Source organism: Chroicocephalus ridibundus, chromosome 1 (assembly GCF_963924245.1).
Source record: "Chroicocephalus ridibundus chromosome 1, bChrRid1.1, whole genome shotgun sequence".
NCBI classification, from domain to species: Eukaryota; Metazoa; Chordata; class Aves; order Charadriiformes; family Laridae; genus Chroicocephalus; species Chroicocephalus ridibundus.
Genome location: NC_086284.1, coordinates 186,514,774 through 186,586,641, shown reverse-complemented (window position 1 = coordinate 186,586,641; position 71,868 = coordinate 186,514,774). Strand labels below are relative to the sequence as shown.

The 71,868-nt window shown below is 41.8% G+C and overlaps 1 protein-coding gene and 1 long non-coding RNA gene across 5 annotated transcripts; one reads left to right on the top strand and one right to left on the bottom strand.

Annotated features, from left to right (window-relative positions):
- Positions 1–17,233: 17,233 nt before the first annotated feature.
- On the bottom strand, positions 17,234–33,760 carry SLC38A2 (solute carrier family 38 member 2). Of its 3 annotated transcripts, XM_063323092.1 has the most exons (16): positions 33,621–33,760; positions 32,780–32,977; positions 32,359–32,440; positions 32,134–32,249; positions 28,915–28,988; positions 28,727–28,819; positions 28,450–28,531; positions 25,310–25,392; positions 24,243–24,301; positions 23,965–24,114; positions 23,078–23,157; positions 22,875–22,975; positions 22,371–22,495; positions 21,515–21,659; positions 21,300–21,397; positions 17,234–20,582 (listed from the first exon to the last, which is right to left on the bottom strand). In XM_063323092.1, exons 2-16 carry the CDS (start codon positions 32,896–32,898, stop codon positions 20,484–20,486), a joined length of 1,506 nt encoding a protein of 501 aa, XP_063179162.1. In that variant the 5' UTR covers positions 32,899–32,977; positions 33,621–33,760; the 3' UTR covers positions 17,234–20,483. The 3 variants fall into 3 exon arrangements, with proteins under 3 accessions (XP_063179162.1, XP_063179161.1, XP_063179163.1); XM_063323091.1 differs by having other exon boundaries at positions 21,300–21,659; XM_063323093.1 differs by lacking the exons at positions 32,134–32,249; positions 32,359–32,440; positions 32,780–32,977; positions 33,621–33,760 and adding an exon at positions 29,659–31,184.
- Positions 33,761–38,709: 4,949 nt separating this feature from the next.
- Positions 38,710–44,694, top strand: LOC134510898 (uncharacterized). 2 transcript variants are annotated; one of them, XR_010069753.1, is made up of 4 exons: positions 38,710–38,916; positions 40,082–40,125; positions 42,394–42,506; positions 44,565–44,694. It is a non-coding gene; the product is annotated as an uncharacterized LOC134510898 (long non-coding RNA). The 2 variants fall into 2 exon arrangements; XR_010069752.1 differs by lacking the exons at positions 38,710–38,916; positions 40,082–40,125 and adding an exon at positions 41,756–41,990.
- Positions 44,695–71,868: the final 27,174 nt, after the last annotated feature.

Sequence of the window (71,868 nt, the reverse complement as noted above, 5' to 3'; positions counted from 1 at the left end):
GTAGTAAAAGCTTCACTTAGACACACTTTAGAAGTATGTGTAATGAAATGCTCTTTTGTTTAATCACGTTTAAGGTGTTGCTTCTTACCATCAATTTATAGTGCTATAGACCAATTTATATGGTCTGAGTAGATCATAAAACTTTGATGTTTCTGAAATGAATGAATTCAGACTTTGTTGTAACCATGATGATGAGTTGTGTGACAACACAAAGAGGAGAACCTCGCTCCTTTTCCCCAGAAAAGGATATTTTTTGCCATTCCATTTGTATAGAGTAATTTTAAAGGCTTGCTCAGCATTTTGAGGGATAGCACCTGTTATGTCGGGTTGCCAGAAATGGTCCTGGCAACTTGCAACTCCTAGTCCCAGCATAAGGCATAGCTATGGAAGATGGGATGTGTCTAGAAACATGAAATAATTGATAAGTGCTGTGAATTAAATTATACTAAAGATGATTTACTTAATCTGGGACTGGCCTGCTAGTGCACAGCCCAGTAATTGAATTCTCCGCTGTTAAAAAAGATAGATTAAAAGATACATATATGAAAGAAAAAAAGATGAAAGTTTAATTCAGGCCTTGTGTGCCAAATATCCAAATCCATATCATTAGTTAAAAGCATTCAGAGTTGCTGAGCATCTTTCACCACTGCTTAAATCCATGGGAGCTGAGGGAACTCAGTATCTCTAGCAATCAGAGCGCTCATTTTCCTGACTGTGTATGAAATTACATGCTAACCTGTTAGTAGCCAGGTAGCACATACTGACCTTTTAGTAATACGACAATAATGTATCTTGGAGAAGTTATGGTATCATGAAACATCATGAAATGAGTGAATCTGGGAAAAAAAAAAAAAGGACTGAATTCTTATTTTTAACAATTCCCATCTAATAAAATTACTTAAGCTTTTCATGATGGTGGTAAAATGATGAACTCTTTAAATCACCACAGTAAAGAAACAACCGATAAAGATTAGCTTTACACACACGAAATTCATACTCAAGGAGCAGATGTCTAGGTTAAAATGAAATCCTTTAAGAACATCTTGATGGCTAGTATTTTTTAAAAGAATAAAACAAAATAAAGCTATTGCCATGTCCAAGGACATGTTGGGAAGTATTGCTGAAATACAGCAGAAATAGTAAGCTTATTTAAGAGCTGAGGTTGTTAACACATCTGTAAGACAGGGCAGATGCCTCACGTGGAGCCTGGTACCCATCCCATGGTTCCTCTGGTATTTACTTTGGCTTTTGCCATTCTTTAAAATGCAAACAAATTCCAATTTCATTAAACCTAAATGAAATCAGTGAAAGCAAAATTTAATCCATAATTCACAAGGTTTTGGGTATCGTGTTCTGCGCAAGTCCTTCCCTGGAGACCGTGACAGTGCTGTAGGCCAAAGCAATGTTCTGTGCGTGCGTGTTCAGTGGTTATTAAAAGTGCATGCATTTAATAATGTGTTTATGGTGGAGTCAAGCTCTGTGGAAAAAACCATTAAATGGATGAAATTAAGCTAACTGGAACTTCATGTTATAAATATAGCCAAACTTCCTGATCTGCTCCAGACAGGGAAGTCTCCAGCTCTGCTGGTATGGCTGCTTCCCTCGAGCCTCCCTCGCAGCACGGAGCTGGTCAATGCCATCACACCTCCCTGCTGTGCTCCTGAGCTCGAGCTGCAAATAAGGAAAAAAAGGCAAATAGCAGACAAAAATATCAAAGTATACAGGTCTACTAGCAGCTGTGCTTAAAAACATTCTGAGGTACCTGTGCGGTAACCTATTTCTCTTTCTGCTTTTGGGCTTCATATAGCAGCTGTCATTACAGTAATGAAGTGATTAGATCTGCTCTGTTGCCTAATTACAGGACTAGAAATGGCATGCATTCCTGCAATCTAGTTAAGTACTCCATATCTGAATCCTCTGATTTCAAGGGTAGTCTTTGGGAAATTATCTTTAGAGCACATAATTTATTTTTTTTTAAAGTGCACTTGATTGAAGTGAGGAGTCTATCATATTGTAGAATTATTGATTATGATAAGTACTTTGAACTTACACAGTGTTTTTCATCCCAGAATCTCCTAGTATTTTGCTACAAGGGGGAAGTATTATTAGTCCAACTGCAGATTGAAAACTTGGAGGAAAAATAAGAGAATATATTATTTATTTAGGATTCCCATCAAATGGTGGAACAAGACTAGGTAGTTCAAGACTGGCTACCCTTTGCTTTAATGTCCTTGAGGGGATCCTACAAGCAAAAGACTTTCTGTTGCATTTCTTTAGGATGAAGAGTCTTCCATGCAGGTCCTGGTGCTACAGATTTTGGGTACAAAACGAGACTGCTGGCAGCCTCCAGTTGGACGCAGCACTTGCAAGTTTTCATTCCCAGAGTAGTTCCCTTCTCTTTGTACAGTAACCAGGAAGTTCTCTGTGGTCATATTAATGATAGGAGCACAGTATTACAAGAGAAAAGATGTTTTAAAAGATTACCTTAATTATCAGTATATGCGTCTACAGAGGTAGGTCTGCCTTTATGCCAGCTCCTGACATCTTTGGAAATGGAAAGCCAAACCTGGTCCCTACAAGGTTTTATTGTCTGTTTTATTGTCTTCCAGCAGCTGTATATTTGCCCACCTAAAATGTGTTGCAGGAGTTGTGGGCTTATATCCTTCTCCTATCTGGGCTTACATCCCTATAATGTCCTATCTGGGACGCTTGGTGTGACCAGAAGTTGAGCATCCAAGTGAACACCACCTGCCTTGTCCTACAGCCTCTTCTGGTAAACGGGGGTTGGCGGAATTTGCTGTTCACTTAGCAATGCATACAACTAATTGTGTACATTCTTACAGCAAACAAGATAATGATTATCAGTGGAACATGCACAACTCAAACATGGGTAGAAGCTCTTCGCACCGGAAAAGGGATTCAGTAGTTTTGATTCCCACTGCTTTATCTCATCTACAAGTCCCTCCTGTTTTACCATCTGTTTCACATTGCTTAGTCAGAAGATGAAGAAATCAGGTAACATTTTAACAAAGCTGTGTCAGAGGAAAAGTACAATAAAATTTCTAAGACCCATGTAAAAGTTTAAAGGTTGGTTTAAAAGAAATTATCCCGAGGTAAGGGACAGTAGAAAAAATTCTCACAAGATCAGAGTCCAACACGTGCTTTACCAGTAGACATGGTGTATAAAGCTCTGGGAAACCAGAAAGCAGAAGATATATTACAATATGTAGTATATATAAATATATCTATATTACTATTTTGTAGAGAAAATTTACAAATATATGTAGAGCATACATTATATGTTAGCAGATGTCTACTGTATGTCTATAATAAATAAATTTTTAAAAAGATGCAAATGGGTTTAGAATGTGTATTTGATGCGTGAACTAGACTGCAGTTTTTCGGAGTGTTCTTAGTTCAAAATGGCCATTAGAAAACGCTGTCTTCCTAAAGCCTTGCCTTGGCAGCAAATCATAGCCTGATCCTGCAAATTTTGTGCGCTCAGTTACCGAAGTCGCATTGGAAATATTGTTATGGACTGGCGTACGCAAACCTGCCTGGACCAATACGTTTTTACTATTACCCTGATGCGGTTGTAAAAGGAAGGAGGAAGTGCATTTTGTAAATGTGTTCTGAAATATTAATGTTCATTGCAAATTCTACCTGATTCAGGTTGCAGATGGTTTTCTAAAAGATTGTCATCTAAAAATGCTGGTTTCAGAAGAGTCACGGTGCCGGTTTTGCAGAGTCCATCACCCGGCTTCACTCCCCGTGTGCGGGGGGCTGCGGGAAGTCACATCTTCGGCAGTCTCAGGCATTGTTAGGGCTGACTGGAAGCTCCTTGAAGTCAATGAAGACAGGCAGGTAAATAAAATATAGCCTGCACTGAAATACTTTCTCAAATTTGGTCCATAATGGGATGACCAGGAAGTAACGATGTAAATAATTGCTCAGAAGTTACAAGGGTCCAGGGGGAAGGAGCAGCCCGGGGAGGAGCATGCCTCCATCATTGGCTGTGGTTGCACAGACGTCTCTTTTGCTTTGAGCCAGGCTGGGGTCCAGGTTAAGAAGAACACCCCCCAGGCCTTGAGCTCAGATCAGTTCCCAGAAGGGCCAGTGCAGAGACAGAAACAGGCAGGTGGTGCCCAGGCTGCTTTGCTGCCCCAAAGCCTGTGCTGGCATTTTTAACTGACGTGAGTTGTCCACAAGAACTTGTCTGGGCCCCGACTTCCCACCGTTGGACAAGGGACTTTTTCTCCCACCCCTTCTTGTCCCCTTCCCAGACTGGGTGCTCAAGAGTCCCCGCTGTGCTGTTGTTTGCCCTGTACCAGAGCAAGTCCCTTTCTGGGACCCAGGCATCCTCAGTGGAGACACACCAGCACTGGAGGTGGCCGGGGCAGGGCTGGGGTGGTGGGACCAGAGCAGGGTCACAGAGTTGCCAGACTCCCTGAGGGATGCCTGAAAATACAGGGGAAGGGGCAGGTGATGCAAACCTCCGGCAAGACTGAGAAAGGACAATTTATGTGACAGCCTGGAGGGAGCACGGGAGCTTGCCCTGCACCCTGCGGTGGGAAGCGCAGCCCTATAAGATCTACGCGGCTTGCTGGATTATAAACCCACATTTATTCCTGCTTTCCGCGTAAAAGAAACATGTCTGCATTTTTTTTCTTGGGTTCTGCATTCTTTGGGTATTTTTGCACTGAAGTTTATGGTTTAGTGCAAAGGTGAGGGGTGTGAAAAACCCAGGCGTCGAGTGGCAGATCCGCCGTCAGCAACAGCTAGAAAGGGCTGACTGCCCTCCTCCCTTCTTGGCTGAGACAGGACAAATCCAGCCCAACAACTCCCCCCAAACCACCTAATGGTTGGAGCACGGCCAGCCTAGGAATTTTTCAGATTTTGATAGTGGTTTTAAGAAACTTGAATCAGGACCTGAAGGGAAAGAGCGATGAGACTTTGGGGCATGCCCACTGCCGGCAGTGAGAAAACCCCAAACCAACACAGCAGCCTGTGCTATAGGGACCTAGGAAGCTAAAAATATGGTATATCAGAACTTGTTTCACTTCATAATTCTGTTTGAAAATGTTCTGGGTTTAGCCAGGGGAGTGACGGATAGCAAATTTCTGGAAACCTCACCCCACTGACAGTAAATACTCAGCAAGCAGAGAAGGCAACGTCCATAAACGACCAAGAAGCTCTCAAAGCTTACAGCACTGTGCAATTATTACAATCTGAGCATTTTTTAAGCAGAGCAAATATTTGCTTTCAATTTCACGGCTGGCTGTTGTGACGACGTACGTGGCTTCCATGGGCACAAGCATTCACTTGCTCCTTGTTTGCCTTTTAGTTTTCAGGCAGGAGGGTTCGGTGCCAGCATGTAGTATTACATACATAAAGCTATTTGCTTTTCTCTGACGTTCAGCTAGTCTGAAACGGCTACTGATGCTTTTCATTTAATTTCTCGTGTGGATTAAACAAACATGTGCCACTCACAACAAACACTGCTGCTCACGACTCATTAAGTTGTGTTTCCTAACCAGGTAATCAATTGCCTGAAAATGCTGCGACAACAGAGTTGATGAGCTGTGTAATGTGAAGAGGACGGTAACACAACCGAAGGCTGCCTTCTTCAGGCCTTTTGCACGCAACAGTGCTGCACTGGGGCTTCTAAAAATGGAGGGTTTTTTCCTCATTGTTTTAATCTCATCTTTGGAAAATTTCTGGATTAAAATTAATGGTTTTTTCCCCTGCCTTTTGCCTTACCTTTTTTCCCCTTTATTAAGGCTAGGTTATATCATAGATAACATTATATTGCGTTGCATCATGGAAAGGGTGGAGCGCCAATGCCATTAGTTAAGGACAGACGAACTTTTCTCTGTCCTAGCTTCAGGGCATGACACTTTCCTAATTAAAATACCCCACTGCCAGCTCACCTGCAGAGCTGATCCAGGCCTCGCCCTGGTATTCCCGATGGGACACGGGGACAGCAAGCTCACCCTGCGCCCTTCCTCATCTTGGCAACGATATGCAAAACCGAGGTGGTCCATTCGGGGATGCTTGAGTACGGATATTTATTTGCGTGCTCTCTTAGAGTTTTGGAGTCCACGCTGTACATTTGGAGAGTGAAATAAAACTTTAAAAAATAACTTGGCAGTCTAGTGTTGAAAATCTAGTGGAAACTATTCGCCTGCTAACAAAAACGACCCCCTCCTCCTGCATTTATCCAGTCTAAAATTCATACAGAATTCACTCATGTTTCATTCGCAAGCCTATCGTTTTCCCTAAGAAATTATTTCTTACTGTGAAAGTGTTTATTTTCTCCCATGCCAGTGACACGAGGCTGTTAATGTCATTACACTAATGCTTGAACTGTTCATATTGTTGTCATGCTGCTGCAGTAAAACTTGCCCTCTGGTTTCCAGTCATTTGGATGATTGTGTGTTAGCATATCAGCGGGATGGCAATGGCCCGGGACACAGCTCCTGCAGACGGAGGGCAATAACAGACGCTGGCAAACCGAGGTTTGTACGCGGAGTAAAGCAAAATTTTGAGCACACGAGGCCTTCTTCAGGTAAAGGTGTTGAAGCAAACTTCAAAGCTCAGCAGAAGTGGAGAGAAGCTGCTCCAAGCCAAATGAGGTTTGGGTTAAGTTAGGCCACCTGACAGAACAGGTGGCTGGTGCTTGCGCAGCAAAGTGGAGAGGTTTGATGAGTTTATCCCCTAAAGTGTGGGGAGGGGTAGTGCTTCACCTGCCTGACGTCAGGAAGGGAAAGGAGCAGATTGTGATGTGCAGTGCAATTTAGCCAACTTACATTTGCTCCTTCTATTTCAGGCCTGCACAAGAGCTTGTGCTCCTGCAAGCTTTCTTTTTTTAAAAATTATTATTTTTTGAATTAAACGAGTTAATCTAACAAAAGATATAACCTCTATCTACAAAACTTTTCTTGCGTATGTTCTTATGCCTTTTTTGGCTACCATAAGAGACGCCTTTTGATACAAATATTCATTGAATACAACTTTGATATGTACGATAGCATATTCTCATTTTTCATTTTACGGTATGTGAAGGAGATAATATGTTCTTGTGGCAAAGTTCACAAAAACAAAATTAAATCATGATTCTTATGGGACACTACAGATGATTGTATAATGGACGCTTCTGAGAAGATGTGTTCCTCCGTTACACTGCAGTCTTTCCGCAGACCTGTTTAAGATGCATAGAAAGATTTTATTGATAGTTCTTTGAAGTCCAAATTGAATATTCTTTAGCTTATTTCTCTTTTCCACATCAGTTTGGGTATGCATTTGGTTTGGGATATATAGTTCTGTCTCTTTTCCTTTTTGCTGCTCTGTGAGTTAGGCATACACCTTTCAGAGAAGCAGGTAGTGCTTTATCTTTAATAGAAACGTATTATGGCATATAATGCTCTCAATGACCTATCGTGGTGTTGTCCTCAGATGGGCTTCCCTTGCAGAGCTTTTTTCAGAGCCCAGATTCAAAGAAATGAGCAGCTGAAGTTCTGATAATCCCAAGCTAAATCTAAATCACGCTCGTACGTCTAAATATAAAACTAATAGCAAGATGCGATCAGGGTTTGCATATGTCAGCTTCATTTGCAAAATCAAATTCTGACAGGAAATGGAAAACAAGAGAATCATCCTCAAGAGGATTGTAATAACTCTGAAATTTGAATATTTTTATCTTTTCTCGTTTGATCCTCTTTAAGGATTAATACAGTGCGTCAGGACGGTGCCTCCTACACAGGAAACTTATCAGACAGAAAATAATGTTAAAAGGTCTGGTATCACAGCAGAGTGAAAAAATGTTTGTAAGAAGAGGAGAATGAAAAGTGAATTTTGTGGAAATAGTTGCTTTTTCATGACTCGAATACTTAACAACATCAGGCAGGAATTTTCCTAATTTTCTCTGATGTCTGGGATTGGCTTCTAATTAGTCAACGGGAAGGAAACACAGCAATATTGTTCCAGGTGCCGTCATATGACCTCGCCTGACGGACAACGTGCCTTTGCCAGCCCGTGCAAGGGCCCTGGCGCACGCAGCAGGGACGCTGCCCTCCCTCTGAAGCCATTTTGTGTGGGGGGTGGCCTGCACGGCGTGGTGGCGGCTGCTGGGTGACACCGGCATTTAAACAAGATATGCACACAGCAGCCACGCTGAGGTCGTTCTCTTCGTCTTCCTAATTCCCCTGCCGAGAGGCCTTCTTCCAAAAGTGGCCACGTCTTCCCTGAAATATCTTCAGGTCCATTATCTGAGAAGTTCCTCAAAATGTTTACCATGAAAGGGCATCTGTGAGAAATTAATGGAATCGTAGAATCATAGAATGATTAGAGTTGGAATGGACCTTAAAGATCATCTAGTTCCAACCCCCCTGCCATGGGCAGGGACACCTCCCACTAGACCAGGCTGCTCAAAGCCCCATCCAGCCTGGCCTTGAACACTTCCAGGGATGGGGCATCCACAGCTTCCCTGGGCAACCTGTTCCAGTGCCTCACCACCCTCAGTAAAGAACTTCTTCCTAATATCTAATTTAAACCTACTCTCTTTCAGTTTATACCATTACCCCTCAACCTATCATTACATTTCCTGATAAAGAGTCCCTCCCCATCTTTCCTGTAGGCCCCCTTTAGGTACTGGAAGGCCGCTATAAGGTGTCCCCGGAGCCTTCTCTTCTCCAGGCTAAACAACCCCAACTCTCTCAGCCTGTCTTCATAGGAGAGGTGCTCCAGCCCTCTGATCATCTTTGTGGCCCTCCTCTGGACTTGCTGCAACTGGGAATATTTGTAAGAGCCCATAAAACCGAAAAGATGATTTGTTCAAAGACCAAATAGCTGGTAAATGCATCCCAGAAGCGCAACTTGGTTTTCCTCTGTTGGACTGCCTGGCCATGCCGACGCCATAGCTACTCTTCCGGGTGCCATGCCCTATGCTGTTAAACATACACAGGTGTTTTGGCCTTGAATTGCAAAAATATCACGAGAAGAGTTTTGGTAACGGTCCAGGCACGATTTGTAATAGGATTAGGTATCAGCAGCAGGCCCGGGAGTTGGGGTAACTCTTCTCATGCCGCAGGGCTTTTCCCTGTCACCTTTCTCGGCATGTGCCTGAGTTACTTGCTTGTTTCAGTGCAAAGTTTGAGCTCCATGTTCTTTTTTCCGTTTCCAAATTAATTCTGTATAGGAGGACTTGAGTACAAAAATAACATATTTTAGGCTCGAGTCCAAAACTACTTTAAAATAAGCGTTAAAGTTAGTGGGACCATTCAGGCTGCTTAAAGCACATACTTAATTTGGGTTCCCAGAGCCCCAAGCACAGTGCAATGAATGCAAACTTTGCTTTTAAGTTGTGGTCCTCTTTCAAGTGCCGCTAGTCCTCTCTGGCACCGTCATTGCACTTGGAGTACAAATACTTATGTTCCAGCAAAAAACCCCAACCCTGGGACTGTAATAATGACGCTGTCAGGTTTGAAGTTGGTTTTAACAAGTTTCAACCACTCTTTGCATAGAAAAGTTGATTAGAAGATGAGTGAGCACCTTGACTGGATTTTGGAGGAGATTTGCAGATCTGTTTCTCTTACTGCCTCAATTAATCCTTGTTAACTTTCTAGTAGGTTTAAAAAAAGTGACCTCCAGTAAATACATGACAGCTAGTGCCAACATTACATGAGATTGCCACTGTTAAGACTGATATCTCTTCAGAGCACAGAATTTATCCATTTTTATGTCTTCGAGAAAAGCAAACAGCTTGACAATAGTAACATAACCCAAATTAATTATCCAAAATCTAAACAACTTTGAATTAATATGTTGCTACGCTCTTTAAAATAATTCACCACTGTCATCTGCCTTTGGTGCAGCCAGCTATAAAGAAAAATGAAAACGCCCTCACATTCCATTAAAATACTTCTTCATCTTGTTATTCTTTTTAATAGGCAAAGTTATCCTTCCTCGAAACACAGGCATAGTTCAGGCCATCTATTTTGTTCCACAAAGGCTGTTTTTAAATCCCCGAAAACAAAGATATTTCCTATGAGTCAAGGCAAATTCCTCCCTTCGAATGTGAATATCGCCATCAATCTCTTGGCCAGAAGAAAATACCCCCTTTTCCTTCCTATCTGGTTCCTGGAAAATTGCATCAAACCTACTGTTTTCTGTTGATTTATTTTCAGGAAATGAACTTACTAAGTCAAGGTCAGAACCTTGTTTGTGACTTTGCAATTTTTACACGATCCTTGTGTTTCAGAATATTTTAACTGACTGCAAATAGAAAAGCATACAGTGTCACTGGTATGTTTTGGTATGGAGTGACAAACCCGAGGCCCCTCAAGGCTATGGACCAGGCTGACCATTTCCCTAGGGAACGAGCAAGTTTTACATCTCAGTTTTGTCGCACCAAAACTCATCACTGCAAAAGCTTTCCATAACAATAGAGAATATGTTTCTAGAGAGCGGCACACACATGGCCACATGGCCGTGTATTTGATCTGTGGCTGTTTAGAAGAAGGAGGAATGATCTGCCTGCACTTTGCCTGTACGGGCTGTCGCAGGGCTGCACTGGCTGTTGCATGGGCCTCGGCTGCACTGGCCGTTGCTGCCCACCACTTCTTGGCTGCCCTGGGACGCTCTGCTGTGCCGGGAGCCAGTGCTCCTTTGGTTTCCGGGAAGAATTTGCTCATTGTCAGCTTGAAAGCCAGGACGGGGAAAGGTTTATGTATCTTTGGCTAAGAGTCAGAAACAAGTGAAGTCTGAAAAAACTTACTCCATGTTCAGATGGTGATCTGGACCTCCACGCTACTCAGACTCCTTGATTTCACTGAGCGCATAAATGCTAGCAATTGCTCACAGTCAGCAGGAAAGGGTTCTGGCTCATAGTGATTTATTTTATTATGTTAATGTGCCAGTGGGATAGAAGATAGCCTTGTGGGCACTAAGTAACAAGAGTTAAGTAATGACTCAGGTTTCCCTTGGAGACTGTCAACATGTATGGTTTTCTCCAACCTTTTTTCACATGATTTCAAAATAATTTCAAATGATTATGAATATTTATTAATTGAGCCACTTTATGGGCTGGGCTGGCTGATGTTCAGTTCTTCACACATTCTATTGTATGTACCTCATCCAGGATTATTCCCACAAAGTCTTTTCTCCCTTCTTGTTCAGGGAAAGCAAGGAGGCAAACAAATAACCATGAAATCACTTTGGGATTTCGGATGTTTTGCACAGACGTTCTTCTCATCTCCCTTCTCATTTAACAGTGGGTGTACTTTCTCTCTTCTTCACAATCATGAAATTATTCTCTTTTCTGTTCCTCTCTAGGGCTCTTTTTCCTCCTGTGTTTCTTCTGGCTTGCTTTCCTCCCCTGTGGCTTGCGGCTTCAGCGAGCCCCATTGCCAACTCCAAAAATGCAGCCATTCCCTACAACTCCAGTCATGCTTGCTGGAGCCCTCAGTGACACTGGCCTGCTTGGGACCCCACTGGGGAGGGTGAGAAGAAGACCCGAGGGGCCAGCAGCCCCCATCATGATGGGCACCTGGCTGATGGTGGTGTAACCAGCTGCCGGCAACTCTCCCTCCCACCTTTCTGGCACCAGGGGGAGGCTTGGGAGGGCTGCCCAAGGCAGGGACCTTTGGCCATGCCTTTAGCTAACCATCCCTTTCATTAGCAATTGCTAAAGTTTTCATCTTGGACATCTTTCTCTTTTGGGCAGCACCCCTGGCTCAGCGGCTCGCCCACCCCTGCGCCCCTGCAGCTTCTTTCTGCATCCGCCGGCTCCCCGGGAGGCTGCAGGGTGAGCGGGCTCAGGGACATAACACCGGCTACAGGAAAAAAAGCACAAACCCTGAAGATTTGCGAGCCAGGCCAGTGTGCAGGGTAGCAGGTGAGTATGGCTGAGCTGCAGCGGGAGGACGCAGAGAAAACTTCGTGCAGTTACATTTTCAGTTACGCTCTCCAGTATCGAAGGCAAACCATAGTTTAGTAACACTAATGCATCAGTTGGCTGCCATACTCACTGCCATGAGACTGCAGCATTTCTCATTGTTTCTTTATCACCGCGTCTTTCAAAAATTCTCCCCTCTTTTGTACTTTCAGAAAATCCCACTGTAAAACTGTATGGTAGTCTATTTGCGAGGCTGGGTGAAAAGGACCTAAGTACTTCCTCTGAAATCAGTTCATCTTTACAGTTCTTGAGATCACATGGGAAACTCTATAAACTAAACGAAAACCAAAGACATTTCTTTGTGAGAAAAAAAAAGACGTGCTAAGAAGTTTGCAAAACCTTGTGAGAATTTGAAAAGTGAATGGTTTTGGGTGCCTGTGGAGGAGGGGAGAAGGGAAAGCTCCAATGCATTAGTCTGAAGGAGAGCGGAAGAGGTGAAAGCAGGAAAGATTTCGCAGAGAAACTTCCGGAGTTTTATCTCTGTGTTATTGGACTATGTATAATAACTCACTGTGCACAGACAGGGGAAGAACCATGTCTAGTCACTTCATCAAGGGAAAAGTCTGCATCACACAGGCAACTCGACTCAGATAACAGCGGAACTGACAGAAACAAAATAATCTGTAAAAGCGCTTTAGGTTCCAGTATTTATAAAAATAAGGCAATCAAAGTAGTTACTCCAAGTAGTTGCTGATGCCTTTTTCAGAAGGATTTCATGGTTCCCCAAAGTTTCTGGATGGCAAAGACAGGATCCGATTCTTTCCCGCACTTATCCATAGGCGAGTAAGAAAGGAAATACTTCAGAGGTTTAGTTTTAGTCAAGTTGCTGCTGGAAAATGCAGAAGAGAAGATGGCTGTTGTGCCCTGCCAAACTAAAATTTGCAGGGGAAGACAGATGGATATTCTAGCAGTTAGCCACGCTCAGACATAATAACCGTCATAGGGCTTCTCCACTGGGACTCAGAGATAAGCAGTGTGTTGATCCAAGATAGGGATTGTTTAAACGGGTTGAGAAATTTAACCACAAGATGGAAACCGGCTCTGTTAAGTGCAGGAGCAGTGAAGTGCTGCATTTGACCTACCATGATGGCTGGAAATCTCTGGCAGCAAAAGCCCAAAACCATTTGTTTTACCTTCAACTACTGACTCGGTTTTGAGACACAGCTCATATGTTAGTGTGACCCAGCTGGTGACATGCCCTGTATTTTCCTTGGTAGTTTAGAGGAACTTGCTGAAGAGCTTAGGGCTGGGTCATGGAAAAGGAAAGGCTGCTGCGTTTCTGCCTTGTGATCAATTTGGGGTTGGAGTCAACTGTTTAAGGTCTGAAGGAGCCATGAATGTATATGAAATATGGCATACCTGAAATTAGTGCACAAAAGAAATGGAGATTAAAGGCCAGCTTGCTGCAGCTACCAGAGTGAGTACAGGCTTCCGAAGCACAACGCGCAAGAGGAATTTGGAGAATCCTGGACCTTTCTGGGACCAAGAAAAATAATGTAGGTGCGGGAATCAATATTGGTTCTTGCCTTGTTTACTAGAAGATGGACTTGTGGGCTTCATTTCACCATTTGACTTTTTATTGTCTTTCCAGGTAAGTCCAAGTAGGTTGGAAGAGAGTGTACCCTTCATTCCCACACACGCAGACACACACAGAGTCACCCCAAACCATGACCATTACAACAAGCATTACTTCAAAATGCTTCTCGGGACGCCCGTGGTTTTAATAATCTGATTAGAAGAACTTAAGTCTTATCGTGCTCATCTTTGCAGTAAGGCGACAGACCCATCTGATCTCTGGGAAGAGGGTAGGTGCCAAAATCCGGCAGAAGCAGGAAGCCTGCAGCCCCTCTGAGCTGGGTGATGGCAGGAGGCTACTGATGGTCCCCATGGGCAGTCGATTGGCCTTAGTACAGATTTCATCATTTCCTGATTTCAAGATATTTTGGCTTGATCTCTGTGGGAGGGACAGTCCTCGTGCTGCTCCTCATCAGGAAATACCTGCATCCAGCGCTGGCCTCTGGTAACTCTTCAGCAGCTTCTTGTGACACTATGGTTTCCTTGGAAATGGAATACCATGGTATTCTTTGGAACTTCCTCACTTGTTTCCCAGAAAAACACATCCCCCTTATGCCATTTTCATTTGGAGTCCATTAATCCTTGCAGAGCAACAGTTTCACAGCTGATGCCTCCCTGATTGCGTCTAAGGAGCAAGGCAAATAATTTGGCAGTGGCTATTTTCAAACCTGTCTTCTGAAGGTCTTTATTCTGGATGCTGCCATTTTCTGACGGACACGGAGTGAACCTCTGTTCATGCTCTCTGTGGCTTCTCTCCATGTTTCCACAAAGTTGAGGCTCTGCTGTTATTTTTTTGACTGCCGTCTTTTTTTCCCGTAGCCATGGTGGCTGGGGCGTGCTCCCTGTGTCCAATAACTGCTGAGAGTTTGGGAATACCCACAGCACCTCACCTGGCTCCATTTGATTTTGCTGTAATCATCGGAGTTGTTTGGAGATGATGTAAAGAAGATTTTTAAAGATGACCAAAAAGCTAGTTAAATAAGCTACACTTCCTCTTCAAGACCCATAATGAATTTCTATGCTATTTTTAGTGCCTATCCAACATATATTACTTATCAATTTATGTTCTGCAATTGGAAAAGCCTTTTTTCCCCCCTTTGTAATATATATAAGTAATAATGAAAATAAAAAATAGCACTTATTTCTAAGTTAAATAACATTTTCAAACATGGTTGAAGATGTCATCTGTTACTGGGATTACCTAACTGGTCTCTTACTGGAATACATTTCTGTTCTTTTAAATGTTACCTGGCTTCAGATGTTTCTCCTGACATTTTCCATGACAAGTAACTGCAGCGAGGTGGTGTTTTTGAGCCTTTGCATGGAAAAACAATCAGCCTGGATGATTTGGCCCATTTGGGAATAAAAGTGTGGACAAGAGGACGTTTTCCCGTAGCAAAATAATGAATCATTTTTCCTGGGAAAAGTTGTCCCTCCCGTTCTCTGCAGCAGGGCTTCGCGCTTGGCCAAAAGCTGGAGGGGCAAGAGGTGCCCAACCTAAATGTGGAAATGGGCTTCTCCAGGCCACCAAAGGAGTCCACGTGTGCCTGCTGGAGAGCCAGGACCTGGTGGGATGGCCAGAGAAGAAGAAGAAAAGGCTTGTAGTTAGAGCAGAGGCCATAAGGAGACCAGCTGGCCAGAGGCTCGGAAAAGCAAAGGAAGATGTTTCTAGCTGTGCCTGGGTGAAGTGAATGCGGAAGGGTGGGAGCTGGACTTGGGCAGGCACATAGTCAGGAAGGTAGTAAGATGAGGGAAGGCAGCTCGCAGGAGGAGCTGGGAGAGGTGGTGTTGCTGGGACTGGGGTCAGAGTAAGAGTGATGGAGCTGACAAGGAGTCATGGCAGCCAAAAGCAGCTGTGCAAGAAGACAGAAGGAAATGCATGTGAAAGCAGGTCCAGCTCAAGAGGCTGAAACCAGAAAGGCTGAGGAAGCGGGTGCTGGGCGCGCCTGCAGTGGAGATAGGATAGTGCATCCACATTCATGGAAGATGAGGCCTGGGGGCTCCCTCGTGGCACCTCGGCTCCTTCTGGCGCTGAAACTTGGGCTTACACCAGCCACCCTCTGCTCTCTTTCTCCAGGAAGGAAACCTGGGCACACAGACTGAATGGGAGCTGTGCTGCCCTACAAATGGGTACACGAGCTGTTCCCAGCGGGGAAAAAGAGGTAAACTTCAGGAGAACCAGAAGAAAGTAAAGATGCCATCTCTCACCTGCAGAGGCCTCAAGAGATTCCCAAATCTCAGCATTGTGAATGAACCCTAAGCGACAGCTCGTCCCTCTTCTGGAGCAAAGGCCTTGTGGTGGGTGAAGAGGTTCAAAGAATGATACTGTCACACAAAATCATTTCTGTTTTTTTTTTTTTTTTTTTTTTTTTAATCATTGCACTGTCTCATTCCTCACACAGGGTGAGCCAGCTCTGGGGAGGAATCAGAAGTGTGTAGAAAAGACGACTTCACGTAATATTTAAGTTGATGGAAATGCCTGGCTGGGGAGAGGCGGGCTTAATTGGTCAACTAGCGGAGTGGCGTTCTAGGGAAAGGGCTTCTCCACTGCTGTGAAATTCCTGTGGGAGGGTAGGCAAGTTCTGAAAAGGCGCATTTCCAGACATGATCACCCTTTCCAAGGGGCTAACTTGATGCTCAGGGTTCTTGTCTCAAGGATGATGCTCCCCCCAAAACCTGCTTGCAGTTATGTTTCGGATGCGTGTAAGCAAAGGCTGAAATACCAAATAAGCGAGTGCCAGACATTAAATTGTGGCCTCAAATGCATGGCTGCTTCACGGCGCTGCCTCTCCAACACTTCAGGTCCCCAGGTGTGCAAACTGATTAACAACTTCTTACAGGCCTGCACCATTGTGAAAATGAGTAATCGTTTGTGTTTCACAAAGATGACATTAAAATGAGAACGAGAAAGAAATGAGGACATTCATCCCTCATCAGGATGGGCTTCGGACTTTGAGCAAATACATAAACACTGAGAACACGTAGAAAACGTGGTAAAAAATAAAATAATGAATAGCTACTCAGTGGGGATTCCAGCAAAAAATTCCATGTGATCATGTAATTAAAGCAAGCTTAATTGAGGCTTTTCCTGATTTCAGGGTACTTAAATACACCTCTTTAACATTCCTTTCATATGATGTTTTGTTACATACATAACACACGGAGTTACACCTCCAGTGCCTCTCACACCCCATTTTTAATATCTGGGAAGGACAAAGATTCATATGAATTGAAACAGATTTCTGGAGAACAAAGAACTGATGTGCTGCACTTGGTTTGTATCCAATCGCTAAAATACAAATGAAACAGACCCACCTGTTTTGAATTTTTTTTTTTATTTTTCTCCTGGAGATTCAGTTGGAGGAGAATGGCATAGGATTTTGGCAAGACTCACTCATTTGTTACACTTACACGAGATCTAACACAGAGAGTCTTGTCTCCAGATATGCCTGTACTGAAAAAATGACATAATACAGGTTCCTTGCAGAATTTAATCTCATTTTCTTTAATGTCCAGGCTTGTTCTGTTTACTCTTGTAGTGTCATAGATTGTGGACTGAGTTGTATGCTATTTTTCCCCCTATTCCTGAAAAGTGCTCATAAATAAGTTAAATAGGCAAGAAATTAAAGCTAGCTTTAGTATCGTCTTTAAGGAAGACCCTTCAAATGCCTCCCCCCCAAAAAGAAAACCACCACACCATTTTTTAGGATTATCTGTTTATTTATTTCCGTTAAAACAAACATACAATGTTTCATTGAAACTGTGTTGCACTCCCTGCCAACAACTGCAGCTAGAGTGTTGGCCTCTAACAATACAGTGGATATTTACATATGTACACGGATGTACCGTAGGATGCCTGAATTTGGGGGCCTAACATACGTTAGATCGTAAAAGCTGTTAAATTGCTCCATTCAGGAAATCGTAACATCCATGGTAAATTTTAGAGGAAAAGTATACATGAACCTGAACGATGCTTTTTATGGACCCAAGTGACTCCTGTGTTTATTGCAACATATACATTTGTAATAAATACAATCTTAGTGTTTTCTTACACACCTTAGGCGTAACACATTTCTTCCATCTTTGTAAGCATTGCATTTTGTTGTAAAACAATCTTTCCTTGGACAGTTGTTATACAGATGGACAACATGAACAACTCCTTGAAATGATGTAACAATCAGTAATGAGAGAGGAATATATACATAAATCCTGGATTCCAAACCTACATTATATACATTATACTTACAGTATATACACACATACAATTTATGTACATAGACTATCATAAATATTGAAAAATAGGTTTAGTTTTAATGGATTAATGCTTTATAAATAACGTTACATTTATGACTGAAATATCATGGAAGACAGTAATGTCTAACAACTGAGGTGACAAAACAGTGGTTTAATACTGAAGCTGCTCTTTCAGGTGGTTTGTAATGTAGGTAACTTTAAGCAGACAGGTTTGGAAACGCAAAATTAATTAAATAAATCAGATGTTGGAAATCAACCCAGCCAAGTGGAACTCAACTGTTGCAGGTGGAGAGCCAGTCATCAAATGATGTAACACATAATGTAAAAAAACTGGAAATTGCTACATTCAGAGAATTAAGTGACATGTACGATATACTGTGAGGTGCCACAAAAATCTTCCTCCTCTCTGGCTGCTGAGAAGGACTGTGCAGTAACTTCTCACTTGCACCTCCTTCCTCTTCCCGTGGTTACGGAGAGAAGGGAGGCTATTTCTCTCTTTTCTTTCTTTTTAAATGCTGTCAAGGGAAGCGCTTCATCCCTTATGTGCTACAAATTGCTCAAAGGTAGACGACATTTTAATCCTCTTCCGCCTTTCTACATTGGCGGAGAGGAAGAGGAAAAGCTGCCAAAGTACTGAGGAGGCACACGCTCAGCACTTCTGTGGAGATCAGGTAACATGGGATAGTTCGCCATGGATGTACAGTACCTGAGGCAGAGAAGTACCTAAGGAGCGTTCGTCAGTGCTGACTCCAGGATCGTTAATTGCCAGTTGAGTACCACCGAACTAATAATACGAACAACACAAGAGGAATCTTAACTTCTCATTACAGTTTTACGCTACAGACTTAGTGACCAGTACTTACAGTCATGCAGAAGTATCAATACAAAATACCTGCAATTTTTTTTCATAGATAGTAAATGGCTGGGCAGAAATTGACATTATCTGCCAAACAGTGACTATCATTTAGCTTTGTTCCTGATTAATTCTACAAGAGCAAAAAAGTCTCAGGCACTGTTTAATTGATGGATGACAGGCCCTTATTGTTCCCTCTGACACGATGACTGAGTGGAACTTTGTAAATCAGATTTTGAACGCATCGTGTCAGATGAAGACAGTCGACCACATTGCCATGATTATTTCATTAATAATCTCTATCTAGGCTTTTGTACCCAGTATTGTTGCGTTTGAGAACCTCTTATAAGCCAAGTACGCTGTTAAACAAGTGTTACTTCTCTTCAACCTGGGATAAGAATGAAAGAGTAAACATGCACTAGAAACAAAACAGCTAATCACAACCATACAGCACCTGTTTCATCAGCTAGCTAGCTAGGGCTCATAAGAAACTTACCTATTTCTGAAGCAAACAAGTATGAGATGACTATCCAGTCTATGAGGTTATCTTTAATAGTACTATACAGTATAAATTGGAAGAGGAATCCCAGTTGCGTATGCGAAGAGAGTTTGTACCAAGCATGAAATACTGGTGCAGTTATTCTGTGGATTTGACTCAGAAACAGAATAGTCAAGTAATTCAAAATCCAATAATGGATGAGTAATTTGAGAAATACTGTACAGTTTTTGAGTATTATACAACTAGTAAACTACATTAGGACCTTTTTGTTTTCCTACAGAGTGTCAAGATAGATTGGACAGAAGAAAAAAATCCAACAAACATTGCTACAACTGAAAATGGACCTTATTAATAAAAAGAACTCCAGGAGGGAGTTTTATATTAATGGAGCGATACTCCAGAGCCATTGAGTTCATATCTACAACAGAAAAAACACAAAAAGGCAAAACCCCCCAAACCCTGTTTTACCCAATTGCACTATTGAGTACCTCAAGAAGGGAAATGTCAACGCCATCTTTACGATTTCTTAGATCAGCTACGTTTTTCTCAAACGTACCCGTTCTAAAGGGTGGATTTTTTAAAGCTTGAAAATTTGGGTTTCCACACCATTTCTGGGAACTAAGGTAACTGTAGTTACTTAAGTAAGCTGATAAATTATTTTCAGGATTATTTTCACTCTACTTTGAACCAAGTGAATTTCATGGGAAGCATTTATAATTAGAGAATTTTGACTTCAATTGGGTCATTTTCTATTTTGGTCATTAGAAATATTTTTTAAAATAAAATTTCTTCTAATTATGCCTCTAGATTTAATTTAGGACGCTGATTAAATATTTTTATGAGCTCTTCTATGTTATTCTTTTTAGAAAAATGTTTCTTAAAGTCAAAATAGTGCTTTTGAGGTCCATAAGAATTTTTGGTACAAAAAATAATAGCGTTTCTCTCTCTCTCTCATTGGTTATTTAAACACTTCGCTGTAAATTAAAGAGTTATTTCTCACATCAAATGGTTCCATTAGGCACATTCAAGTAAAATAACAAAATATCCAAGTAACAATGACGAAAGCCAAACATGGCTTGATAAAAGTCTACGGAGAGTTCTGTCCATTCTCTGGAATGGAATAAAGTTGTCACTTCCTTCAGCCAGACACCCACGTGGTTTGATGTTAAAATCCACTTCCATCATGCAGAATAGTTTCTTAAAGGCAGAGTTCGGGTATTCTACAATCAGAAGAACCATCAACAAAGAATCTGCATTTTAAAGGAAGCTGAATAGCTCATTTTGATTCTCAGTGGTACTGAGTGAACACTGGCATTTGAAGTGGAGGATTAGAGATTAAACCAGGACAGTTAATGGCCATCAGATGCAACATTCTGGGTCCAGTCTAGAATAATCAGTGTCATACACCCAGTCATCACAAGTATACCACTTAGAAAGAAGAACGCAGCCTGAAAAAAGAAAACATAAAAGAAATATTTCAGTTTCTGCTACTATATCCATGAAGTCATACCCATTTACGGCACAAAGGCCATCGCTTATGGAGGACAAAGTAAAAAAGACAAGACATCACAGTAAACTAGGAGCTAGGTATCTTTCTCATACTTGGGGTCCTTTTTCAAATAAAGAAGTACACTTATTTTCAGCATAGCAGACCTCACCCTCAACTGAGAGGTAACTGCTGATACCAGTCAGGCTGTACCACTGTGCTGACTTGATTCTGACTCAGTATGTCCACGATTTGGTTCTTGGTCAGTATGTCTAAGAACAGTATGAACACCAAGATCATTCAGGATGACCCAAATGATCAGTGGAGGCAAGTTTTTATGGGGTAAATTAGGCAAGTAAGTCTTGAAAGAAAGTTTAAAGGAGGACAAGACTTTTTCAGTATAGCTCTTACGGGCAATCTATTGAAATCTGGTTCTTTTCAGCAACAGAATGACCCAACTACTGTTGAGTTTGGGGGGTAAGAGAAGTCACTGAAGTCACATCACTCTCCTCAGTTTTGAGTACCTGTGCAACTCCCACATGTTAACTAAGGTAACGTTAAGTGCCAGGTGACTACCTTCACCAGAACTTCAAAATTCTTAAATTGTGAAGAAGGAAACTAAAGTTCTTGCCCTGAATTAGTAAGCAAGTGTAACTATTACATATTTGTCTCTACATACCCCAATCTTTTGCACTGACTTCATTGGTTCCTTCTTCACTAATTTGATATAGAAGGCAGAAGGAAGTATGAAGATCAGCATGGCAGCCGCAGATGCACCTGTATTTAAAAAGTGTAGGAATAAATATTCATAAACAGGTAAATATAATTTAATTAGATCGCAACGGCATTTTCTAAGATTTGAAAGACTACTTGAACTGACGTGGAAATGCTTACCGATGAATCCAAAGATGTCTCGGATAGTAGGGACAAAGATAACAAGCACGTTGGTAAACACCAGCAGAGCAACTGTAATGGAACAGTGACGCCACCATCTAAACTCCTTCCCTGCCCACAACAGCTGGGTGATGGAACTGCGGATCTTTTGAAAAGGGGGAAAAAAAAAAAGAAGACAGCTTAGTCTTCACTGTGCAAGCCAGTGACTGTCAGCTGAATTAGACCTTCCTTATGAAAGTATTTTAACAACATTTTCCTGTACACTTCAGATTTTAATAGGAGTTGAAAGACATTAAAGTATTTTTTTATTTAAATATTTACTTCCTGCAAAGGCAGGCCTGTGTTTCTGGTTTGTTTCTCTTTTCAGTGACTGAGATTTTCAAAGCACAGCCAGTAGTGGAGAAAACACAAGGAAAAACATCTGTTTTTAACAAAAATAAATCCCAGGGATTTTTGTAACATCTAAAGATGCTGGTCAACAATATACATCTAAACAGGCAGAATTCACATTCACAATGTACCTACAAAAACACACTGACTTTTGTAAGTTGATAATACAACAGCGCAAGTACTTTTATAAAGGGGCAATCTGTTTGACTCCTCCAATTAAACCACACCAGGAAAACAATGCAACTGAACGTATTTGTATCTACTGCTTTGCAAATGTTGCCTAGTTATTTAATATATTTGAATGAACAGTATAGAGCCATTTCACCAAGCTTATTAGAATAAATTTCCTTTTCCAGTTAAAAGAAAAATTCTATAAGTGGGTGTTGCCAAATCAGTAAATGACTGCAGCAGGACAGGTGATGAACACAAAAAAACGGCAGTAAGATTAAAAAAATAAATTACTTACTGGGAAAATAACTACAGGTACAGTAAGGGTTACAGCCATAAGTACAGCGAGACGCACAATAAGAAGAAGAACATCAGCACCCAGATAAGCAGAGTAGGTGTGAAGCAGCTCTGGTTCCACATTTCCTATAAAGAAAACAGTATTTTAATTAGATGTAGTCAACATACTTCTCACACAACTGCTTCTGCTCTAAATCCTAAGCGAATTTTACAGTTACAGCACTGTGAATTGAAAGCCTCAACAGCTCCTGTAAGCACATCTCCATTTTACACAGGGATAACTTGGAGGCACTAAATCTGGTTTAATCCAATTTTAATCCTGTGCCTTGGGCCTAATTCTGCTGCTGATCTCCTTTTGGGTCTGCACTTATAAAAGTACTAAAAAAAACCCCAACAAACAGTGTATATTTAGAACCCGTAGTAAACGCTCGCTCTAACTTAAAATAATACTGTGGTTTTGTGGAATGTAATTCATTTAAAAGAAAGCAGAGAAGGCAATATTCACCATAAAATGTCAGGTATCCAAAAAGAGCAGCCAATAAATACATGAGGAACATGGCAAAAAAAGATACATAGGACACATTCATCATTCTTTTACGGCTTCGGCTACAAGAAAGAGAAAAAGAAACATTGTCAGCAATGAGAACATACTGTTTTACACTGCTTTTATTCGTTTAGTGAAATTACAGACACACATCTAACATTTACCTTTTCAGTTCTTCATAGATAGGAAGAATTGCAGGATGGCAGACAAAAGAAAACGTTAGGATTGGGACAGCATAGACAGTCTGAAAAACAGAAGTATCTTTCTTAAGTATCTCAACAGACATTATAAATTTAGTTTTAAAAAACTCAGCGGTAGATTTTTCAGTTTTGACTTAGGCATTGCTTTAGTTTGTCTTAAAGACTAGCTGTTCTTTACAACTGAAACTTTGGCAAAAATTAAAACAAGTTCATATTTTCTTAAACCCAGACCCCAAGGTACCACATACTCTCAAATCTCACTGAAGTCCACGCTGAGCTGAATATATTTGCATTCAGAATTATGTTCTGCATCTCACAGGCTTAACCCATTATAGCCTGGTCTTGGTATTGGCTATTACACACACTCCTTCCCCATGTGTGGAGATTAATTAATTGGATTAATTAATTGGATTAATTAATTGTAATTAATTGGGAGCATTCAAGACTGTGACTGGGAAGTTAAAATCTATTCCAAATCCTGGCATACATTTCCCATTCGCATGCTTTTACTATTTACTTCACCTTCTTCTGACGTTTACTTTCTAAAACGCTTTACTAACTTACTTGAATGGAACTTGAGAAAAGCCGTGCTGGAGAATGAGAGATGTGCTTATTGCCACTCATCTCAGGCAGGCACCTCACACTCCTTTAATTCCCGTGTGTTTGGAGTGTGGAAACACCCAGTCTACAGAAGGTAAACAGTGCCTAACTCTACTGGAACAGAAAGTCTTAGCACATCCCAAGTTTATAACTGGGCAACTACTTGAAGGAAAAATGATCTAATTTATCTGCTATGTATTTAGTCTCTCTCAAGTTATTTTCAACAGAGAGTCCGATTTTTAGCCAGTTACCTGTGAATTGAAGATGAAATATTTTGGCTTGCACATATCATCGCTTGTTATGTTTTCATTTACTAAAGGCGCCACTGTCAGATTTGCTAATGTCATGTTCATGAAGTCACTGTCCATTGGGCAAGGAATCTGAAACATCTTCCAAATTACCTAGAAAAAAACCCATGTATTTATTGTTACTTTGACTAATGCAAATTGTGAAACTTTTCAGAAACTATGTTTAGTTTCACTTTGAAATGCAGCTTTACAAGCCTGGAAGCCTACAAGATTATACTTACAACAATCAGAAAGAAGACCATGCAAAGTAAGGAAAAGCCGCTGGTATAGCCCAAATACCCTGTGTTCAAGAAAGAGAAAAAAATCTAAGGCACAATAAACAGAAACACCATCCCTTTCATAACATTATGACAAAATATATTCTGCCAGTGATCTCTTTAGATTGCCATTTTCTTAGTGTTACATAGAAAAAGTTAATTATTCATTGACTTTCCGCTAATCTCAACCCAGATCTGAAAGTTCTCAAAGACAAATTAGGGTCTGTACGTACAGTGAGTCTGTAATATTAAACTTACTTGTAATATTAACTCACAAAAAAGACCCCACAACAAAACCACCACACCACCAAGTATGTGAATTTTTTATTATATACTAAGAATGATTATAGAATTAATTCTAACAGAATGCACTATGAGATAACTTAGCCTTTTCCCTTTGGTTTTTGTTGATTCATTTAATTTGTAGAAAGTAGTAACTTGAGAAAGTAATTCACATTGAGACTCTTAGTACTACAGGATTCTCTGAACGAATAGTATGTTAACTGAATGATTCACATATATTACTGGATTACAGCTATTTCAGATACAGCATCTGGTATGAATATTCTGCTACTGTTTGGGATGTAAAATGAAAAAGGTGACTTCTATTTACATTGCAAAGACATTTTAACTGCCCAGGGCTAGCATCCCTATTCTTTTGAGACTGCTATAGGCTCTAATAGTTAACACTCTTAGCTAATAATATTATACTATTTCACTACCAACCAAAATAGGTCAAATGTTGTGATAAGAACACAGAGTTACTGTTGAGCCTTGTTCTAACGCTATCCTATCTATTGTCCTTCTACTTTCCATAAATACATCTGTCACTTAAAATACTTGTCCTGATCTTTTTTTTTTCTTTTTTGAAGTAGACTGACAGCAAATACCTAAACACTGATTAGTCCCAAGAGACAAGTTTGGAGGCAACTGTTAATTCACATAGTACTTCAAGACCCAAACGTTATATCAACCCCTTTCCTCACAGTATTTTCAATATGTTTTTATTTTGATTGTACTGTACTGCTTACCTAAATTTTTCAGTAAGGACAGGGGAAGAATGAGGATGACAGACACCAGCAGCACTAAATAGTCGCCGTTAAGATACCATTCTCTGTAGAAAAAAGGTAATATTTGTAAGTAAACAAAGTATTTAAAAATTACAACATTTGCAGTTTAGGCGTCACTCTTATTTCTCCTAAAACATATGGCTTCTTAAAAAAAATGTAGTACCTCATGTCACAAAGGATTAGCGTTCAACTTACTATATGGACCTAAAGCCCTACAATACCTTCTCATCTCACCCCAAACCTGCATTGTGCCTTTCCTTTAGTGTCCTTTTCTAAAATTAATGTGCATCTGAAAGTCAGAAGACAGGAAAATAAATGACTGGTCAACTGGGATCAATCACGTAAAAACAGTAATTTGCTTAAATGTTGGTTCCCAACTCTCCAGATGTTATTAGAATATTGCAGGGCCCCAGCAGGGTGGTGAGCCACTTTTAATGGAAATAAAATTCTGCTGGGTACCCTGTGGGAGTTAAAGAAAAACAGGTGAGGGCTGGAGTTAAGGCAGTAGCTCAAGCCCACTGGCTGAGAAAACTCTAACCAGCACTGGGAGTCTCTTGGAGGCACGTTTAGTCCCTTTACGTAGGGAAACTATGATAAGAACCTCAGAAGATTTTTTTCCTTCAGTTCATTTTTGCCATTCATTGCATAAGAAGCAGCAGCAGCTATTTTTTAACAAAACATTTTTGACTCTTAGATGATTAACATCTTCCTTTGAAACGCAGAAAAACAAAGTTAGATTTGTGGAAATATAATGCAATTTCACTGAACTGACAGAAAAACTTGAGTATTTAACTGTGGCAGTTTAACTGCTTTCTCCATCTGTCCTACAAGAACATTCTATATGCTTTAAGCAATTCAAGCAACACTAAGCATTTATTCCCAAATATTAATACTTTATATCCTGTTATGGTATCAGATAAGAGTATTTATTTTTAAACGGACTGTCAACTATTTAGGTAAACAAAAAAAAGTCAATGACCCAATTGGCAAATTATGCATTCAAATTCAATTGCTGAATTATAAGCCTGTATGTGCTTGCGGAAATATGGAATAACTTTAACAGATTTGCTCTGGATTTATGTAGTAAATGCAAAAACAATTTGGTCCTCTCTTTACCCAGTTTTATCTGGGATAACTAAATGTAAAAAAATTATTTTAGAAAGTTCAGATGTGTAGGACATTAACGTCACACATCTTTTGTCGTCTTTTTTTTTTAAAAAAAACGTAGTCTCATGGTAAATTTAAAAGAAGTCACAGCACAGAGATTCCTTGCATTTGATACAGTCACACGAACGCGCACTGTTATTGTGCACGCCCCACATGGAGACCATCAGGACTTTCAGACCAAGGACATAAAGACTTTTCCTGTGCTGAAGAGTAAAGAATGGGATTGCACAGCTTTAAAATACAGCTGACTATTTTAAAAATTGCTAAACGAATTTTTATAATGGAGCTAGTATTTGAAATGTTGTTTCAGAATTCCAGAATACCTCCTACAGTAAGCGTTATTTTGGGACATTTAAACAGGTTAAGTGCTTACATTTTAGGCACCAGGCTGCCAGAGTGGAATCCATGCCAATGGTAGCCACCCAGACTCCCCTAAGCAACGCATGGAGAGAGTCAGTTAAATGGAGTCCACAATTGCCAGAGCACTGAGAAAAGACTGACTTTAAATCAGTGTACAGCTACCTAGTACCAGCCAACAAGAACACACTTAAGATACCAATCTCATTTTTTCTTAAATTTTGTCTGCCAGATATTGCAGATCAGCAGCTGTATCCAGAGAGACTGAGAGCCTTTAACTTTCCCTCTTGAACTGCAACCAATTTTGAATTCTACTCTGGAGATGGGACAGTTAAAAATATTTGCCTCCAAGCCCCCTTGTAAATACTGGCTACTCCAGGGACTTTCTTAAGAAGTGGAAAATAAGGCCTTGAATTCAGCCAAAGGAGGGAAACAAACCTTCCCAGGACAGAATTTGTAAACATTACACTGTTAAGTAAATATTCTTTGAGTACATTAAAAAAAAAAAAAAAAAAAGATGGCTATCACCATTGTCATGACAATATCTATCAGCAAGCTGTATGAACACCACCAAATGGCTTGAACCCCTGGGGGAACAGAGGCAGAAAAATGCCTACCTTCTGAACTCAGGCTTAGGTGTAAGTTGGAGTCTTGAGCTGCTCAGCCCTCTCAAGACTGGGACACTTCAGGACAAGGCACAGAAGTACAACTCTGAAGAGTGAGATTTATAGCACTTAACTCTATCCATCTGAAGTCAGGCATCTTGTTTTAGACAGCTGTTTTTACACACCCTCTCAACACAGAGTGATATGATAAACTGCTCTCTGGAGATGCCCAAACCAGGTATCTAAGGCAGGTGCACTGAACTCACCGCTACAGAAAATCACTTTTCTCCACTGTTTATACAAAGACCAGAGTAATGATGAGCTCAAAATCTAACTTTCAGACAGTATGGTTAGATAAAATGAATCCTACCCAAGGCACCCAAGCCTTTTAAAGCCAAGCAGGAGAGCCACTATGGAGTCAAGGTGTCTCCAGGGCTAAATGGCAATCCATCTACCATTTTAGTCTTGGGCGTATAAACTCAAATGTTTAAGTTCAATGTTTAGTCCCCATGTCTTTTTGAGAACTGTTCCTTAAGACATTCATTACATAACTGCACCTTAGTCTTATATTTAATCGCTTCCCACAATATTAACACTAGAAAACCAAAATAATCAGTCCAATCCAGTTGGAACACAGTAAGAAAAAAAGAAAACAAAAATAAGCAACCATAACAACATTTACCTTTCCTTATTGAGAGTATGTACAGAGTGGTACATACATTAACACTTACCTGATGTTCTTTAGAGAACAGCTTTCTGTATTATGATGCGATACCTGTATTTTTCTACCCTTTTCCCAGAACAGGCTGGATCTAAAGTGGAGCACTCAGGGGAAGGGCAAACTTACTGTATCTCTGTCTGAGTAAGAAGCTACCCTATGGTGTACCGAACGTGGTCTTCATATAAAAATATATACAGTCTCCGTATTTGTTTCTCCTAATAGTTTCTCTGATGAGGAGTTCTAACACCTACCCTGTGGTCTCTTCGATGTTCATAAATGTCTTGATGACCAATGGTAACTCATATTTCACTATGAAGAGGTAGCTTGACATAGCTGTAGGTGAATAACATCATAGATCATTACAAATATAGAATATACCACAAGATGCAAGAATCACATAACATGTTTCATAACTTCACTTGAACACAAGCAGTTAATGAACACATGTTGTGTGAAAAAAAAGTCTCCAAGAATAAGTAGGGAACAATTACTACTGACAGTACAGATTTTTTAAGATCTTGTCCTCACCTCCAATGTTCTGCATTGTAATTGATCCAGAAGCAGCAAGTTTTCCAGCCATACCAAATGCCTTCATTCCCAACTGTTCATACAATAAAGATCCTAAAAGAAAACAAAATAATCCATTGGAAGGGTGTGTGTCACAAAGATACCCTATGAAACACACCATGTGTTTGTAAAATAGTAATTGGCCATACCTCCTTCATTGGCAGTCTTCAAAAGGAGATGCACTGAATACAAAGAAACTATCGAGACAAACAGCAGGAGTATCCTGGGGGGGGGAAATATGCAAAATTTTAATAGCCATAAATGATTTACTGTAACCTTATTAAATAAAGGCGGATCAAACATAAAATTTAATCATATTAAAATATTATCTGGGAAAACCCTGTAGATTCTAAGGCCAGCTAAAAGTGTTCTGAAAACCCAATTACTGCCTAGTTTAGAAAGGATTTTATACTAAAGTGCTTTTCATTGGCATACAGAGAAATTCTAGCGTAGGATTAAGCAACGTTTATATTCAGCGTTAAGGTGGCATAAGCACCGGCAAGTGTCAGGCAATTATAATTGGCTACATTTGATATAAATAACGTAACAAAGTATCACTAGGAAAGGTTTTGTATTATTGTAAGAAACTGTGTTTCTCTTGTCTTCCTATCCTCCTCCAACAGTGTGTCACCATCTATTGAACTCTGAGTTACGACTAACTGTACCTAAAGTGAAGATTATCTCTTGGTCTTAAACAAAACAGCTTTTCAGCTTAAATCTGTGTTATGCCTTTTTTTATGTAAAAATGACACTGCAAAAACCGTAAAGAATTGACTGAAAATTCAGACGTACTGAGAGCTGATTCTTCAAATGGAAATACGTATTTATTGTCATCTAAAAAAAAACCCAACAATACTTTCTTTGCTCAAAAGTTATTCTTCATGTGTGCTTACATGGGAATCGCTAGTGGCTTGTTTATCTTCCCCACAGCTCTTACAGGCAATATCTATTATTTCCAGAAGCACATTTGCAACGTCTAAAATTCGGATCTCTCAACAAGAAATCTCTCCCACAACAAATGCACTTCCTGGAGTGGCACGCTAGGGGGGACTTCTCAGCTGCTGAAGAACACAGTGGAAAATTACAACACATTCAAAAAACCCCATGCCTTTCTTATACCAATACAAGCACTCTGCTTTATAAAAAAGCTAAGAATCAGCACATCTGCTCAAAAATGGCGAGCTCCATTTAGAGCTCCCACAGTACTCTTTACATTTGCTTTTGTGTCATTTTTAACATCAGTGAAATTAGTAAACACAGCACAAACTGGAAACAAGAACATCTGAGAAAAGCTTCACAAGATCCGCACGAGGAATCCAGGAAAGTTGTGTTACTGTGACAATTCAACCCCAACACATGCACGCAAATAAACCTCTGTATTTCTGACAGGTCGAGATTAGACAGGATTTAATTCAAGCACCGACTAGGAACAGCACAGCGAGATGTGCAAGGGTTGCATTTCATTAGAGCAGCACAGATCCCGCACCCCTCAGTCCTAACCTCGAATGGCTGCCTGCAGCGTTGACAGGACCAGTCGGCAAACTCATCTCCAAGCTCACTCCGTTTCTGGCTTCCAGACCGTATCATTCATTTATTTAGTGCTGACACAAGTGACAAGTCACAGCACTGACACAAGTGACTCCACAGAGCCTTCGAAGAATTTACTGCCTTTAATCAACCGCATCTGGATCTGAATCTGTAACCTGCTTATTAAAGGATGTCTGCAAAGCCTGCGGTGTCATCATAAATCCTCAGTATCATCAGCAATTGACTGCTTTCCTGCCTTGGAACTATACAAACTACACTGAGTTCTGAAAGGTAACAAGCTCGTTTATCTTTGAAACAGTACTAACGCAAATAGATCCGAATGCAGTATCTGCAAATGAAAGGTAACTAAATGGCCTCAGTACCTAATGGCTACATTGACGGTTTTGAGCACTTTTTTCTTCAGAAAAATGGACGCCCATTATATAATTATATGCAAATCTGTTCAAATATCTAACCTTACATCCTTTTTTTCCTCTCCACAGAGATGTCCTAATGTGCATTATGCTGATTATCCTACACGTGCTGCAGAACATCTTTAGAGCATGAAACTGATGCGTAAAGAGATGAAGTATCTATCTCTTCTGAATTCATGCTGCTAAATTGTTCCTTCAGTCTAGCATCATCTAAGTGAATGTTTTAGCAAAAAATTAACAAATCACCACGTATTTAAAACAAAATCCTTTAGATCAAAACTTTACACATCGGTAGTTTCATCAGGAAACTTAAATACTACCCCGATATGCTGTGAAGTTATCCGTAAGTAAATCTGACCTACACCTTTCTGGAAATCTGGCAACAGAGTAAGGCCAATTTAGAACTAAATGCTACTCTTCACTTGTTCTTGAACATTCAGCATACTTATCTATTTCCAGGATAAAAATACAAAGTTCCTTAAAACATATCCATGGATTCCCATTTGCACTCGGTCACTGATATCACATGTTGTGTGAACTGAACTGCCTCCAATATATGAAAAATGTACTTTCCCAAGACATTTAGAAGCACTATACACAATAGTTTCTTCATGCTATTTCCAATTACATGACTATAGCCTTGTCTTCTACCTGGAAGCTTTTGCCAATATAGACATTCCAATAAAGATATGCTGGTTATTCCACATCCCTCCCTTGCAGGGAGACAGCAATTTTTATAGCTATAGCTGAAACCAGTTCCCTGAATTGAGTAAAAGCATGGCAATAAAAAGGATTTATTTATTCGCCTAGGTACATCGTACCTCTATAGGCACAACCGTATCAGTTGAGGAAAAGGCAGGACTGGCCACTGAGATTTTAAAGAGTAGACACCGCCAGACTTGCAAGAGACAATTAAAATACTCCTCTTCTGCTTACATTTTTCTTCTACTTCTCTATAGGCCGATCCTGTACTTTTTGTGCAATTACGACTTCCGCTAATTGAAAAGTTTCTGTTGTCATCAGTTTCAATCGGTGAACTCCGAACGAAAAAGCTAATACAGCCTTCAGTCTGTCAAGTAGTACTTGCATTTTCCACTTGGATAATGGAATTTTCAAGGGAAGTCTATGAGTTATTCATGGAGAAACTACAGCTAAGTAAAGGAAAATTCACTGTAAAATGTTTTGTGGGTTGCAGAACTTGCAATGAATCGGTTTAATTTTTGCAAGTCCTCCTGAACCTGTCACCACGTCTTAATTTAAAACAAGCCATAAATCCTAACATGCAATTCTGCACCTACGGCAGTGACTGGGTATTTTGTAAAGGTCACATTCTTACATCAAGTATTTTTCCAGTATTAATTACACAGCAGAAAGATTTTTTTTCTTGATGAACCAAAGTATACTTACACAAAGAGAGCAATTCCAGTGTTAGCCATGGCATAAGAAAGACCAAGGATGCCACTACCCACAATAGCATTGCTCAGATTAAATACTGACATTCCAAAGGAAGTAGTACCCGGATGCTGAGAAAAGGGAGATAGGTAATGATTAATAGAAAGTTATTACTTATTTCAGAATTAAAACAAACATAAATTTGGCAAGAAATTGGAAAAGCTGTGGCTATGTACTTACATACTGAGTTTCGTATTTCTTCTTCCCAACGTTGGAGTCGAGCAAGAAATTTTGATTTTCTGGATCCATATCTGCATAGTGGCTGTAAAAAAAAAAAAAAAAACCCACCCCAGCCAAACCAAAACATTGCATCGTTAGCCACTATGGTGGGGAAAACCCGCATCTCCACTTCCCATTTCTGATCCCCTTCAACATGAAACGAGAAAACCGACGGAATGACACCCCCCCCCCCGCCACCCGCTCAAACCCGAATGTCACACCCCCCCCCCCTCCCCAGGACACGAAGCATTGCGTGTGTTTACATCCGCGGTCACTCCCGTTTTCCTGACACCCCCGGACCCGAGGTGGCCTGTCACACGGGGCTTGAGCCGGGGTTAGGCTGCCCCCCTCCCCCCGTGTTGTGTGTCCCCCCGCCCCTCACCTCTTCATGGCGGCGGGCTTGGTGGGGTAGGGGTAGCTGAAGTCGTTGCTGTTGGAGCTGTAGCTGCTGCTGTCCTCGTCGGGGGAGATGTTGAACTTGCCCATCTCGGCGCTGCTCATGGCGGGAGAGGGTCCGGGGGGGTGTTTTGGTCTCTCTCTGCGGCCGCTCTTTTGTGCTGGGCGGCGGGTCCGGCCGCGCCTGCGGAGGTTGGGGAAGGGGGGGGGGGGGGAAGAGGAGGAGGGGGGGGGGGGGGAAGGAGGCGACGTCAGTGCCGCAGCGTCACGTGGCCAGCGCGCGCCCCAGAGTGGAAAAGTACCAGGCGCGCGCGGGGCGGGGGGCGCGCGGGCAGACAAAGGTGATCTCGCTCGGGGCGGGGGATGCCGCCCCCCGCCCCAACGGACAGACAGACCGACCGACAGACCGACGGCACCGGCAGCGGGCCGGGGCAGCGGCACCGCCGCGCCGCACTCACACCCCACACCCCCCCCGCCACCTCCCCGCCCAGCCCCGGGGCTGATGCAACACCGACGGGAGATTGTCACACCGGCGTCCCGCCGCCGCGTTACCTCCCTCCCTCCCTCCCTCCCTCCGGCACGGCGCATCCCGGCGTTTTCAGCGGAAAAATGCAAACCGGGTCACGGGACTGCGGCGCGCCGCGGCCGCTTGGGGTTTTAGTGTTTTTTCCATCTTTCCCGGGATGCAGCAGCGGCGCATCCCGGAGCGCGTCCGCCGCCGCCGCCGGGCGAGCCGGAGGGCTGCCGCCGGACAAAGGGGGCGAGAAGCGGCCGCTGTGCCTCCGAAAACTGTCCCCACCGCGTTGCTGCCGGCCGTCGCGCCGTACCTTCTCCGCAAGAGCCTGCGGGCGAGGTGTCCCTGCCGAAGCCTCGGAAGGAGGAGATGCTCCTCTCTGGGGTGCTGCTTCTCGCGAGGGGGGAAAGCCCTTAACTATAAAAGCTCAGCGAAGGCAGAGCCCTGAATAAATAAAGGTAGGGGTAAAAAAAATAATAATAATAAAAAAATTCACTTTAAAAAAGCCAGCGGTGTAAAAAAAGGGAAAGAAAGTGTCGTGTTCCGCAGCGCTGTGGCGGCGGCGGCGTCGCTCCCGGTCTGACGGCCCCCTCGGGGCGCCGCCGCTCTTCAGGCAGGAATGCGGGCGCGTCATCGCGGAGGGGCGCGGCGCCGCCCGCCCCCCGCCGCCCGCCCGCCCTGCCCCACTGACCGCGCCGGGGTGCGGGGGGGAGGGGGGAACGGGACGGGACGGGACACCGGCGCGGTGTGTGTGGGAGCCGGTCACCGGCGGGTGCCCGGCGGGGGGTCGGGAGCGGGGCCGCCCGCACATGGCAGCGGGGGTGGCTGCCCCCGGGCGGCTCCCCCCCCCTCCCCCCGCCTTTGGCGGCGGGAGACGGGAGGCTGCGGTGCTTGTCAGGGGAGCGCCTCCCCCCCGCCCCCGGAAAGGTGCTTCCAGCCGGCCCGGTGCGGCACCTGCAGCACCGACAACCGGCCCGCCCGGGAGCCTTCCTCCCCGCTGCCACCCGGGGCCGGCCCCCGGCGCTTCCCCGTAGCTCGGCGCCTGACAGGCGCCACCGGCCCGTGGCTGCCCGCTGCTGTCACTCGCTATTTTTAATTACAACGATGCACGTGCGAGCCCGCGTCCCGGGGGCAGACGAAAAGGCTCCCCCAGCGTTTCCTCCGGGAAGCGACCGGGAATGACGGCCTCCCCCTAGCGAGGCCATGCGGGATAAACCCCACTTCAGGGAAAAGATGGGGGGGGACACACAATAACAACAACAACAACAAACATCCCGCTTCCTTTTCCTCCGGTAATCGCTCCTGACGCTTTCGAGGGGCTGTGCTGCCCCATCCCCGTGGAAGGGGGCAGCGGGGCTGCACCGCTCGCCCCAACCCTCCCACCTTTTGGCCACCGCTTCTTGAGGGTGGGTGGGGGGGAGTGTGTTCGGAAGCGGGCCCCCACCCCGGCCGCGTTGCGTGACAGCCGCCCGCTCCCGCGTGTGGAGGATGCCCGGCCACCGAGTGGTTCGAAGCCTTTCTGTATTCTCCCCCGCTGCGGCACCGGGAGACGGCAGAGGGTGCGAAGGGCGGGCGGCCGCGCAGCTCCACCGCCCGTCGCGGGGCCGGGGGGCGGCGGCGGCAGCGGGGACACGGGAGCGGTTCGCACCTTCGAGGGGCAGAGACCCACCGCGCCCCCAGCCACGGCACGTGGCCCCGGGGCTCCGCCGGGACACGTACACACACACACACACGAGGTTTTCCCGTGTGGAATCGCTCCCGGTGAGCGGTGTCTTTGCCGCCGGGGCGGGCGGGAACCCGTTAGAACGTTCTGGATCGCTCCCGCCGCCCGGGGATGACCGGGGGTGGGGGGAGGGGGGGGACGAGGGCACGCGCAGGAGATGCGGAGCCGAAAATTTTCCATCACTGCAGTTCCCCCCCCCCCCCCCGCCCCCATCCGGCACGTGACGTCACAGTCCCCCTTCCCCCCCCCCCCCCCGCCTCTCCCTCCGCATCCCGGCGCGTGAGGCGGCGCCTCCCCGCGCAGCCCCGGGGCGCAGAGCGGCGGCGGCGGCGGCGGCGGCGTCGCACCTGCTTCCGCGGCGGCCCGGTGCCGCCCGGGGGGTGGTGGTGGGGGGGGAGTTGTGCCGCGGCCCCCCCGCCTCCGACCGGCGGCGGGTCAGGGCGGTGGTGCCGCGCCTGGTCCTCGGCCGGGCGCTGCCCGTCCCGAGCCCCCCGGGGGTGGCTCTTGGGGCGGGGGGCGGTGGTGGTCGGGTACCAGCCGCTCCGTAGCGGGGTTTGGCGTCGTCCCGGAGGTCAGCTCGGGGCGTCTGGGGGCTCAGCTCCCGTCTTAACCACCTGCCGGGTCGGGGCCGAGCTTCCCCCGGGTGCGGACGGGGCGAAGCGCGGCTCGGGACCGTGAGGTATTTTAAAGTTGCACCCGCGGTGCCCGCGGCCGGCGTTTTCCGTCCCGCTGAAAATCTGACTACATAGAATCGTAGAATGGTTCGGGCTGGAAGGGACCTTAAAGATCATCCCACCCCTCCTGCCCTGGGCAGGGACACCTCCCACTAGACCAGGCTGCTCAAAGCCCCATCCAGCCTGGCCTTGAACACTTCCAGGGATGGAGCATCCACAGATTCCCTGGACAGCCTGTTCCAGTGCCTCACCACCCTCAGAGTGAAAAATTAACAACAGGCAAATTGCAAAGGCTACAGCCGTCTGCGGGGTTAAGCCTGCACAGCTCCACCTAAAAGTGCAATCACAGTGATATGTAAATAAGCATTACCAGGGGCAAGCCGGGTCATACACCTTTTTGAATGTGAACAGTGAATGCCTTGCGCATTTTTCAGCCAGTCCCATTCTTCAGGTGTTAGCAGTTCTGTGAAATTACAGTTTACATGAGAGGAGAGGTCAAGGTGACCTGTTTATTGTGGGTTTTGCTAGTATCACAACAGCCGCGGTGACGTAGCCCTAACGTTTTTAGGACTGTAGCATCCTTTTCAAGGCAAGCACACAGATTTGGTGTGTGGTAAAGTGTCCCACACTCATCTGATAAATACAGAAGCCATCTTCATAGATTTGATTCGGCTGCCATGAACAGTACAGGTTTTTAAATTTTAAAACCAGATTTTAATGGCAAAATAAAAGTTTTACTGTAAAAGTGCTTGAAAACGTTTTTCTAAAACTGCCCTCATTTTATATGGAAAAAGATGATGAGGCTTAGTTGCTCATTTATGAGATGCAAAAACGGGTAAAATACATTCAGGAAGAAAAATTGCTATTTATCTAATGGCCCCATTATTGGAAGGTTCACTGTGCAACATGCGAGTGCAATCTGCACTGCTCCAGAATATTGAATCTTTAAAATCTGTACCCATGCAGACTATTTGATGGTTCAAATGGTCTGCTTTTTGAAGTGGTTTTAAGTAATGCCTCACTGATTGAATTATAATTTTCCTGACTTTGTAATTGCCAAGAATGTCCTTGGCAAAACATACATACAATGTGTTTCATCCAATTTTGAAATGTATTTTGTAATCAGAATAATAAAAGTTAATATTCATCAGTTCCTCCCACCATAGTTTCAACAATTCGTTTTCATTGTCTTGCTTTTCTTTCTCCCTTTTTTTAGGGTTCTTATGTTCTTTTTTCCTTCCTTTTCTTTTAAACCTCCTTATCCCTCAGTCACCCTCATCTTTATACATTCCATTTGTTTGCCTTTTATTTTGTTCTTTTGAGTGCATCTACTCATTGCAAGCTCCTGTGCAAAGTTCGAGCCTTTCTTTTTTTAATCTGGAGATTCTGTTTCTACTTTACGTATTCATAAGATAACCAGCACAATTCTGGAGACTAAGGAGTGCTAAAGATTTTTTTTTTTTTTTTTAAATACTGAAAAGCAGGTTTCAGTATTTTCTTTAATATAGAGCTATGGGTGTAGAGTCTTGTTCTTAGTCAGGTTTCCTTTGCTGGAAGACCTTATAATCATTTAGGGGGTGATGCTTTACACTTTCAAAACAAAGCAAAACCAGACAAACAAAAATAAAATCTGTGTTAATATAAGGATGTTGTAAAAGGAACTATAAGTTAGTAATTAGTTAGGTGTTGTAAAAATTGAGTTCTCTTCAGTTATACAAGTAGAAATGAAGTAGGATTTTCAGTGTATTGTAGAGGGAGGTAGCGGGGTGTTTGTAGCTGAAAAGCTATCGCTGTGCACTTCTAAATGCCAGTTTGCAGCTGAGTCTGTGCTGTAGATTCACCCCTCACGCTAATGTGGCCTACCAGTTCTCAGTCTGCGACCAGTTTCTTTTTAAATTGGATCAGTTGGGTTTATGTTTAGAAAAAGAAGAAGTAGCTGGCAAGTGCTGTGCCTTTTTTCTCCAGTCATGTTTTAGCAAATAAAAGGCCTTTATAATATGGGAGGTTCTTGTTTCATGCCATTTCTTCCTACATATATAAACAAACCTTGTGGAATACTGTAAAACTCTCTGTAGCGCATGCCCAGTGGAGTCGTTTGTGCTTATGGTATGCATTGAAAAGTTATGTGTACAGTAATACTGTAAAAGTCAAGTCCATGCACATGGTTTTTAGATGATACTTCCTAAATTGCCCAAAGGATATCTAATGAAATACGTAATACGTTATGTCAAAGCAATCTGGACTAATAGCTACATTAACATTCATTTTGCCTGTGCCTGGTATGAATAATATAAAAATCCACACGGAGTGAGGATCGGCGTCGGGTGAAATCCTTGGTACTGCCGAGAGTCTGGGGAAGGATGGCAATGCAAAGTAGTGGCAGAGACCTGGGAGCTATCGTGTCCCCAGTGAAGCGTCTGCACAGTGATCTCTGACAGACGGCGTCTGTCACGAGGAAGAGCTGGGAGTGTGTGGGAGAGGGGAAAACGGGGATTCATGCTTTTGCTGCGTGGACACAGTGGTCCACAAAGATGCAGGCAGGGCGGAGGGTTCCACCGTCCTTCCAACAAGTTTGGTTCATTATTCTTACCTCACACGGACTGCCTGTGGCGTGCAATTAATGAAATTATAGGTTCTGATTATATGCTTTCTCAAACAAAACTTCCACTGAAGCCAAGAGGTATTACGAGTGCGTAAGGAATGCAGGATTGCATATCCTGCCTCTTGGGCTTTATGATGGTGAGTTGGAGTTACATATTAAACTTGGTTTAGGCCTTAATTTTTTCCCTCTGTGTTTATCCTAGTCTAGTTTCAGTTTTGCAATATGAAAACAACAAAATCACTATGCTAAGAACATAAGCAGCAGCATTCTTTTAAAAACTAGTACATTTACTATAATTATAGCTTGGATTTAAGCCAAAAATAGGGAGAGATTCTGAGTCTGAGTTTTAAAGCCATCTGATTATGCTGTTATACTGCAATAAACTCGAAAGAGTGGGTGCTGCATGAGATATATAGTACTGCTCATCCACAAGAAACTGTCAGCCTTAAATGGACATTGCCAGTTGCTATAAAAATAATTTCTGCTTTATATTTTTAACCCTGTAACATTTTTAGGGCATTTAAAAATAGCGTTTCTCTATTAATCTTGATTCATCTTTTCCACTCAGCAAACACTGATTTTTTTTCCTGTGTGAAATTAACATGAGTTTGTAAGTATTTTTTTGTTTGTTTTGTTCGTTTGTTTGTATAGTACAAGTGAAGAAAAGCTTTGGGAATGCTATTTTTTAATTAACTGAAACTCTGTCCTTTTCTATAAGCCATTCCACATATTTTTTGGGGATCCTTATGGGAATAAGAACTACTATTTTTGTTCTTTTACCATTTTCTGGTGGCAGAGAGTACAATTTAAGATATACATTTGGATTCCCAGAGATGTTATTGCCGTAATTACAGCAGTCTGTACATCAGCATCACTTGTTATGCCAGGAGATCTTTGAGGATCTTATTTGTCAACTAAATTATGCTTCACATCTTGGAAAAGTAACTTGCATTTTTGTGACTCTCTTAAAAGTAGTGTAAGTTTAAGAAATTACAGAGTTCTCTAGGCAAGGCTCTACGCAAGAGCTGTGTTCAGAAGGGAACAAAACTGGAATAATTGTGTAGTTACCAAGAGGTTTCTGTGCTTTACCAGTTAGAATAAGTGTGGATGCACTGGTGGGGCAAAAAGGGCAAAGTAGGGCAGGAGATTAACAAGCGCTATACTTCGATGGAAAACCAAACCTCAGTGAACCAGCAAGATCAGCTCCCCACTTAGTATTTCTTGCCAAAACATATAGCACAAACAGGTAGCAATAAAAACATATTATAATTGGATCTCCGTTCTGTAAATGTGTGTGTAAAATGGCATGTATTACCTTTTTTTTTTTATTAAAAAAAAAAAAGTATTGCTTATATTCCGAAGTAATTTGAGGACTTAAGAACTTCGTGTACCACAGCTATTATCTACTGAACTTAAAATTCCACTTTTCGTCTCCAGTACATAAAGCACAAGGATGGCTGTTTACAGTATCACAAAAGATCCCTAAAATGTGATACTTTTTCTCTGGCAGTGGCCAGTAGAGGATTCCTCTGGGAAAAAGGGTAGGAAAGAGCACAGGGCCATGCAATTGTATGTTCCGGCGGTCTGATATTTAGGATTTACTGAGCCAAAGGTTGTATCCACATGTTTGTATTTAATAATTTCTGCTACTCATCTGCATGAAATTGTTGAATCACTTTTGAACCCATGTTTAATTTGGTATTTATCATAAGCGGTGTCAAAGCTTACTTAGGCATTTACAAAAACTTCTTCCATTTGTTATTTTTTTTCCCCAGACTTCGTCCTGATCAGTTCATTTGAAATCCCCAAGTTTTGCACGGTAAGAATTGGGTTCTATGTACCTTTATTATACTTCACATAGTCATCGTTCTTGAAGCCGAGGAGTCCTAGTCAATCTGGTAGGTAGAAACTCTTCCCTATCTTCAGTTCCCCGGGATTGCTCTACAAGAGAGAATGAAGATTGTTCCAGATGTTATAGGTGTCTTCTCATTTGTTGGAGAATAAACACCAGACCTGGAGTCTCCTATAAAGGGGCAGTAAGCAAATTTTAGCTTTTTTTTTGCCATTTTTCTGCGTTCAGGCTGATGTATGTGCATCTGCACATTCAGAGGAAGAACTTTTTCCCTGGCTTTTTAGATGGAGTGTTTGCTGTAGGTCTGCGGGTTCTAAGTTGGCTGGTGTCCACGTGTAGAAAACTTGTAGCCATTTTTTTTTTATTTTTTATTTTGGAAAGATGGTTTTCAGTTTTAAATAATTATGAGCAACATTTGTGAACTTTTTGCTTGTGCGAAGAAAAATCGCCCTCCTACCTGAGCGTGTACAGTTTTTCAGTGAGAAAAAATGGACGTTTTTAATTTAGTCAGCGAAATCTGCATGGATCAATCCCTGGCAAAAGTGAGGAATGGTTAAATCAACCAGTTTGTGCCGTCTCCCGTATATGCAATGAGAAGATTTGAAACGAATTAGTGAAAAAAAATGTTACATAAGTTCAGTACGGTGGGAAGGACATTTTTGTTTATATACGTACCGGAGAATTTCTTTGCTTGGAAAGACATTGCCCCTCCTGCTTATCTCCTGTGCGCAGAGCACTTTTACGGAGTAAGCAGCTGCTGAGTCACGCTTTCGGTGAATGAGTGACAGCCCCTGTTTCTGCTAAGAATTGGTAGATTCTCTCTCCTGTGTATCAGGCGAGCGGTGCTACGCCCCTCACTTAGGAAATGAAAGCGTGAAATGAAAGCGTGACACAGCGTTATAGCTGACTTCATTGAAAATGCTATAAGCAGGAGAGTGGAAATGTGTTTAGGCAGCCGCGTAAAGCAAATAAAAATCTATCCACACTAAATTATTTACTGGCAGTAATGATTCATTATTAAAGAAAATAATACAATAGTGTTCGTTTCAGCGTGCTGAACGAGCAGTTCTGCAGTACAGTTAGTCAGAGGGAGTTTCGCCCGAGTATGTGAGTAGTAATAGATCCGAGAGAGAGACGTGGGGCTCTCTCTTGGCAATGTTTCCTGAACGAAGAAAAATATGTGCATAACTAACTAGAGTGGTTAAGTCTAAACCTAGATAATCTGCACTTTATGATACCAATATATAACCTATATTGAATAGCTTTTGAGGCCAAAATAAATTTTGAGAAGCTGTAAACATTGCCTTCCTCTCCATAAATGTAGGAAGGTTTTATTATGGAACCATAAATATGTCCAATACATTTATTTCTCCTTCCTATACGATGTTTTAAATTCTCTTTTTCTTGAATGTCTAAGTACATGTTTGGATTGTGACAAGCAGAATCCAGTTTACATTTACAGAAATATCTGCAGCTATTACTTACTTTAAAATCCTTTAAGCAGTTAGTTTATGTTGCTGCTAGAAGCATAATTATCCCATAAACAGCGCAGTGCCTCACATTTCTTTTAGCCATTTGCTTTTTTGGTTAAATGTATGGGTATAATCTTTTAACGGAGACTGAAATTTACCTTTGACCATAAAGATTTTACTGTCGTTTGTCATGTAAACACACATCTTTTCGAGATTTATTGTACTCCCGTGGTATTCCATAAAAAGGTTCGTCAGTGCCTTCAGCAGGGAAAAGGCGAGTCCATTTATTTGGTTGTTGCTGTGGAAGTGCTTATTACACCGTGCTCCTGATGGCCTTCTTTGGATTGAAACAGGACTATGGTATGAACTGCAGGTCGTTCTGGATTTTCTGTAGCCCATGAGTACCTCAGTTGCCATAATACTGAGACTTCACTGTGTGGGAAAGTTACTCATCTGAATAGAGTCACACGGTCTTCATGTGGCTTTGTGCATGTACTAAAGCTTTTGCAGGACTGGATGTGATGGATTTCATGGTGCAGTATTTTTGATAGAGAATACGGTATTGAAATAATGGCGCTGGAATTTGATACGTGATTTTGTCATGCCGTACTGAGAAATCTTAAGCTTTCTTTGTGGTATGACATGAAAAATTAACTATAAATTGTACAAATCATCTGAAGGATTTTAAAATAGCAGACAGTTCTATAAATAACTAACATGTCTGGAATATGTAATGATGTTTTGTTGTTTAACTCTTGATCAGCACACAGGTGGAACAATCTACGTGACTCACAGCCACCCCAAATTAAGAAACATAGAACATCTAGATCACAAACTCTCCTTTTTGCTCCACATAGAGTACACTCGCACGCACAGGTAAGCACATGCAGACAAACTGACGAGCAGGTGATCTTGGCTGCTCTTAATGAACAAGGAGGCTACAGGAAGGAATGGAATGCCTTCACCAGAAATTTAAGATCATTTAAAATATGATCTTGTGAGATATTGTTAGGTAGATTCGCCAATTTGTGTTGAAATAGGTAACTTATTTAAAAAGAGAAACATGGTTTTAATGGGGCTTTAGAGTTAATCGTGGATAGTGAATGCTATTATTAAACACAATTTGTTCCTTTCTATTCTGATTGCTAAGTTATTTTTAACATCATGTTAGTTTACAGAACTCCTCAAGGTCATGATCTAATTTTATATAATTTTCTAGTAAACAGTCTGAAATGGAAAAGTCTCACAGAGAAGTAAAATTGTTGAGATAATTGTGAAAAGTGAAAATTTTGCTACAGGATGAAGGGAATGCAGATTAATTATTATATCAGTGTACTAGGCATGCCCGTCATTTATTTTATTTCCCCCAAACTTTACAAATATTCTTTATTTTAATATTGTTGGGATTGTGTGTAACAAATACCATATGTTGTCAAATAGAAACTCAGAGAACTTCACTGTTGCCAAAATGGACTTAGAAAACACACAAATTTAAAAGGTTTTTTTCCTCTTACGGAAGATACATGGGACAGTATCACAGTAGAAAGAATAACTGCCTTAGAAAAATCATTCAAGCATGCAGAAAAAGAAACGAAACTATCAGTGTTGCCTTTCCACACCTATCCTTCCGGTTCCCATAAGGGCCAGTGAGACGTCTTTTGTTCTGTTGTTCTTTGTCTGCTTTGCTTCTTGCTGTCTACCTCACATCCAGGACCTTTCTCGGATCAGATTGGCACCTTGTAAAACCTTAAAGACACAGAAAAACTTCTCTGCAGTTTTTGACTTTATGCAAAGTTTTGAAATGAACCTATAGTAAGGCCTTATAAGAAAAAAATGAGGCTAGAGGCAGGGGAGGGCTCATTAGGAGGAGTCCCAAAGAGGCAAGAAAGTCACCAAGATGCCACTTCATCACTTTATTCACTAACTTACCATGGAGATCTTGTCATAGACCCCTTACCGCAGTACTCCCTAGGCTGGGTTCTGGCCTGCACGTGTATAATTTTATTGCCAACCACTGGCACAAAATGGTCACATGCCATCTTCCCAAAAATTAAAGGACCATAAGGCTATCTATGACTAGCACAGAATTCCTTTGGCAACTCATTTTTCATTTATTCCTGATGCCTCTAAAGGTCTGGGACAACCCGGAGTGGGCTGTGCCTCTGAATACCCTCTTTTTTATGCGAGCTCCATCCCGTGGGCAATGGCGGGACCTTGCCTCCATCTCCCCCAGGTCCCTGAAGGCACTACCAGGCTGTAGCTGCCCTGACCAGCCTCCCCGGGACCCCCACCCCCACCCTGCCCATTTAAGGTCAGGTCTGGGCATCCCATGCTTGCGTTGGTGTTGTAGATGGAGCTGTGTCCAGCTCTGTCTCTTGCAGTCCGGGTTCACTGGCTGCCTTCCTGGCTGGACCTTGGACCTCCGTTACGGGGAGCCTTGTCTCCAGCTCTGTTTCCTGCCTAGACCTTGAACTCACATAATAGGCGGCCTTGTTTCTAGCGCCCTCCCACAGGAACACCTGCATGCACCCCCTGGATGGACCATGAACCTAGTTCAATACCTGCTTCTGGGACTGTTGGTGGACTACGACCTGACCACCACCCTGGCCCTACCTGGGTGTGGGACTGCCCTGTTGCTGGGGGTGCTGGTGGTCTCTGCCTGGCTGTCCTGGGCTTCCCGTGGGCTCATCATCCCTTGCGGCACATGTGGGATTTGAACCGATAAACCGTTGTGTGCCTGGGCATCGGAGGGGTGCAAACAATTCCGATGGTCCTAAGGACTGACACAGCTTTCCTTCCTTTTTGGATCCTGGCAACGAGTTCCATCCTTCTTTCAGCTGCATGCAAAGCCTTTCTGCTGCTTTTACATTTACAAGCTGCTGTAAAGTGTTTTAAAAAAATTATGTATCGGTCTCTTTTCTTGGTACTCTCTAGCTTCACCGGACATCTTGGTAAGAGCACACCCAGCTTCTATATACACCTTCATCGTCTACCCACCTTCATGACTCCTGGAAAGATGGTACAGCTTCACGCTACCTTTCTTGATGACTTTCAGTACATGCAGTAGAAATAAATGTTTTTCCAAAATGTTACAGTGCCTCAATACATCTTTTACTACTGTGGGGGTTTTGTATTTACATAATACCATGTATTGAAAAAGACCTTCGGTTTGTATTTGGCCCCAAATCCTGCAGTTATTAAAAGGAAGGTGTGGAAATCTCTTTGTGTAGAGTCACTACAAGCTTTCGTGGGTAAACAAAATACTTTCTTACTGAGTGCTACAGTTTAAAAAAAAATGTAGTTCAAGTCTGAAGCTCCAGCTGCTTATAAAGCATGATGAAGACAGCATTAGATTATGATGATCTATTTTTGAAGCATACCTTAGCTTATAGGTTACTATGTGAGCATCTAAACCCAGCATTCAGGGAACAGCCTTTGCATTTTAAAGTACAGCTGATCTTCTTTCCTAACCCATCTAAGTCTGCAAGCTAAAGATATTGAAGAACAGTAAGGTCTTACATTAGTTTACAGAGTGCAAAACATGCCAGTACATTTATTGTAACATCTTCTCTCGGGGTTTTGCATTCCCTATTATTGAATGAAACAAACCAGAGGAATTCTACTTCTATAAGTTAACAGGACTATGCAGATACTTGTCTTTTTAAAGCACATAGGATTGTTGTGCTTTACAAAATTGTCTTATGAGGTTTCACGCTTCTGTACACACAAAGACATGCATACGCACTACCATATGTAGATGAACATTGCTGTATAACACCACATAATTATTTTTAAAAATATTCCAGTGGTAGAAGTTACAGATATTCTTGTTATTATGTGCCCCCAAAATGTATGCAGTTTCAATAATCAATCTGTGATTCTTTTAAACATTATCAGAACTTGTATGACTAATTCAGCCTTTTATCTATCTTTGGATAATCATGTAGAAGCTAGGCACATAGGAATGCCGAACAGATAATATAATTGGTAGTGTAAATCTGAGTGGGTAGGCAGTTGGATTTTCTTCAGTCAGTTCCTCCTAGCCACTGTCTTTGAAGCTGTAATCCTTCTGAGCCAAGCATGGGCTCAGGTTCCAAACACACATTAATGCCACGATAAGAAACTCGCTGTGGAAAGGTTGTGCTGTGTTGGGGTGTCACTGCTCCCACAGCCAAACCGGCTGTGAAGTTTCCTCATTTGTTTCAGAGCAAAGTCAATAGCTTTCCAGGATAATTTTAAACAACACAAGCTATTTTGCATGAAGCGCACATAGAAAAAGCTCACATGTCTTTCATCAGCTCAGCTCTGGACGTAGTATCTTTCTCTAAATTTGTGATCACAAACATCTGGTGGTGGCAACTGTTCGTGCAGCTGGGCTGAGTTGAGATACACGATGTGTTCCGGGGTGCAAATGAAGGGAAGCGGGGGAGGCACAGGATGGTGTGACCTGCTCTACTGTTGTTAATGGTTTAACTTCATTCAGCGGGGCACGGACGTCCTGGAGATCAGCAGGGTCAGCAGGTCCCTCACAGACACTCAGACACTAGCATCGGGACCCAAGTTTGTAGTCTCTCACGCCCAGTGCTGGGTAGAACATTTAAAACTTTTCTTTCTGTTTAAATACTCAAATACAAATATTAACCTCTTTAAAACTAGCAAAGCTGCGAGAGAGTGAAGGCTAATAAAACTTTTAGTTTTCTTCTGATATTTGAACAAGTGCTGCTCATGCCAGGTAAGTTGAAGAGATACAGGAAAGGAACTATCAAACTTAAAAATGTTTTTTCTACTTCTCATTTTCATTAATTTCTACAACCAGATATCTTTAATACCATGCCTAAATATCCAGGCAAAATAGCCTCAAAAGTTTCCTGAGGTGAGCTGACATGGAGTTTTGTAATGACATATACATTCTTAAGCATAGTATTTCACCCCTCTCCAGGTCTATAAATAAAAGTGAGTAATAAGTGATATTCCTGCCTCTCTATTTTTATAAATCTCCCATTTCCAATGGAAATGAAACATAAAATAACTAAACTTTCGTCCTCCTGTGCTGCTTCTGACCTTTATGATAGTATATTATTGATATTCCATATTTTGGATGGAGTAAATACTGTGAAATTTTAGATTTATTTACATGCTTAAAGTTGCACAGAGGCTTGTTCAACAAATTAATTTTGTATTCAATTTTGGTTGCTGTATGTGCAAAGTCTGAAATTGTAACTGGTAACTCTGGGTTGGTTTTTCCTTCCCTCCCTCCTTCCTTCCCTCCTTCCTTCCTTCCTTCCTTCCTTCCTTCCTTCCTTCCTTCCTTCCTTCCTTCCTTCCTTCCTTCCTTCCTTCCTTCCTTCCTTCCTTCCTTCCTTCCTTCCTTCCTTCCTTCCTTCCTCCCTCCCTCCCTCCCTCCCTCCCTCCCTCCTTCCCTCCCTCCCTCCCTCCCTCCCTCCCTCCCTCCCTTCCTTCCTTCCTTCCTTCCTTCCTTCCTTCCTTCCTTCCTTCCTTCCTTCCTTCCTTCCTTCCTTCCTTCTTTTCCTCTCAAATGTAACATTCTTCATTGTCTGTCTCACAGACTTTGGTTTCAATGCCCAGCTGTCTTACTCTGGTGCAAAGGTAGCTGCACTTCAATGTTTAGCAAAATGATGCTGTAAAACGTAACCACTCTCAGTTGTAAATCATGAAATTACTCTGATGGTGTTGTACGCTTGTACATGTAAGATAACAATTGTATAAATGAGGTGCAGGTGTTGACTAACATCAAATACTACTGTAGAAGCTGTACAAGGCAAAGTCCATATTGAGGCAGATTCTCTGCTCATATAATATTATTGCCTGTATCTGATTAGAGAATTTATTCCAGACTATCTGTGCAATCCTTCCCCTAAATTTAAAAAGCCAGATTATGCCTTTCTGCGCACATGCTCTTGTGAATGAAATCAATGACAGAGACGTGCCCCTTTCTGTACAGAAGTATTTGACACCAAGCGGTATCTTCTTTTCTCCTGCCAGCTTAGACAATCCCAGGAAATATGTTCCCAAGCAAAGGGATAATTCAACTAAAACCGCAGTTAGAATTTATCTAGATTAAAAAAAAAAAAAAAAAAAGGGAACACCGAGCCCACCCTGGAGTCCAAAGAGCAGGTTCTGGTTAATTGGAAGCCTAAGGAGCCAGTCTCCTTCCTTTTGTGGGTGGTGGTAAAATAGTTACAATAATTAATCTGTTCTAACTTTGTAGCTAAAATTCTCATGTGGGAAAAAACAATCCCAGAAAAAAATGACTTTGAAGAACGAGGTGACTACTTTATTCTAAAATGTTGTGTCTACACAGGAAATAGATAATTTGCTGAAGCATGTTGATTAATTTTGTCATGAAGCAAGTTCTTCCTTATAAAAGTCCCCAGCATTTGTATAAAGCTGTCAGGCATTAACACCACCATGAATGTTTTAAGCATTCATCTTGTTACTGTGTTTTTTCTTTTTTTGGAAAATACTGCTGTTCATTCCCAATAAGCTATTTTTCTACTTTCTACCTTTTCTCACAGTTGGTGTAGAGATGTTGGTCTCTTGACTTTTATTTTTAAGTTTAAAGGGAGTCATTTTTAGTTGGGGAGTACTAGATTAATTTAGACATATACTGAAAAAAAAGTCTCTTGCTGACTTGTTTGTATTTTGTTTCTGGAGCAATTAAAAGATTTTATTGCAAATTGCATTAAAGAAGTCATAGAAAACAGACAAAGGAAGAAGCCCTTGACAGTCAGCTAATCCATCCTCTGTTCTCAGGGCATGTCTAAGGATGCCTAAGCCATTCTTGGCAGAGATTTTTCCTGGGCTCCCCTGTTGCAATTTAAGTCCGCCACTATCTGTTCTCTCTTTTACATGCCTGGAGACCATTATCATATCTTCTTACAATCTTCTCATTTGTAGATGATGAAGAACCTGGTCCTTTCAATGTTTCCCAGGCTTGGAGAGCTTTACCTTCTTTCCTATGTACTCTTTCTGTTTGATTCCTGGCATTCCTGGAAATGATGCCTCAAACCAAAGATAGTACTCCATCTGAACAAAGCCTTCCTATTGACACTTTTCCAGGATGATATTTACTTTTCTTGCAACCTTGTGGCATCACTGACGCATGTTCAGTCTGTGACCCACTGTGACCTCTGATCCTGTTTGTGGAACTGCTGCCTGGTCATCCCCATCTTGTGTTTGTTCGGTCGATTATTCCCAAGTGCTGTGCTTTGGATTTGTCCTTAGTGAAATGTGCTCCGTTTGTTTAATGACCACACGCATCTTATTTCAGTAATGCATCCTCTCTGCTTCTTCAGTTCATCCTTCTGAATTCAAATCCGGCCGTCTGTGTAGGATTTACAGCTCTCCCAAGCATTGCATCCTTTGCAAAGCTGATATGAGTGCTATTGATTCCATGATACAAATCATTAATGAAAATACTGAAAAGTGCCAGATCTGGGATAAGTAGTGTAATGCGTATGGAATGTCCCGGTCAGTGACTCTTCATTACTGAAGCTCACAGGACAGGCGTGGTGTGAATAGAGAAATATTCTACCGCTATGCCAGTCCTTGAAAGAGGTGAAGCCAAGTTGTGTCACATTGTCCAGGCTTGGGAGCACTGAGCATCTTTTGAAATGCTGCTGATGGGGGTCCTCGTGAAATCCAAAGCTGAAAAGATAATAGCCTGAAGCACCAGTGCCCCTTCCACCCAACCAGGGGAGCTCTATTTGCTATTGTCCCTCCCTCCTTGTGTTTGTGGGTGTAGAAAGCAGTCCTACATAATCATACTTTGTTTTAATCTTTCCATAATTTAAACTGCTTCATGAAAAATTAAATTGAGTTTAGCCTAGTTTCTCTAAAAAAAGGGTGTTCTTAAGTAAGGGGAAAAGGAGAGAGTTAGAAATATGAGCAGGAACTGGCAGTATTGTTGGAGGGGAACAAACATTCAGGAGCGAGAGCTGTTGTAGTGCTCTGAGTGACCCATGATGTATATGTTTTCCTATTCATGGAAAAACTTGTTACTTTTCACTTTTTAAAGTATAATTTTTTTTCCCTAACTTAGGTGCTATAAATGACATGTTTCATTAGGAAATTGTGTGCTGACATTTTTTAATTTTCATCAGTGCTTCTCCACGAAAATGAGCCACCCAATATATTTGGGTTTCACACAAGTTTTTCAAAATTTCACGTATTCAAAACTAATGTTTCTATTACAGTTTTTTTTTCAAAAACTTACATTAGACAGATACTTTACGAGAATAGTCATTTGACAATATATTTTGTTGTGGAAAGTGCTTTTCTTTCTTACAGCTTCCTGTAAGATCTTTCTTTATCTAAACTCATGGTGAAGAAGATGAACTTGCTGTTCTTGCTAACAATGATTGCACTCTCTTCCAAGGCCAGTTACAAGAAAATAGTTTGAGCTGCACTTTCTGTCATTTATCTCAGCCTATGAAAAAGAAGAGATCCACAAGCAAACATTTTAAAATGTTTTCATCAACCCACGTTTGCCCATCAACCTTGAGATTAACTGCAAAAATAATACACACTCATACATTACTCCTTTGTTTTAGGTATGCTATGGCAGGATTCCTGAGACCAAACTTACATTTTTGTAAGGGCTCTTTAGGAGTACTTGCTAATTTAATGCAAGTAAAATTACCAAATACCACACCTATTATGTATTACTTGGTTTCTAAAGTATAGCCCTGCATTTCCTTTGAAAGGAGTACGACACGGAAGAATTACGTTAAAGAATGGTGTGTCAGCCAGGTAATTTTCCCTTCAGATATAAATGATTCAGAGAGGCTGATTCTTGCTGCTGTGTTACTCAATGAACAACAATATAGCCTCATACAAAGCAACATTTTGCTTTATATTGCCTTATATTGCTCTTGACTGACAGACACTGCATTGTATCAGAATAAAAAAACTCCACAGAATAACATCCGCAGTATCTCAAACATCAGAATAAATAATAAGTGATTTTTGCCATCGAAAAAGTCCAGTTCTGGCACAGCCAAATTTTGAATGAACTGACCTGGATTTAACTCAAAGTTTGCTCAATACAAGAGTAGTCCAAAAGACAGCAAATGTGGTTGCCAAATCAATGACACATGAGCACAACTGAAATATATTTGCTGGGAAAAGGAACTTGAGAAATCCAGGAAAAGAAGATAAGGCAGTGGTCTCTCCGTAGTTTATTAATGTTTGGAAATGCACAGTTTAAGAGGCGAAGTTGCCCCATAATTTGCAAATTCCAAGCCGGTATTTTGCATTTCAAGGAGTATTGCTACTTGAAATGAAAAGTCGAAACTTAAATGGATATTTTCAATTTTTTATACTTTGTGATTCTGGAGGGTTTTTTTGTTATTGCTTTTTCATCTTTTACCCCCAAATCCAGATGCTGTCTGGACTAGGGCGCTCTTGAGTTGTCTCGTCTACTTGTTCTTGAGTAACGGGTGCTATTGACTGGCTGAAAAGCATCAGTGAGGAGTAACTGAAGGGTTGGGTCTGCCTTGTTATCCAGCATGAGACTAGCCTACATATGGTGGCTGGCAACAGGGTGAGGGACAGACTTACCCAGGCTGCCGTCACCTGCCTGACACTTACTTCCAACTGGAAATTTTTGTCCCTCTCCCTACCCCCAACCTCCAGCAAAATCGAATGTCTGGTTACTCGTTAACATCATGCTGTCAAAATGATTTGAGTGAGTTTAAATACTTCATAGTGAGGGATTATTTAAAAAAAAACCCAAAAAAACCACAAAACTGGATCAATTTTGACAGAACTGGGTTAGAGGAGACTGTGCACGCAGTGACGCCAGCAGCTGGGAAGGTGCAGCCACCTCACCCGGGATAGGTGGTGAGGCCTGGATAAGCAGCTTGGGGAAGTCTGCATGGGTAACCGCTGACACCGCGTCTGCCACGACCAGCGAACTTTGTCTGACTGGGCTTTCTCTAAGTCTAGCCTCACCTTCAGTGCATTTTTCCATTAAGAAAAAATACGTAAGGTGACAGCAGCATCAGTGAAATAGCAACATCACAACATCTGAAGGAACAAGCATTCCCAAGAAAAGTAGGAATCTTTTAGCTGTAGTTCGTAGACTTTGGGGTGGGGCGATGGGTTTGTAACCCCTTTAATGCCTGTGATTAATTTGCCTTTGGAAGTCACAGCTGCTGCTAAAGACTTGGTGCCTTTTCCCCTTCACTGAAGCGTTAGGAACTTGCAGCAGAGTTTTTCACACCTCCCATAGCTGCTCCCGAGGCGCAGGAGGGTATTTCTCAGGATGTCAGTCTGCGTTACAAAGATAATGTCAGTGCAAGGAGTCCTGCCTCCTCCCATGTACCTCTTCTGCTCGTCTCTCATTCCTACCCCTGTACCACAATATATCAGCCTCTCCAGGGTTACTTGTAACCTTGATCCTTTCAGCTGTCCACCTTCTCCTAGAGCCCCACCAGCAGCTCCGTGAGTACTGCTGGGGCGGAAGCAAACTGGTGTGGTGAAAGAGGAGAAGCCCAGGCTTCTTAAACTGGTTTTGCCACTGAAGACAGTGGCAAGTGAAGCAATCACTCAGACAATAATTTCTCAATTTTTTTTTAGGATAATTATGTTAAAGTGTTCTATAAATGTTGTGGAAGACTGTGCAGATGACTGTGCACAGGTAAGATACTTTGTTCAACCTTTTTAGGACAAATAGTCTGAGAATATGCACATGTATTATGCTTTACACCACGACAAAACAATAGCAAGCAAATTTTGCCTTTGGCTTTAAGATTCAGAGTACATTGCAGTACGTTGTATTAAATCTAATTGCATTTGAAGGTTTCTATTTATAAGCGTAAGAACAAAAGCATTGACTTAACAATTTAGTGCCTGTAAAAAAATTGCTCTTAAACCCCATTAGTTTTGACCCCAGCCAAGAGTGTGAGAACCATTACAACATTGTTCATTGATGAAAGTCATGTGTCATTTTGGTTAAAGAGTTTTAAAACCTGTATCATCTGGGCAACAGTGAGTTCTTTTGTAGTGTTTCTTCCGGTATTTGTGAAGCTCCTGTTGCAACAGAATCCCAGTCATTTGAGAACACCAATAATAGGAGCAACAATCATAGTTCAACTGGCCAAGCACTGATTTACAGTATTCTTTGTAGGCAGATTACTAACAGGCAACAGTCCAAAATGCTTCAGCGACCTTAAAAATGTTTCCAAGAAAATGTTACCGATTTTAATAATGACTATGCAATATGTAGTAAACATAAATGCAGGAGGTTAAGAGGTCAGCAAAGAATTCTCAGCAGCACGAGTTTAACACAGGAAGCAATGGGGAAAGTCTAAGGTTAAACTGTTCAGTTAAAGCCAGAACGGAAATTGGGGCAAGAAAAAGAAAACATGGTGTCATAAACATGATGACATCTCTGTGCTAGGAAGATAACTCACAATACCTAGGTACAAATAGTTCTTATAAATTCTAGAAAGTAAAGCAGAGTTGGTAATTGTGTCATGTTTTCACGACAGATAAATCTATTTCCCCTTTTGATTAAAAGGTCAGGCAGATCAAATGCAATCAGATAAAGCACATGGTAAATCACGTACTCAGAGTACACACTTTAATTAGTTATGAAATATAATAATGTGTCAATGAATTCTTTTCAGGTTAGGCAGAGGAGTTTTCTTAAAGTATTTAGGCACACAGTGAAAAATGCAGTTTTAAAGCACCTTGTTCTAACTCACTTCTAGAATACATCAACCAGTTAAAACAGCCGAGGAAAGTGTCAAAACCACCTTTATAGTTTCAAATGAGGATAAATACAAATGCTGCGAGGAGTTCTCTGCCTTAGACTCAGCAAAGCTCTTGAGCATGTTCTTAACTTTAAGCACAAACATTCCCATGGAAATCACTGGTGGTGACTCAACAACGTGCAAGATCAGGTTCTTAAAAATGTTTATTTTCCTTCATTATTTTGCATACGTGTTGCAGGTTCTCCTACAGCAAAGTAGCAAGCTGCTACATGTCCCCGTTAACTGTGGGTACAGAGGGATTGACAATGTAAGCATTTCGTAATATATTTTGTGAAGTCTGTGCCATCACCTCAAGCCTCTTCTGTAGATGCACTGTAGCACAGAAACGCTGCAGAACTATGCTACAGATTCACTCAAGGGGAATGGAAGATATGGCTTCTTTATTGTCGAAAGAGAGTTTATGGAGCAAGAGCAACGTACCACAAGGTTTATTACTTTGCACGTGGGGTTGGGTAACTAGTTAACAAAACTGTATTGTTTGCTGACTGAAGTCATGGCGTTTTGTAAGGGAAAGGAACCTCCTGTGAAGTAATACAGAAACATTCTGGCTGTCCTATTTGTAAAGGAAATAATCTGTGTTCATTTCTCAATAATAAAGTGTTTTGAGATTATGCAAGTGCACCCATGCAAGATGGTCATTAACTATTTAAGAGACTGAGTTTAACTACTCCATTATGTCTTTTTTTTTTTTTTTGGTTCTTCCTGTTTTGTTCATGTTAGTTTTACCATTTGTTTGCACTTACAGCCTCCTCTGCTTCTAGAGAAAAAGAAAGAACCTTTCAGGTGCAGGCAGTTTACTGCCTACAGTATATAACTGCAGTTTCCTTACACTTTAGTGCAGCCTCTCTCCTTATTCTGTGTTCAGTTAATACTTTGTGAAGTAGAATAACATCCTCTTCTCCTCCATTGTTTCTGTTGATGCTGTGTCTTGGGATTTTGACAGGAAAAGGTGCTCCAATTTAAAGCCAGTCAGAGTTAGCAACTAAGGGTTTCAAGAATGCAGACTAAGCAATTACCACAGAAGACGCCAGAGCAGCTAGTTTGACCGTGGATTCAAGATTTTCCAAAATTTTCCTTTGAGCAGTGGTTCTGGTTACAGCTTAACTCTAATAATCACTGTTAATACCGACCTTCTTCACCAAGTCCTGTTTGCAGCATCCGGACAGCCGGAACCCTGATTTCTGCCAAGGACTTCCAGGCAACACTAGTGAGCAAATGCTAACGCTAACGCTGCTGTCAGTAATAGGGTGTTTATCACTGTACTTTAAAAAACTGTAAGCTGAGAATAGATTGACCTGTGTTGTCGGACTTTTCTTTAAAAATGCAACAAAAAGGTAAATTCAGATCCAAAATCTACTTACTCGGTTTCTGGCAGTATCTCTGATGCAATAAATGTTTCTAAAAGCATACACATGTGAAATAAAGTATGCCCAAAATCAATGCACACCTCCTCTTTTGTTTTTCAACCTGGATATTTCAGCCAGTGCAGAGCGGCCAACACTGTAACCCTCCTGACCTTCTGCCGGTCAGGTAGGCATGAGGCTCTGCACTGGGACACAAGAAAAGGATTTTGTTTTACAATCTGGAGAAGCAGTTTCAGTCTTTCAAAATATGGAAGTTTGAATCACTGCAGCCTGTGAACCACTCTACATTTTGGGACACAAGAAAGAACCAATGAACTGCGTCCTCTGCGCAAACCGGGCTCACGAACAAGAGCGTTTGCTGTCATGAGAATGAACCTTCTGTTTACAATCTGCATTAAAAAATGTGACTGGTGAAACTTATGCCTCTGATAGCACATTATTTACTATTCTTTGGAAATTATCTTGCTCTTTAAATGTTCAACTTTTCTTTCTTTGAACATTTTCCCTTTCAAGAATTAGCTTTTAATTTCTTCAAACCGGCCTGTATCCGCAATGATTTTAAGTGACCTGGAGAAGGTCTGATAAAGGAACCAGACTGAGGAGCTCGTTTAATTTATTTTGGGGGCTGTTTGATAAACTCTGTTTTATAAAGTAACTCTTCTCTGCAAGAGAGAACATAATTTTACAGATTAGGTACAGTAAACTGATTTCTACATTCCTTTTTCATTGTAGTTGTCTACAGCTCTCAAGTAGCAGAAAGCAGAGGCCGCTTGGAAGATGCCGTTGGACTTTGAATTAGCTGGAAGGAGTTGGTCAGATAGTAGTGTTTTAGATGGTTTTGCAGGAGCATAAGTAAGGATAGGTAAGATTCGAGGTATATGTCACTACTGATGGTGTGCATGATGATGTGCCACAATAATAGAAGCTGAGTTTAAAGTTCCTCCTGGTGCCAGTCGGTGGTTGGTGGCCCTGGAGGTTGGACTGTTGCTTTGGAGTAGCTGAATGAACCATTAATTCAACTCTGTCTCTGATAAAGAGTATGCTCCATATTTTTGCTGAGTATTTTACTGGTCCTTGCCTGTGTAAATTAGATTTTTTTCTTAAAGAAATCCCATTGACTGCTTACAGCTATCTCAAATTTATTCAAAAACGTTTCCTGATAATTTCTAGGAATTCTTTTTGATCTCGGGGATCTTCCCACCTGTTGATTCTTTTTATGTATTTAGTTAAAATTAACTTCTTACTCTGATCAGTTCTGTCATCTGTTCACGTATTGGCATATTCGTGATGAGTGAATGCAGAAGGAGGCATGAAGACACCCAAACAAATCCAAATATTAATTTGAGTGAATACTTTCTGAAGGTTTGGTGTGGTGCTATTCAAAATGCAGTGCTTCTGGATCAGAAGCAATAAACTTACCCGAGAGTGCTGGAAATAATCCATGGACATCCTGTTCTTATTAGACGTGGGCTAAAACATTCTGACAGATTTCAAGCCTGCTAAAATATTACTCATTAAAAATTTTGACGTTGACTCCAGAGTTACTGGGAGCACATCTTACTTATCTATCTCTTTAAGGGTGACTATGAAAAAGGGAAAAGACAGAAGTATATATGGTGATAAACAGGGTAAGAAAAGAAGCAGAGAGCTGACTGTGTGAAAAAGAAAGAGACACCCTGGGAAAGCAGCAGAAAAAAGGGGAAGAAAAAAATCCCAGTTTTTGTAAGTATGTCTCTTTAGGACTGAGACTGTGCCAAACCTTGGACTTGGAGGCTGCTCTGTCCTTAATACATTGCACATGATTGTCTCTAGCTAGAAAAACATTTTTTGTGGTTTTTAAAAAATTGAATTATCCTTATATGAAATAAAACAAACTCTGAGTTTAAATGACAGAGTAAAAAGAGACCAAATTCATTTTGCAAGCCCTCAGAGAGTTTAAAAATCCCTTAGGTTCACAAAACCTCAGACTCCATAAGGTTCAGATATTCCCAGAGTAGGATGTACAATGGAGTTACTTCCATCTACTTTAATTAAGTTTTCATCAGACTCTTTCAGTTTATCTAACTGATTCTCTTCTCAAGACATGTTTGTATGAAGAGCAAGATCCAAAATACCCCGTTGACTCTTCCTGGGCAATCTAGATAGAAGTTAGGTAAAGAGAGAAGTTATAAAGCCTGTGTGACTTTTAAAGCTACAAGACCATAGGCAGTTGAGTATGATGATGAATGTTTATTTTAGCACCTATGCCTTGTTCCAGATAGGCTCACGTGCCTTTTAAGATTGTCATGGTGGAATCATCATCCCTAGAAGTATTTAAAAGATGGGTAAACATGGTGCTTAGGGACATGGCTTAGTGGTGGATTTTGTCAGAGTTAGGTTGACGGTTGGACTCGATGATCTAAAAGGTCTGTTCCAACCTTGACAATTCTATGGTTCTATCTGTGTCTTGACCCTTTGGAAGAGGGTGGCCCTTAGAGTATTCCTGAAAAAAAATGTATTTCCTATTGGCTACCTTTAGGTAGCTCCCTACTCAGCAGGGGTTTTTAGCTTGTTCCTCAGGAACGTGTTTCCCCACTCTATACGATGTCTAGGCTCCCAGCTTAGTTCCTTAACGGAGTATCAGGGTCCATGTTTCAGATGTTGCACTGCCTGCTAAGCAACGTGAAGCTGTCTCTAAGTGTTAGCTCCGATTAGAAGCAAAGGCTTGTGACACTCCAACCTGCAATGCCAACATGTCTTCTACATAAGTAATACCTATCGAGGGGATGTCAAAGCAAGGGTGCGAATGGAGTTAGATAGTGAAGCAAGTTGATACTGATAGTTGATATCAGCTGACTCTGATAATCAACAGAGATACCATGGGGCTGGGTGAACATAAGAATGGCTGTGCTGGGTCAGAACAAGGATTCACCCAGCCCAGCAGGCTGTCTAGGGTACTTACCTGATAGGAAGGCAACCTGATCATGAAGGTGGCTTTCAAGGGTGAGCCTCATCACTGGCGCTTCAGGTAGGCTGACTCCTGCAATTTCCCCAGATCCAGGAACTTAACTGTAAAATTTGTGATGTGGTAGATGGTTTTTGTTCTTTTTGACAAGTTAAAACATATTCCTACCTCCACACTCCCAGTAATCTTAAGCGGATGCCTAGGGAAGAACATAGGAAAAAGTGATCTGATTCCTGCTTAAGTCTGTATAAACTTTTAGCAACTTTGCTGTTCCTTGCAAGGAATTCCATCAATTTAATGAGAACTACATCTTTTAGTTCAGTTTAAATACTATTTGGAACTTCATTTGATATCTCTCACACTTGAATTGGAAGATGTGGTACCAAGTTGGTGCCAGATTACCCTCTCCACCATGCTTATGTTTTTACACACTTCTGCTACATCCCTTCTCAGTCATCTGTTTCTCAGACTGAATTATTTGATCGTTTCCTTACATGGAAGCCCTTGCAGACCTTTGACCATCTGTCCTTGTGCTGTGGCAGGGGGCTTGGAACTAGATGATCTTTGAGGTGCCTTCCAACCTAAATGATTCTATGATTCTATGATTTCCCAGTTTTTCTGTATTATGAAGCATATTCTTACTCAGCTTCGGAGCTAACTTGAGATTGTAGGTGCAGCCTTCCTCCAGTCATGAGTCTTCCTTAGTTGGGTACCTTCACTATTAATCAAAAAATTTTGTGTAATGTGTGAGTATATGTGGGTACTTGAGATTTGCTTAACCTGCTCTTCTGTCATGGATAACACAAAGCTGGTTATATATTATTGTACTGGAGCAGGTTTGGGAACTCAGGTGTCCTGCCTTCGCAGCCAGGATGTGGCCCTTCTACTGGAGAGTCAGACAGGCTATTTCTCCCACTCATTAAATGGTAGGATCATAATTTATGCCACGTGCAGTGTGGCTGCTTCAAGGACAGCCTTACTGCAGCGCGGCTTCAGGCCTCCTGCTTCAGGCTGTCTCTGAGAGACAGCAGAAGTGGGTTTGCACTCACTTGGGATCTGGGGGCAGGTTTTCATCATCTTCTGTAACTGCTAAGCTATTGCGTAACAGGACTTTGTCTCTTCCTCCCCTAAGTGAAATAGCAGCTGCTGCAATCCTTCCTCCAGAGCTTGCTCCTCTAGGTGCAGCGTGTTCACGTGCCACGCGGCACTAGGAAGCATGGACAGCAGAGCTGTAGCTCTCGCAGGACAAGGGTCACAGAGCAGTTGCTGGTGACTTTGGCTCACGGGCAGACAACAGATCATGTACTAAAGAACTCTGCTGAGAAAAACATAGGTGCATGCAGGATTAGGCAGCAGGAAAGATGGTGTTTCGAGACTTGCATTTTGGGCTTAGGCATTTATTAGCCACTTACACCTAACTTACATATCTAAGATCTTATGAGAATATATTTCTTAGCCTCCTTATACATCAGTATTTCTTTCTTCCACAAGCAGTTGCCCACTTGAGGTGGGTACACAGGTAGATTAGATAGGCTTAGACACTATTTTATTTGGGACCGAATAAGTGCACAGGGTTAACCGGAGCCGTATTAGGTGTTACGACACTGCGCAGAAAGCTGTTGAGCAGGTACTGCATCATCATAGTTGCCTACATCACACAGCGGTGTTAACCCGGATAAGAGCTCAATAATGTCCTGGGTGCCTGACGTGGACTTACTAGGAGACAGCTATTACACGAAGGACATGTGTCTACAGGTTCACGAAGATGGTATTACCGTTATCCCTGCTTAATGTATGGACTTGGGGCCCAGAGAGATTTTGACTTATCCAAGCCAAGGTCACACAGAAAGTCTTTTACAGAGCCCAGAAGTGACATCTGTTCTCTAGCATCCCAGTATCATAATTAGCCACCAAAGCTTTTTTAATTTGTTTGATTTTTTTTTTCACTATTCAAATATTTTGGAAAAGTTGTGATCCCTGTTCTTATGCTTTCTCTTCTCCCCTGACAAAAAAACCAAATTCCCTGTAGGGAAAAGAGAGTAAGGTATTGATGGTTCACGGAGTTGGTGAGAATAATCTTTCTTTCAGTGATTTTTCTTTCCCTTTAAGCATCTCCAAATCTCACTGCTTTCCATAGAGTAGTTTTACAAAATAATGGGTGGCTGGCTATTTCTCTGTGAACAGAAAGAGCTGTCTGGTTTTCATTTGAAGAGGAAGTAAGTCAGCTTTCACATCCTTACTTGGGGACAGCTGGTTTAAAATCTACATGATTAAAATTGGAAATTAACTGGAAGGAGATATTTAGTTTAGAAATGTATTAATAGAACACTATTGTTGAGATATATACCCACAGCTAACAGAAGATTCATCTGTGTGTTTGTTGTGAAATTTCTACTCATTGTTATCTAGGGAGGCAAGGGAAGTTTCTGGACAAGTCTCTGTAATGTAACTACAAGCTGATTAGGGTAAAATACCATACTGAAGTGATATTAATGAAAGGATGTGTCAGATTTTCTTGCTTTGGGGCTTGGCTCACCTGTTGGTGTGCGTAAAAGCAAGGAAGGGATGGAGAGAGATTTCACCTTCATCTTTTTCAGAAGAGGAGATGTAACGGTTTAATGTGAGGATCCAGAGCTATCCCAGCCAGAGCAAGTCACTTTGACTTCTGTCCAAGATGGTCCTCAGGGTGGGTCAAGATAGACGCTGGAGTCGCATGGGTGCTGGTCCCCTCGCCCACAGAGTTCCTGTGTGGTGGCTGTCAAAGGAAGCTTTTCAGTTGGGGCCCATCTCTAGATCTGTGTAATCAAATGCATCACATTAATGTAATATTGCTAATTTCTCTGAGGAGGCTCCAGTACACGTGGAAGGACATCTTGTCCCTTCACTGGTGTGTCACTTCTCCGCCCACTTGGGATCAGGGGTGAGGGTGGCAAAGGTGATGGCAGGGAGACAGTTCAAGGAGTATAATCCTGCATGGGATCTCCCCCTTTGTGTATGTAAAGGAATAGGGGCTAAAATTCATGGCAAGACAGAAAAGAAGGGGGCAATTTCTCACTGGGGTAAACAAAGAAGGAAGGAACATGAGAGTTTGTCTCTGATTTTGCCTATTCCAGTTGGCAAATATAATGAATTGTAAATAAGAGTCTTTGGATGATGTTTTCTTTACAAATGAGGAAAGAGTGTCCTGTAACTGTGCACTATTACCTGTAAAATAGCAATATCCTGTTTTGCTCAGCTCTTTGACGTGAGTAGAGCTGGTGTTGAAAAGTAAAATAAAGACATCACTAAATTAACTGCATAACATCCAGATCAATATACCTTTCTATGAGCAGAATAGTAGGTGCTGCTCTGGTTCATAGCAACCAATTGATCAGTGTCTACTGGTAGGTTATAGGACCAGATAGAGCTGTGAAAATGCCAAGGAAAGATTTCCTTTTTTTTGAAATATCATCATGAAATTCCATCTAGAACGGATTCCCCACAGGGGATCTTACGCTAGAAATCCAGAGATACCTAGAAGTAGCTTTAAACAATGAGCCAAAATTGATAATAATAAAAAACTGTATTTCATGTAGGGGATAATAAGTGTTTTTTCCAAATACACGTCATTTCCAGTAACAGTCATCTCAGGAAGGTAAATACTGCAGCCACTTCACTGTTGGAAGTGCTTGTTTGTTATGGTCCATGTGACCCTTTTTTTGGCCCTGCGTACAGAATAAGGAATTCTGCTCTCAAAGCCTTAAAAGCTCTGGTGCTAGTGAATACATGAAGATAATGCTGCTAACAAAAATCACTTCCTTTTTTTGACCCATTGCCTCTTTATCCCCCTTTGAGTGACTAGTGTTAACGTCATTGTCCGCAGGTATTCATGCACAGGAGCTTTTAATCTCAGCTTTCCTGCCCTGAGCAGCTGTCCGTATGCAAACACACAGGCGCTGTCATGTTAAAAGATGGTGAAATAACTTCTGCCCCAAGTATTCTCCTGCCACTTACTCTTTTCTGGAGTGCGTTCCCATAAATGTTCTTTCCGACTTCCTTTATTTAATAATGTACAAGCAGCTACATCCTGCTATTGAAATTATTTTTTGCTTAATATTGAATGAATATAATATACATTATGCACATGAATATAATATGCTTTATACATAGGTACTAAAGCTTTTTGTTAGCTACTGTCTTACAAACAGCAGAAAACGAATAGGGACTTATCAAGCTATATAATTCGTGATGTCTGCCTTGAGCACTGTAACCTGCTAGTGTCAAAATAGAAACCCGCGTGGTTATTCTTGTAAAATAAGGATAAAGAAGTAGAACTACCAAAAAGGCATTGGAACACAGGAAAAGATATATAATCAAAACATATTCTCAGCTATATTAATTTTTTTTTTAATGGATTGAACTTAATGGTATGTTTGTATATGAAGTGAGAAATACATTAGTTCTGAAGAAATTTAGCCAAATTCTATTTTATAGAACAGACAGTTTTCAGAACATGAACTGCACAGTTCATTGGTCAGATTGATTTCTTTGCATTATGGTCAAAACTATCTTTTGGATGGTCTGTGAGTAACATCCTGCTGAAAATATTTTTTCATTCTTTTCATTTCTGCAAAATAAAAGTTGTTTTTTATTTATGCAAGAAGTCTAATCAAAATAGCGTATAATGTAGCCCTGAACCAGATAAGGTTGTAATATTTTTGGAAGCAATTGTATGTTTATTAAACAACAACGATTTGCCATTAGTTTTGTGTCTAAGCTCTTATTATTTTCATCTTGTTTTCCAGAGACACTTCATTATAATGCTGTTTATTTTATTGCTACTGGAGCATTAAAAAAAAACCCCTGTTACTTATAAATGGAAATTTAATGCGGGTTATAGTTCTGATCAAAATTGAAAATAAACTCTCATTAGATTACGGCGCATCATATAAGAAATTATTAAGATCAGTTATGATCTTATGAATGACCTACCTTTTAATCTGAGAGAACCGGGAAAGGGCAAAGGCAACACAGCTTGTTTTTCTACTGCACCCCATTTGCAGGCAGCAGTACTGCAGGCGAATATGCAGTAAAAAGAAACAAAGTCTGAAAGTTAATACCCCAGGCGCCAAACACATGTCTGTGAAAGAGGAATGCAAGCAGACGTTTCTATGTGCAGGACGTTAATTCCTAATGGGCTCTTTCTCTTTTACAAAGGTCAGATTATTGGATGGAACAGAATCCAGTCTTGTGCGATGCATTACCTACCTTGGTGTGCGTAGAGTAATGGCATAGCTGTGATTCCTTGCTATGGGGTTAACACCACCCAGTAAGTGATTAATGCTTCCACTGATAAGACATGGACAACTCAACAGGTCAATCCTATCGGAGCTGGCTGCGTACAAATCTGGCTTTTTATACTGCCACCATTTTCTCAGCTGCAAAGTGCGGGGTGCCCCTCTAAGTCCAGAGGGATGGGGTGCTAAGGAGGAGGCGTGCGCAGAGGATTGTCGAGTGCCTGGTGTTTTGTTGATATGGCACTTCGTCTTTCAGTCTTCTGCTTCCCTTTTTAATTGCTGATGATGTGATGGAAAACATCAGGTTGATAATTCTAGTGTCTGAAGCCAGGGCGTGACATAGTCGTAAAGTATGAAATCAGTGCAAGCCTTGCCATAGCCTCCAGTGAATTCAAGTGCGCAGCCTTGAGGTTTTGCCACGGGAGAAGCCGAGCCTGGGCAGAGGCAGCGGGAGGGTCACTAGTGTGTGCCCAGGCCCCGGCGGAGACCAGAGTCACTTCGTAGATGTCTTCCCCACTCCTGAACAAGTGCACAAATCGCTGCCGGCTGCAGGGGCAGTTTCTGGTTGTGGCCAGCTCTCCCACAGAGACCACCAACCTACATCACTTAGAGACACCAAATGACTGAGAAAATGCAGCAGGTTCTCTGTGTTGTCACCCACAGCTGAATTTAGAGAAGAACCAGAGAGGTTAAAAATAATAAGCAAGTCCTTGAGTCTTTGACTCTTTGGGGACACAGTTTCTTTCTAAATCGGTGCTCTTAATTTAGATTTTGGACTAATTTATACTGCTGTTTTCATATATAAACAAACAACTGAACAGTTTATAACTGTGCAGGATTCCAGTTTGCAGTCCTGATTTGTCAACATTCCTCTCAGTTTCAAAAGTAACTTTTCTCAACTAAGAACTAGAAAATTTGATCAGAAAGCCAAGATTATGCGGGATTTAAACTAAAATTAACAGGTAATGTAATAGTATTAGATTAACTTTTGTCAAGGGAAGCTATTTGGAAGAAGAATTATTGACCATGGAATTTCTCACTGCCCTTGTTATCCAAATACTTGACAAAAACCAAAATTCGTCTTTAGATAAGGACTTTTTTTCCAATAAGGAAATCAGTAGCATACTGTGTGAATTTGTGTTTCAATGATCCTTTATAAATGCATTTCTGTGCAAATATATCATCAGTATATACAGTTTGTGATTAGCACGGTTTGAGTATTATAGGTATCACGTAACTGTGATGATTATTTTTCTTCAAATTTTTCCTCTAACTTTTTCAGAACTAGCTGAGAATCCTAAATGACGAATGTAACATTTTATGTAGGTGATTCTTGTTGAAGATGCAGCGAGTGGCTTGTACCACGTAATGAGAATACAAGTTGCGAAGAGTGTCTTAATAAAAATATGATCATACGAGAGAGTCTGAGTCAGCTGAGTCTTGTTGATTCAGGCTATACCACCACTTGTGAAAAGTTAAAGGCAGGACGAGAGAAGAAGGTTCTGGAATTTATACCCGATATCTTTTTCTCACCTATCATCCCTTTCAAAAAGAGTGAAGCTTGCACTTCACAAAGATGCAGGATGTGAAACCTCCAGATGCTCAGAAAGATGTATTTTAGTGTTCCATAATGAAACCCGATGTGTGGAAATGCCCTTCAAAGGCTATTTCCTTCCCTTGAACAACAAATGCTGTCATCAGCTATTTTTGATTAGCCTTTGAATTATGATTCTGTCAAGTCGATGGGGCTCTGGTTACAAATGTACCTTCAAGCATAGCAACAGACATGTAATGGTGAGCAAAACTTGGCGGCCTGCAATGTCATAGGGTTTTTTGCCTGGTCCACGATGAAATGCTGGGTCAAGACTCTGTAGGACATGCCTGAGTCTTGAGCACCCATGACATTGGCTGTGGTTGCAATGCTTTTGTTGCTAAGAGGAAACCTAGTAACTCCTAGAACACATAGCTTGGAAACGTAGGAAAAGTGTGAATGACAGATGCTCAATCAGCAGTAAAAAAATTCCACTCTTTTTTCTTGGCTACCCTATGAGTATATTTAGAGAGAGAGAGCAAAATCTTTTGGGTAAGCAACTCAGTATACTGTGGTGATGTTACTCTAGAGAAAAAAAAAATTACACTAGTGTGTAAAAAAAGTGGAAAACAAACATAGAAACAACAGAGTTGAAATAAATCCAGTTCCTAATTTCCATCTCCAAATGAGACTACTCACTACATGATGTTTATATTTCTTTAGTAATACAATGGGCAGGTTTAGTTACTATTCTTACTTCCACTATTCTTGACTTCTTAGTGTAGCAATCTAAACAGTTTAATTCCTTGCTGTTCACGCTGTGCAAATATTTTGTAAGAGTTACCATTTTTTTCTTTTACCCTCGGGCTATGTGTTAACCTCTTTACTCTCTGAACGTACATTAATCTCTCTAGCTCTTTTATCTCCTCTGTTCCTCTTTGCTGAATTCCTTCCAATTTGTGGCTTTCATTCCAGTATTGAGGCATCCAGATCTGTGTATAGAGTCATACAAGAGAGATCAGCATATCCTAGTTCTGTACCAACAGTACCGAATTATAAATTTCTAGGCTTATAAACATTTTGACATTCAGTATCAACTCAGTCCTTTCTAGTAGGGCTGCTCTTTCTCAAAGGGTTTAAGGCTATTATTTCCCATATGCATTTTTTTTCTAATCTGAATCTCACTTGCTTGTTTTTCACCGGAATTTTTAATCTTGTGATTTCATTTGTGAACACTGACCCAGTTTTGATCTTTATCTTGCACCTCACTCATCACCTGCACAGCAGACTCCTTTGATGAGAGTAATTGCAAGATCTAGACTTTGCACCATTTCCAAAGAGAAATCGTGTGCTGCTTGCTCCTTTCTTCCATGTTTTAAATTAGGAAAGTAGATACAAATGAGCTTTCCACTGCTCTGTGGGACATTCATAAACCACCTCTATATTTGGTATATAACTTTGTAGTGCTTCCTGGCCTTTCAGGAGATTTGCTGTCTGTAGTCAAACCAAAGCAAAGACTAGTACACAAATGAGAAAAGGAAGAAAAGGGACAACTGCTCTCAACTCTGCGTGGGCTCCTCTTCAAGGAGCTGGAGGTGATAGACCCTGATAGCAGTCAGAGCCACCACCTGCAGACTGACCCTGCCCTTCCAAACTGATGGAAAGCAACCTAAAAATCCCACCTGGGATACGGACTAGCAGTTGTGCCAGCACCGCTTTTGATGAAGCACTCTTCTGCTGTCGGTCCCCCTACAATAATCAAGCTGTTAACCAAGACAGGGAAGCCACGAGCACGGGAGACAGCTTTCCCCGGAGTTACAGCTGCGCTGGTGAAATGTGCTCCCACAAGATGTACGGATGGCCATGAAGCTCCTTACTCTCAGGGCTAAATGCAAAAGTCCTCCCTTTGATTTAGTACTTGCCTAAGACTCTCTCGTATGCAACAAACAGGTTATTTATTCTAGTAGCTGGAGGGGGAGAAAGAGGATTTGTGTTTGTTAAGTATTTTGGTTGTACTTTGTTATTATGGTTGTGTGGGTTTTATGCTTACCTAAACAGCCAGAAATATTCCAAAATACCCTGGTTAACCAGGTAATTTAGTTAACACTTCAAGGGAGGTTTAATATAACTCACCATTTTTGAGCAAACAATTTTTTCTACAAATTAACTGACCCAGTTCAGTTCTTCGACTGATATGAAAGAGGGCCTAAATCTCAGGATTGCCTGAATCACGTCATCCACGGGCAGGCATGGAGCCTGAGGCTGCTGGCTGAATTATCGATCTCTCTGCTCCCTGCCAGCGGTGCCCACTGGGGACTTCACCCTGGGTGCAGGTGAGGGCACCTACCGGCACCTGCCTACCCAGGGAGCTCTGAGCATGGGGGGCTCCAGCTTTACGTGGGGTGAGGGGAGAGCAAACCTTCCTTTCACCTGGGAGAGCGGATGGAGGAGCAGAGCTGAGACTCCCATCTGCAGGGCTGTTTTCTAATGTGCTGGTTTTGACTTTGTTGTCAGGAGTAAGAATGATGCAACTGCTCAGAAATGTTGAAGCAAAAAAACCCTGTCTTTAAAAGTAATTGCTTCCTCCCTTTGTAAACTGCCTAGTCTCTAAGCACTACCAATCGTTGTAATTAATCCTTAATTCAAGTTGCTGTATCTATGTTACATTGTTATGTTTACTTAGATGTAAAATGCGCTATTCTTTACAAGGTAATGGCATCAGTCCATACAGTCTCTGTGACAGGCACAGGCAGCTCTAAACTAAAACATTAGGCGGAGTGTTAAAAAGCTAGTTAGGTGCCAATATGTTAATTAATTAATCACAGGCATGTTTCAAAGCATTCTTCATACCTCAGGTGGGGCTCCTGGGCTATTATGAAATGCCAAACTTCCCTTGGGGCTTTGAGGATTGCACTTCTAAATTCCTCAGAAGTTCAGGGAAGTAAAAGGGTATGTTTTTGGTGTGAGTCACTGAAGTGAGGTTGGAGATAAAGATTTCTTATTTTGTTTTATATTGGAGGAGGAGGGCAATAATCAGCCAGCAAGCATTTCAGAAAGGAACTAGGTGGAGGACAAAGATGTATTTTCCTAACCCTATGAGCCTATTTTTCTAAACTTATTTAATTTTTAATTTATTTTTTTAAAATTTAATTTTCCTGGACTTGCTTGATTTTAAGTTCAAGTTTCGGGTATATATCAGCCAGCCTTCTCTCAAGCTCTGGGGAGAAGCCCATGGTTACCCTTTGTGCCAGTTCCTTGCACAGTAAAGGGTAAATGAATATATGCAACTTTTACTGTTCGGTACCACGAACTTGAAAACGGTGTGTTTCCCGCCCTGTTTTTGCAAACAAAACATTCTTGTTTTCTCTCAACTTTTTGCCTGTGAGCCACCTGCAAGGCTATATGTGTAGATCCCCCCACAGCTCCTTTTTTTTTTTGTAGTAAAAGAGGAGATGCCTATCAAACAACTTCATTCCATTTCTTCTGGAGTGGGCAGGAAATATCATGAGACTTAGGGAAAAAATAAAGAAGAAAGAAAGTAGACTTGATGTCTATAGGGAATTCCTATTGCTTTGAAGCCGCACAGCTCTAGTATGGGTATGTGTTGGAGAAGTGTAATCCACCAAGGGAAGCTCCTGAGCTCTCTAGCTGTGTCTGGTCAGCCCTGTGCCATGAGTGCAGGGCAAAAGATGACACCTGGAAAGCATCCTTGGTGAGGTTCAGTAAGAGCGGCACATGAAAAGGACCATGTCGACCAGAGACTGGAGTGTGTCAGAGGCCTGAAAAGAGCTTTCAGACGGACTGAGCTGAGAAAATGTGGCTGGTGATGTCTGTGTGCAAGTAGTCACCCTCACTGTGACCCACTGTCTCATCCCAGCCTCTCACGCCAGAGCAAAAAAGTTAGTGAGTTGTGAGCCACCTGCTCTGCCTAAAACTTTCACTTGAATTGGCAAGAAGAGTAAGTGTAATGGAATTTTTTAAAGGGTTGGGCAACTCTGTTTATATGTGACTCACGTTGCATGTAGATTCATGAAACATAAAGCGATTCCTGGATTAGATACAGAAGAGAAGTGCCTCACATGTCAGGACAAAGCTAGTACTATGTGGCATGTTAGCACTGAGGGAAGGTCACTCAGTTTCGAATTTTTTCTAATTACCATTCCCACTCGGTATCTCATGCTTTACCTGCGGCGAAGTTGTGTAACGCCCTGGGAACGCTGTTCTGCTTTCCCAGCGAAGGTGCAGAGGAGAGACAGCATTCAGAGAACCCCTCCTAAGTCCTGCACAACTCGGCGTGGAATATGTTCAGGCAGGACTTTGGGAGTGCATCCAGTACTGCACAGATAACACCGATGAAGCGAAAAGATACCCAAATAGTTGGTCGCTTTATTCTAATTCAAAGAGTTCTCAGTCTGCTGGAGAGAGGAGAAAAGCAGAAGTTGTTTTTCCTCCTTTGGAAACTTCACAAAAGCTCCTTAGAATGAGGTCTTTGAGACCCACTGCACAGTAAAAACACTTTGTGAAAGGTGCCTTGTTTCTGAAGAAAACAAAACTTCAACGGCACTTCAAATATTTTGGTTGAATTCTTCTAAGATTTCAGTCAATGGTTTAAAAATATATCACCGAGAAAGGGGAAAAATTCAGATAAATGTTGCTGTGAAACAAGAACAACCTTTCACCTGGATTAGTTCTGCAGTAATCATGGGAATACGGGCATAAACTCAAACAAATATGGAAAGGGAGTGGCTTACTCAAAGCCTTATAAATAAAGTACAAAGGTATCGTAATGGGATCTTTAAACTTGGTAGAGCATTTGGTAACCAGGAAAGATTTGGCAAGGATCTCTTATTTACATTCTACTGGATTCAGCTGTTTTAGCTATTCGTTTGTTGCTTTCAGCTGAAATGGCTAAATGCAAGCCCATATGAGAGCTCCTCTTTTATTGATTTTAAAAATTGATAGGTGTTACTGTGTATTCTTCTTGAGTGTGGTAGGATAATATCCTGGATTAAAATGTTAAACAAATATTCTAAGAAAGAAAGAAATTGACCTTTCTATTTTCCTTTTTTTTTTTCCTTTTTTCTTTCCCGGTTATGGTAGTTACAAAAGTGTACAACCCATACAGGTCTGTCAAAAACTTTGGAGTTAAATAACGTAGAAGGAAGGGATGAAAAAAAAAAAGCTGCTTTTACATAGGCAAGTTTTGACTTTTAATAATGTATTTTATTTTGCTTTTCTAGAACTGTGCTGCCAAGTGGCCCTTAATTTACAGCGCTGTCATGCACTTGAATGCAGTGCAACAGCTTGTTTTGAAAGGAACTACAGAACAAAACTTGGTTTTATGTTACTGGAAAGATGTGTGCTTTCTTTCAGTATCAGCAGGCAATCAGAGTTCCTATGGACCTGGTGTTAACAGAGTTATAACAGCATGAAACTTGAATAATACGGTGACGAATGAGCCTGCAGGATGGGGGAAAAAGAATAATCATGTGCTTTGGAACAGAACGGTGTTTGGTAGCCAAGGAGGATCCTGACACTATATATGGTCACTATTTTGTTCATGTTCATTCATGAAGAACCACACCTTAAATGCTTCATGGGTTGACACTGCAGGGTGATAACTGACTGTCATTTTGCCGTGGATGTGGGAAGAGCACTCTGATATAATACTCTGATTTGGACATGCCTGTTTGCATGTTGCAGCTTGTGTTATTTTTGTTTCGAGCTTGCGATCACAAATATGAATTGAATTTCTGCATCTCTGCCCATTGGCATTGATGGAGTGGGGCTTCTCAGAAACCATCTCCGAATAATTCTAGAAGGATTCATATCTGCAGCACAACTTCTTATTTACATTAGTAAATAGTATGGCTTTATGACTAATTCATATCTTTAGCTGTTACTTAAATCTTTATGTTTTCTTTCCATTGATAAAGACAGGGAGATCACAAGTTCCCTGAAAGCTAATGGGAAATACCCATTGATGGAGTCGAGGATTAACCTATTGCCGTTGAGCACAGGCAGAAAAGCAGACAAATGAATTAGGTGGGAAAGAGGAAAAGAGGCTACATCTGTTTCAGGAAATGAGTTATTATGTAGTAATTTACTCTTAAAACTTAATTATATTAATTAGATATTACATAGATATCTACATTGCTCTTCAAAAGTGGCATTGAGGACCAAAGTTGCTGCCATTTTGGTCTCTCTCATGTATTTGCCTGTGCTTGACTCATTGAGTCTGGCAGACACGTGGGGTCGTGCATGCCCCAGCAGGCACTCTCTGGCTGCTCCTGAGCTGGGGCCTAGCTCTTCACATGGGCCATAAGTGTGGCACTGATGATGGCCTCCAATGACAACCTATATTCATAGAATTATAGAATAGTTCAGATTGGAAGGGACCTTAAAGATTGTCTAGTTCCAACCCCCTGCCATGGGCAGGGACACCTCCCACTAGATCAGGTTGCTCAAAGCCCCATGTAACCTGGTCTTGAACACTTCCAGGGATGGGGCATCCACAACAGGTTCCCTGGGCAACCTGTTCCAGTGCTTCACCACCCTCAGAGAGAAAAATGTCTTCCTGATATCTAATCTAAATCTCCTCTCTTCCACTTTGAAGCCATTTCCCCTCATCCTATCACTACATGCCCTTGTCATTCACCTGTCATACTTGCCACATTGATTACATGATGAATGCAGGGACGAAGCAGAAGTCTTATCTTCAGTTTTTCATCTCCCTCACTACTGTCTGATATTCCCAGTTGCCCTTGGTCTTACAAAAATCCAGCAACAGTGCTCTGTTGCTGAAATGGACCCCAACTCCATCTCCCCAGTGAAGGGTCACAGTAGTGCAACACTTGGCAATAGCAGGCTTCTGCCTTCAGGATTAGGGGTCAGAAGGCCTGTGTTTAAAAAGATGGGTGAAACATCCCAGAAAAACTTGATTTTACTGCAGTGACAGCCCTGCAGAGAGCAGCATAAGAAGATGGACTACTTCTCTGGGTAATATTTCGAGTGACTTCTTGCATTAGTTTAACTGACAAGACAGGCAATCAGCTCACTGATTTTTCTCCTGCCTGAATGAGTATTTCTGGGGAAATGTGACAACTATATGTCTCCCAGGTTGGATCAAAGCCTGTATCCAATGCATTTAACAAGCATACAGAAAAGCTGTTCATCACTAAGACTCAGTCCTATAGGCTTATGTAGTCCCTGCACTGAAGACTTGCACCTTTATTTGGGTTGCATTTATATTGTTATAAGGTCTGTGAGACCAAAGCAAAAAACTTATGTATGTAGCTATGATACAAAACTTATGTATGTAG

What these genes read in the sequence shown, in the direction of transcription:
- SLC38A2 (XM_063323091.1), bottom strand. Translation starts at nt 32,898, where the DNA reads ATGAGCAGCGCCGAGATGGGCAAGTTCAACATCTCCCCCGACGAGGAC. An exon ending in AAGCCCGCCGCCATGAAGAG is followed by an intron (nt 32,441 to 32,779) that starts GTGAGGGGCGGG and finishes TTTTTTTTACAG; the next exon opens with CCACTATGCAGATATGGATC. An exon ending in TGGATACCTGACATTTTATG is followed by an intron (nt 22,496 to 22,874) that starts GTGAATATTGCC and finishes TTTTCTTTATAG; the next exon opens with GAAATGTGGAACCAGAGCTG.